This window comes from Nicotiana sylvestris, chromosome 12 (assembly GCF_000393655.2).
Source record: "Nicotiana sylvestris chromosome 12, ASM39365v2, whole genome shotgun sequence".
Taxonomy (NCBI): Eukaryota; Viridiplantae; Streptophyta; class Magnoliopsida; order Solanales; family Solanaceae; genus Nicotiana; species Nicotiana sylvestris.
Genome location: NC_091068.1, coordinates 83,191,776 through 83,263,864, shown reverse-complemented (window position 1 = coordinate 83,263,864; position 72,089 = coordinate 83,191,776). Strand labels below are relative to the sequence as shown.

General features: G+C 37.5%; 2 protein-coding genes across 4 annotated transcripts; both read right to left on the bottom strand.

Moving 5' to 3' along the window:
* Window positions 1-15,595: 15,595 nt before the first annotated feature.
* Window positions 15,596-17,518, bottom strand: LOC104232322 (uncharacterized). 2 transcript variants are annotated; one of them, XM_070165247.1, is made up of 2 exons: window positions 17,083-17,518; window positions 15,596-16,217 (listed from the first exon to the last, which is right to left on the bottom strand). In XM_070165247.1, the coding sequence occupies exon 2, from the start codon at window positions 16,180-16,182 to the stop codon at window positions 15,781-15,783; it is 402 nt and encodes a 133-aa protein (XP_070021348.1). In that variant the 5' UTR covers window positions 16,183-16,217; window positions 17,083-17,518; the 3' UTR covers window positions 15,596-15,780. The 2 variants fall into 2 exon arrangements, with proteins under 2 accessions (XP_070021348.1, XP_009783801.1); XM_009785499.2 differs by having other exon boundaries at window positions 15,596-16,242; window positions 17,083-17,517.
* A 9,635-nt stretch (window positions 17,519-27,153) lies between these two features.
* LOC104217181 (myb family transcription factor PHL5-like) lies at window positions 27,154-30,244 on the bottom strand. Of its 2 annotated transcripts, none has more exons than XM_009767353.2 (7): window positions 29,480-30,244; window positions 29,203-29,383; window positions 28,823-28,899; window positions 28,687-28,726; window positions 27,969-28,023; window positions 27,829-27,898; window positions 27,154-27,759 (listed from the first exon to the last, which is right to left on the bottom strand). In XM_009767353.2, the coding sequence occupies exons 1-7, from the start codon at window positions 30,008-30,010 to the stop codon at window positions 27,520-27,522; spliced, it is 1,194 nt and encodes a 397-aa protein (XP_009765655.1). In that variant the 5' UTR covers window positions 30,011-30,244; the 3' UTR covers window positions 27,154-27,519. The 2 variants fall into 2 exon arrangements, with proteins under 2 accessions (XP_009765655.1, XP_009765656.1); XM_009767354.2 differs by having other exon boundaries at window positions 29,203-29,380.
* Between the last annotated feature and the right edge of the window lie 41,845 nt (window positions 30,245-72,089).

Genomic DNA, 72,089 nt, shown 5'->3' with positions numbered 1-72,089 from the left:
ATCAATAACCCATTGAAGGACTCAGACACGTTTGTAGTAAGAATTCCCCATCGTCTTCCTTCATCCACATGCAAAGTCCACTTTTCCGGGTGATGTCGCATTAACCAACAATAGGCTGCCTCGTCTTCTTGCCTATAGAATCCATATGCCTCCGGAATTTATGTTGTTGGTGGAAATTGGCCTTAAAGTGCCTCACACAGTAATGGTGGTATGCATAAGGTTCTTGCCATGCAGGCAAGTTCTCCATAGAACTTAATATACCACCGTGTCAATCAGATATTAGACAAATACATGAACACTGTTTGACAACGTGCTCTTTCAGGTGGTTCAAAAACAGTGTCCACATCTTTGTGCTTTCATTGGCACAAACAACAAAAGCTAGAGGAAATATCTGTCCATTAGCATCTACTTCCACGGCTATCAATAGCTTGATATCGTACTTTCCATAGACATGAGTTCCGTCTATGGATATTACGGGTCGGCAATGCGAAAAACCATCAATTGCTGGCTTAAACGCCTAGAACACGTAATTGAATATGTATTCTGATGTTCCCGGACTCCGCTCAAGCTTCCATTCAACAATTGTTCCGGGGTTAAAGTGCTGCAGTGCGGCCATGTACTTTGGCAGAGATGCAAATGACTTATCCTAATTACCGTAGACAATTTCAAACGCTCGTTTGCGCCCGAGAAATGTCTTTCTTTTCGTAATGGTATGACCATATTCCTGGTTGACTGATGTAATGCACTCTTTGATTTTATACCTTATGGACGCTTCGAGGTGCGGAATAAGTACAAGAGAAATCAAGTCAATATCCAAGTTGAAGTGATCCCCGTTGAATGTGTCCATTTCGCATGTGTGGGTGGGAATGTATTTACCCACTTTCCACATACCTGTCTTCTTCTTGGTCGCACGCAACATCCAATTACATGGCCAAAACCACCCGCGGCAAACAGCCTTGTATACCATCGGACTTGACTCCCATACCTGCATCTCACGACACTCTTTTACGTTGTGCATTTTACAAGCCCTGCTTACGCGCACTTTATCAGGAAAAAGCATCCCATTTGCAAGCACCGTTGGTCCAGACTCATCCCACATTGCTGTCCGAATTTCATCAAAATATCTTGTGAGAGCTTCCACATCCGGCACGGTTGGCAAGTTATCAATGTAAGGAATTTCCCTTGAATGAAACGACACTTCGGACTCATACACTCTTCGTCTAGGGGAGTCTCTCTTCAAATCAGGTCCTTCCTCCTCATCCTGCGCATCACCATCCTCACGAGGAAAGGGTGTCTCATCTCCGGATTCATCGGCATTGTTATCGTAATCACTGTTTTGTTCCTCACTCTGTGCATCTGCCAGATCCCGATGTAATACGTCGTTTTCGGGCAATTGAGTGAGTACGGGTGGTTCAACTTGTTCGTTTTCACTGCACAACCAACAAAAATATAAGCTACTGAATTAATAAATGCTTTCCATATAGCTATATCACTTCAATTACAAGTCGTAATGTGATGAAATTTCATGATGGACGTATTCAATTAGGTGATGACTACCGGATGGGCCACTTGTAAAATTCATATCCGGCCAGTACCCCCTATTAAATATATGAGCGTTAATACAAATTCAATACACCAAAAAATACATAATTAACACAAATGAAAATTGAAGTTTACCACTCGTCTTGTGAATTATGGAAAGCAGGGTATAAATTATTTTCTCGCTGCTCATTCGCCGGCGGTGATAAGTTTAAATCAAGGAAAATTCTTTCATCCAGAACCTGTCCGACAAAAACTGCTCCAGAATAACTACCTGATAACTAGGGGTTATCTCTACTACGCACAACCTCGTTTTTTGGAACGTCTTTGACCTTCATGTACATCTCCAACATTGTAATTACAAGAAATTCCCGGCATTCATCCGGCGTCCTCAGAAAATCACTCAAAGTTTCATCATCGTCGATGTTAAACTCCGAGTAAAAAGCAACCCCTTGCGGAGTGATGGAATACGGATATCTTCCGGTTACTCTAAGTATCACTGAACGTTTCCTCACACTCATTTTTTTGCATAACAACGAGCATGTAAACTGTAGCATGTAAGTGGCAATTTAACATGACACTGAGCATGTAAACTGTAGCTCACGGAGTTATTCCCCATCACAACCTCACCCCCAATATAATGAAACTCTTATTTTACGTTCTTCAGACATAATGAAAAAATGCTTGAGAATTTAACAACAATAAACGTTTCAACAAGAGTATGGAAATGGCTAGCCAGGAAATTTCTACGCTATACACCTTTTGAATGAATTTCTATACAATCCTAACCTCTTTATATAGGAAATGGCGAGCCGGGATTTTTTTTTATATATAGCGCCCAAAAGGTGGGCATTATACGATTTTGAATTATTGAAGTCAGGAATTATTGGTGGGGACGAGAAAAAGGTGTATAGCGCCCAAATACTGGACGCTCTACATAAAGTTTTATGTATAGCGTCTAGTATTTGGGCGCTATACCTGTTAGTGTCAACTTTCTATGTATAGCGCTCAAATACTGGGCGCTATATATTAACGACATAGTTAACGTTAATGTATAGCGCCCAGTATTTGGACGCTATATATAAAAATGTCATCTTTTTTTTATATCTATTAAGGTGCTACTTGTCCAAAAAAACCACATTTTGATTACGGACCCGTAAAACATCCATACTGCTGTGGACTGATTTCATAGTTTAAAGCGCTTTTTCTGGGAAATTGATGCTGAAAATCGTCTCCGTGTGTGCATGCCTCCGAAGCACACGTCATCCCTTGCTCATTAATGCCCTTTTCGATACTAATATGGTTGAACATGATTTTCAATGTTTTTCTTTTCAGAGTTTGAAACAGTGATCTCTATATTCGTGTCCATCGGACAGACGTACTAAAGGCGGTAAAGTGTTCCTTATTAAAAAAATATTTTTTATTTTGATGCAAAACCGCAATATCTAGTTAAGGGTATAATAACCTCAGTCGTTGCTTCGCGATACTGTTCCCAAATCACCAAAAAGCATGTAATGCAGTGAATGAAACTGTTCCTCCCTTAATTAGAGGTCTCGAGTTCGAGAGTATGGAAAAATTCTTGATAAGGAGCGCTTACCCTTGAATGAGGCCTTACGCGATGCAAATTCGGATATAATCAGGCTCCAATGCGGGTATCGAATACCGGATAGGAACCCAAAAAAAAAGATACTATTCTCAAATCTTAACTAGCTTTTGAAAATAGATTTGATTGAAACTTAAAAAAAAATTTTTTAAGTTGTGTTGAAAAATAATTTTTGAAAGTTAAAGTTGTGTTTGAACATACTTTTTATTTGAAAAAAAGTTGAAATTTTTTGAGTGAAAGAAAAAATTTCACCCAACAATTATCCTAAACCAAATTTTAGGAACTTGAAAAAAAAGATCAATTTTTTTTTGTAAAACTTATTCCGAACAAACAATATTTTCAATTAAAAATTGAAAAAATAAATTATCAAAATTTATTACCAAACGGGAGCTTAATATAAGAACTTTTTTGGTGTTTTAACTTTTCTCTTTTTCTTCGTATCAGGAAACTGGTGCACCACATAACACAGCAGCCGAACATCACATAGGTTTAACAGTGATAGCTGAACTAAATAGACGGATTTATCCAAGAATGTAACTGTCGTTACATTTAAATTGAAGAAATTCCCAACTATAAGGAGACTGAAAAATTATGTGAAGTCAAGTTGGAAAAAAATACGTCATGATTGCTGTTAGAAAACCGGTTTGCATTACTAATAATTATTTCTCAATAATTGTTTCCATACATATTATGAATATCACATTGGCTATGGTATGTGAACTTATATCGCATGACATCCACCAATGGAGTGTAATGATAAACTATTTATGAGGGAATCTGAAAGTTCCAAAATGAAATTTAGAAATGATACACCGGCACTTGTAATCCAACGAGTTATGCATCAAATAAAATTACACCATAGAAAGGGAAAAAGATTAGGAATGATGTTATTCGGTAGAAGGTGCACATAGCTCCCATTAAGGACAAGATGCGAAAAGCGAGGCTAAGATAATTTGGGCATGTTCAGAAGAGAAGCTTAGATGCTCCGATAAGGAGGTGTGAGCGGCTGGTTGTGGAGGGCACGAGAAGAGGTAGATGACGGCCTAAATAGTACTGGGAAGAAGTGACCAGGCAGGATATAACGAGACTTCAGATTTCCGAGGACATGACATTTGATAGAAAGATATGGAGGTCGAGTATTAAGGTTGTAGGTTAGGAGATAGTTGAATCTTGCCTTACTTTGTGCCATTATGGGACTAGTCTAGTAGGGTTTTTGTCTAAGATAGCTAGTTGTGGCATACTATTTCGCCTTTCGGTGCATGACCCATTTAATAGCTATCACTTTTGCTTTGCTTTGCATCTTTCTTCTGGATTTCATGTTGTTCCTATTTACCTATGATTTCTATGGTGATACTAATATTGTCTCCTTTTGTCTTTTTATTTTCTTGAGCCGAAAGTCTTTCAGAAACAGCCTCTCTACTCCTTCGAGGTAGGGGTAAGGTCTACGTACACACTACTCTTCCCAGACCTCATTAGTGGGCTTTTACTAAACTGTTGTTGTGGTATAGAAGGGGAAAAAGCCAAGGAAAGGACCAAATACAGAAACCAACAATCTATAATTCTTCATAAGGAGAAGTTAATGACAAGTGTCTAAATTAATCAATGGACTTCAATTTTTTTTCTTTTTCATTTTCTATCTCCTCTTCCATTATCCATCGAGTTTTAAGGCTAGAAATAACAGATTTTTAGATGATTAGTAAAATTAAAAAGGAAATCAATTCATCAAGTTTCAGAAATCTAACAGGAAGAGCAAACTGAAGCAAGCAGTTACATATCCACATAAAAAGAGGATCAATGTAATTCAAGAGATATATAACAAATTAACAATCCACCTGCCCTTGATTAAGATAACATATCTAAGAAGTAAAGTGTTTCTAGATTCAAAAGCTATACAAAATCATCCCTTCGTCCGATGTTTTTCTGAGCGAGCTTTGACTTTCTAAAATTGAATATGGAAGTCATGGTCCCTTACCTTAAATTCTTGAATTTTGATACAGGCTTTAGACAACAAAGAGTACTGAAGGGAAACCCGGTGCACTAAGCTCCCGCTATGCACGGGGTCCGGGGAAGGGCCGAACCACAAGGGTCTGTTGTACGCAACTTTACCCTGCATTTCTGCAAGAGGCTGTTTTCACAACTCGAACCCATAACCTCTTGGTCACATGACAACGGACTAATGAGATAGACTACTTGATCCCCACTTAAGATTAACATCTTCCAACTGTTGAGTTTTTGTTTAAGATGAAATAGTCTTAAAATTAGAGTGAATGGAAAATGGGATTTGGATTCGGATTTGGTCAAATGATCGATCGATTGATTAATTTTTTGGACCAAATTTATTTGTTAACAGTGAATATTAACGTAATATAATCCGTGTTTGTAACGGATGTTTTCCAATACGTGTATTGTGTTGCAACACTAAGCAACAATGCAGCCTAGTGCACCTCCCACAATGGTGCAAGTGCTCCTCCCACCAAGCAAGTGTATATACCACCATGTAAGTGCTTTCTCCATGATCTAGTGCTTGTTGCACCATGGAAGGGGCGGATTTCTCTCAAATAACTGCTATAAATAGAGCATAAGTTGGAGAGAAAGAAGAACACATCGAAAAAAACACTTGAAACACTCTGTATACACTTAATATACACTCTGTATACACTGGATATACACTCTGCATATACTGGATATACACTCTGTATACACTGCGTATACACTGGAAAAACGAATTGCAATTTGATATTCTCTTCAGTAAGAATTCAACATTGGCTATACTTTGCATTCCTTCCTCTCAGAATTTCCATTCGACTTCTGAGTTGTCCTCCTTATTCTGCATTGTTTTTAACTACAAACAAAGCATCCATAAGTGTGATTTGTTGCCGAACTTTGTGTTCGTTGAAACACTGGGGTTTGAAGTACCGCTACACCAGTGTGTAATTCGTTCTATCCTGGGAGGAAATAATCTATAACCTTGGGTACTAGGAGGGGATTAAATTCCTTAAGGAAACACTGTGAATTCAGTGGGCTCGAATTAATTTCTGTTTTTTATTTATATTTACGTTTATAAGCTAACGTTCTAATTTCCAGAATCATTATTTACAAGTACAGAGGAACAACAATCTTAAGGAATTTAATAATTTAATTTCTGTATTTGTGTTACTTTTATTATTCTGGAAACTATAACCTTTGTGGTTTTTTGTGTACTCCCGTTTGGAGAGTTAAGCCTTCGTGGCGGTTTGTTGGAGATTAAAATCTACGTGATTTTTACTCCAGTTTTAAAGCCTTCGTGGCATTTTGTTGGAGATTAAAATCTACGTGATTTTTCACTCCAGTTTTAAACGTTTATTAAACGTTTGATTGTGTCATTTTTACAGTAAAAATGGCGAATGACGGAAATCAAGCTGTTCCGATGATGACTGCCAACGCATCGACAAGTCGAACTCCGGCGTTGGCACCGGCAGAGAAACCCGGAAAATTTTCCGGGATGGATTTCAAGCGCTGGCAGCAAAAGATGTTCTTCTACTTGACTACGTTATGTCTACAGAAGTTCATCAAGGAAGATGTTCCTGATCTTCCAGATGAAACTCCAGAGAATGATAGCTTTCTCGTGATTGAGGCGTGGAAGCATTCTGACTTCTTGTGCAGGAATTATATTCTTAGCGGACTGGAGGATAATCTGTATAATGTATACAGTGGCGTGGAGACGTCAAAAGAATTGTGGAATGCACTTGAAAAGAAGTACAAAACTGAAGATGCCGGGATGAAGAAATTCGTCGCCGCAAAATTTTTGGACTACAAAATGGTAGATAGCAAGTCTGTTATTACCCAAGTCCAGGAATTGCAAGTGATTATTCATGATCTACTTGCTGAAGGTATGTTTCAAATAAATACTGATATTGAAAGTAAATTTTTTAGTAATTTTACTAACGAAATTTTCATTGAAGGTCTTGTCATCAATGAAGCATTCCAAGTAGCAACAATAATTGAGAAGTTGCCTCCATTGTGGAAGGACTTCAAAAATTATTTGAAACACAAACGAAAGGAGATGTCCCTTGAAGATCTCATTGTTCGATTGAGAATCGAAGAGGACAACAAAGCTGCTGAGAGAAGAGGCCGTGGAAATTCAACAATAATGGGAGCAAATATTGTTGAAGATAACAAAAAGAGAAAGAAGGCTTCTGGTCCGAAATACAACCCAAGCAAGAAGCGGTTCAGTGGAAACTGCTACAACTGTGGGAAAACCGGACACAAATCTACGGAGTGTCGTGCTCGGAAGAAAGACAAGCAAAGGGGTCAAGCAAACATGGTAGAAAAGCATGATGATGTTGATGACTTGTGCGCCATGCTTTCTGAATGCAACCTGGTAGGAAACCCAAAGGAGTGGTGGATTGATTCTGGAGCCACTCGCCATGTTTGTGCTGTGAGGGAAGCATTTTCTACATATGCTTCTGCTGGACCCGAAGAGACGCTCTCTATGGGAAATGCTGCTACAGCAAAAATTGAAGGATACGGTAAGATATTTCTCAAGATGACTTCTGGCAAGGTCATGACTTTGAACAACGTCCTTCATGTTCCCGAGATTAGGAAGAACTTAGTCTCTACTGGACTTCTTGTAAAGCACGGTTTCAAGTGCGTTTTTGTATCTGACAAGGTAGTGATTAGTAAGAATGAAATGTTTGTAGGAAAAGGTTACCTTACTGAGGGCCTTTTCAAGCTGAATGTAATAGTTGTTGAAACTAATAATAAAACTTCAGCTTCTTCTTACTTACTTGAGTCAAATGATTTATGGCATGTACGTTTAGGTCATGTCAATTATAAAACCTTGCGAAAAATGATAAACTTGGAAGTATTGCCTAAGTTTGAATGCGAAAAATCAAAATGTCAAATATGTGTGGAATCTAAGTATGTTAAACATCCTTATAAGTCGGTTGAAAGGAATTCAAATCCTTTAGACTTAATTCACACAGATATTTGTGACATGAAGTCAATACCATCTCGCGGTGGAAAGAAGTATTTCATAACTTTTATTGACGATAGTACTCGATATTGCTATGTTTACTTACTTAATAGTAAAGATGAAGCAATAGACGCATTCAAGCAATACAAAAATGAAGTTGAAACGCAACTTAACAAGAAAATCAAAATGATAAGAAGTGATAGGGGTGGTGAATATGAATCTCCTTTTGAACAAATATGTTTAGAATATGGAATTATTCATCAAACAACAGCCCCTTACACGCCCCAATCCAATGGGATTGCGGAAAGAAAGAATCGTTCATTAAAGGAGATGATGAACGCATTGTTGATAAGTTCTGGTTTGCCACAGAACTTGTGGGGGAAGTCGTTCTTACGGCCAGCCGAATACTAAATCGAGTACCCCATAGTAAAACACAATCCATTCCATATGAAAAATGGAAAAGAAGGAAGCCCAACTTGAATTATTTTAAAGTGTGGGGGTGTTTGGCAAAGGTGCAAGTTCCTAAACCCAAAAGGGTAAAAATAGGACCGAAAACAGTTGATTGTGTTTTCATAGGATATGCAACTAATAGTAAAGCATATCGATTTCTGGTTCATAAATCAGAAAATCCCGACATTCATAATAATACGGTTATAGAATCAGATAATGCTGAGTTCTTTGAAAATATATATCCGTATAAAAAGGAATGCGAGTCGATTGGTGAAGGATCTAAACGACCTCGGGAATAAACAAAAGAAAGTACATTTAATCAGGGGATCCAAGACGTAGTAAACGTCAAAGAACGTCTACTTCGTTTGGACCAGATTTTGTGACTTTCTTATTGGAAAATGAGCCTCGAACATTTAAAGAAGCTATGTCTTCTTCGGAATCATTGTTCTGGAAAGAGGCAGTCAATAGTGAAATAGAATCCATATTGAACAACCATACATGGGAATTGGTTGATCTTCCTCCTGGAAATAAACCTTTGGGTTCTAAATGGATTTTTAAGAGAAAAATGAAAGATGATGGCACTATTGATAAATTCAAGGCAAGACTTGTTGTCAAAGGGTATAGACAACGAGAAGGTCTTGACTACTTTGATACATACTCCCCAGTTACAAGGATTACGTCCATACGGATGTTAGTAGCATTAGCTGCAGTGTATGGTCTTGAAATTCATCAAATGGATGTTAAAACGGCCTTCTTAAATGGAGAGTTGGAGGAAGAAATTTACATGGAACAACCTGAAGGGTTTGTGGTTCCAGGTAAAGAAAATAAGGTATGTAGACTTGTTAAGTCCCTTTACGGACTAAAACAAGCACCCAAACAATGGCATGCGAAATTTGACCAAACAATGTTGTCAAATGGTTTTAAGATAAATGAATGTGATAAATGTGTGTACATTAAAAATGTTCCAAATCACATAGTCATTGTTTGCCTATATGTGGATGATATGCTGATAATGAGTAATAACATTGCCAACATAAATGCTACTAAGCGTATGCTAACTAGCAAGTTTGATATGAAGGACTTGGGAATTGCGGATTTAATTCTGGGGATTAAGATCCAAAAGACTCATCAAGGTATGGCATTGTCACAATCTCATTATATTAAGACAGTACTTGAAAAATTCAAGCACTTGGGCTTTAAAGTTGCAAAGACTCCAATTGACGTGAATCTTGCACTAGCAAAGAACAAAGGCCAAAGCATATCACAATTGGATTATGCTCGTGTGTTGGGATGCTTAATGTACATCATGAATTGTACACGACCAGATATAGCTTGTGCTATAAGTAAACTAAGTCGATACACGAGCAATCCAGGCCAATCTCACTGGATGGCAATGAAACGAGTTTTGGGATACTTAGAACATACCCAAAACTTTGATTTGCACTACAGTAAATATCCTGCGGTGATTGAAGGATATTGTGATGCAAATTGGATCACCGGTTCAACTGATTCGAAGTCCACAAGTGGATATGTATTCACTATTGGTGGAGGAGCGGTATCTTGGAAGTCGTCCAAACAAACATGTATTGCCCGCTCTACAATGGAGGCTGAGTTCATAGCCTTAGATAAAGCCGGTGAAGAAGCTGAATGGCTCCGGAATTTCTTGGAAGATATTCCATTTTGGCCCAAACCGTTGGCACCAATATGCATACACTGTGATAGCCAAGCGGCAATTGGAAGGGCTGGGAGCGTTATGTATAACGGTAAATCTCGTCATATACGACGAAGACATAAAACCGTTAGGCAACTTCTCTCTAGAGGAATTATCACGATTGACTATGTAAAGTCAAGTGATAATGTGTCAGATCCACTTACAAAAGGCCTAACTAGAGAGGTAGTTGAGAAATCATCGAGGGGAATGGGACTATGGCCGAGAACAAGTCATTGTGGCGGTAACTCTACCTAGAAGACTGGAGATCCCAAGATCTAGGTTCAAGGAGATCAAACAAAGTCATTAATGACGGTTCAACATTGTCAACAAAATTTGTTTTAGTCCATTCTCGTGATGAGACAATGTTCAGTACCAAGGATAAAGCATTAAGGCTTTTTAATGATTTCTAAATTTGATACATGGTATATCAAATAGTGTATCTACGGGATGACACGTTTAGGAATCACCTATGTAAGTGTGAAGTGTTAGCCGCTTCAAGGAGAATTTTGCAAGGCCAATTCTCTACGCACTTATGAAACCAGGCAGTGTTCATGGCTGAAACGAACACAACAATGAGAACCAAAGACGGTTAAGGGATTGATTGTGTGACTTATGGTTGTCTAGGTATACACTAAAGTTCGACGGTTCAAAGATATCAAATCTACCGATTGACCGAGTATATCCGACATAAGTTCACTACGGAAAGTTCAAAGGGAAACCTACTTATCCAGATGCAATTAATTCTTGTTTGCAAATCACACAAGTTTTTCATGCATACTTCAGTGATATAGCCATTCCCCATTCATGTGGGGGATTGTTGAGTTTTTGTTTAAGATGAAATAGTCTTAAAATTAGAGTGAATGGGAAATGGGATTTGGATTCGGATTTGGTCAAATGATCGATCGATTGATTAATTTTTTGGACCAAATTTATTTGTTAATAGTGAATATTAACGTGATATAATCCGTGTTTGTAACGGATGTTTTCCAATCCGTGTATTGTGTTGCAACACTAAGCAACAATGCAGCCTAGTGCACCTCCCACAATGGTGCAAGTGCTCCTCCCACCAAGCAAGTGTATATACCACCATGTAAGTGCTTTCTCCATGATCTAGTGCTTGTTGCACCATGGAAGGGGCGGATTTCTCTCAAATAACTGCTATAAATAGAGCATAAGTTGGAGAGAAAGAAGAACACATCGGAAAAAACACTTGAAACACTCTGTATACACTTAATATACACTCTGTATACACTGGATATACACTCTGCATATACTGGATATACACTCTGTATACACTGCGTATACACTGGAAAAACGAATTGCAATTTGATATTCTCTTCAGTAAGAATTCAACATTGGCTATACTTTGCATTCCTTCCTCTCAGAATTTCCATTCGACTTCTGAGTTGTCCTCCTTATTCTGCATTGTTTTTAACTACAAACAAAGCATCCATAAGTGTGATTTGTTGCCGAACTTTGTGTTCGCTGAAACACTGGGGTTTGAAGTACCGCTACACCAGTATGTAATTCGTTCTATCCTGGGAGGAAATAATCTATAACCTTGGGTACTAGGAGAGGATTAAATTCCTTAAGGAAACACTGTGAATTCAGTGAGCTCGAATTAATTTCTGTTGTTTGGTCAAATTTCGCATGCCATTGTTTGGGTGCTTGTTTTAGTCCGTAAAGGGACTTAACAAGTCTACATACCTTATTTTCTTTACCTGGAACCACAAACCCTTCAGGTTGTTCCATGTAAATTTCTTCCTCCAACTCTCCATTTAAGAAGGCCGTTTTAACATCCATTTGATGAATTTCAAGACCATACACTGCAGCTAATGCTACTAACATCCGTATGGACGTAATCCTTGTAACTGGGGAGTATGTATCAAAGTAGTCAAGACCTTCTCGTTGTCTATACCCTTTGACAACAAGTCTTGCCTTGAATTTATCAATAGTGCCATCATCTTTCATTTTTCTCTTAAAAATCCATTTAGAACCCAAAGGTTTATTTCCAGGAGGAAGATCAACCAATTCCCATGTATGGTTGTTCAATATGGATTCTATTTCACTATTGACTGCCTCTTTCCAGAACAATGATTCCGAAGAAGACATAGCTTCTTTAAATGTTCGAGGCTCATTTTCCAATAAGAAAGTCACAAAATCTGGTCCAAACGAAGTAGACGTTCTTTGACGTTTACTACGTCTTGGATCCCCTGATTAAATGTACTTTCTTTTGTTTCTTCCCGAGGTCGTTTAGATCCTTCACCAATCGACTCGCATTCCTTTTTATACGGATATATATTTTCAAAGAACTCAGCATTATCTGATTCTATAACCGTATTATTATGAATGTCGGGATTTTCTGATTTATGAACCAGAAATCGATATGCTTTACTATTAGTTGCATATCCTATGAAAACACAATCAACTGTTTTCGGTCCTATTTTTACCCTTTTGGGTTTAGGAACTTGCACCTTTGCCAAACACCCCCACACTTTAAAATAATTCAAGTTGGGCTTCCTTCCTTTCCATTTTTCATATGGAATGGATTGTGTTTTACTATGGGGTACTCGATTTAGTATTCGGCTGGCCGTAAGAACGACTTCCCCCACAAGTTCTGTGGCAAACCAGAACTTATCAACAATGCGTTCATCATCTCCTTTAATGAACGATTCTTTCTTTCCGCAATCCCATTGGATTGGGGCGTGTAAGGGGCTGTTGTTTGATGAATAATTCCATATTCTAAACATATTTGTTCAAAAGGAGATTCATATTCACCACCCCTATCACTTCTTATCATTTTGATTTTCTTGTTAAGTTGCGTTTCAACTTCATTTTTGTATTGCTTGAATGCGTCTATTGCTTCATCTTTACTATTAAGTAAGTAAACATAGCAATATCGAGTACTATCGTCAATAAAAGTTATGAAATACTTCTTTCCACCGCGAGATGGTATTGACTTCATGTCACAAATATCTGTGTGAATTAAGTCTAAAGGATTTGAATTCCTTTCAACCGACTTATAAGGATGTTTATGCCAGAGCTGTCACACCTCCTTTTTCCGCCCCCGCGAGGGTGCAAGGGAGTTTTTTCCAATTAAAGGACAGTCGAAACGGGATTTATTTCTTTATTTCAGAGTCGCCACTTGGGAGATTTAGGGTGTCCCAAGTCACCTATTTTAATCCCGAATCGAGGAAAAGAATGACTCTGTATTACAGTCTGCGCACCAGAAATCCGGATAAGGAATTCTGTTAACCCGGGAGAAGGTGTTAGGCATTCCCGAGTTCCGTGGTTCTAGCACGGTCGCTCAACTGTTATATTTGGCTTGATTATCTGATTTTATACAAATATGGACTCATGTGCAAGTTTTATCTTTTTACCGCTTTCATTATTATATTTTTTAAAGAATGTGAACATCGTTTAAAAACATGTCTTTGGATTGGGTCACATAAAATGCATCCACGATCCGGAACGTCATCTTCAGTTTTGTATTTCTTTTCAAGCGCATTCCACAATTCTTTTGACGTCTCCACGCCACTGTATACATTATACAGATTATCCTCCAGTCCGCTAAGAATATAATTCCTGCACAAGAAGTCAGAATGCTTCCACGCCTCAATCACGAGAAAGCTATCATTCTCTGGAGTTTCATCTGGAAGATCAGGAACATCTTCCTTGATGAACTTCTGTAGACATAACGTAGTCAGGTAGAAGAACATCTTTTGCTGCCAGAGGCTGTTTCCACAACTCGAACTCATGACCTCTTGGTCACATGACAACGGACTAATGAGATAGACTACTTGATCCCCACTTAAGATTAACATCTTCCAACATCATGAGATGGTAAATTATACTATAAAGTAAACAATAGTGAAAGTTGATTTCCTACAAAACTCTACTTACTCCAAGTTCTTGATCATGCAACTCTTATCTCTTTCGAATGAAGAGCACACCTATAAGAACATCACAACCATCTCGCAAACCCTTTCTTTCGTCAAATTATTAATTGAGGTACACAAACAAGCCAAACTGCGCGAGAATTCCTAGTATTTCTCAGCTTAAGTAGCTTACAGCAGATAATCAATAAACCACAACTAACCGTCAAACTTGGACAACTCATAGCAGTAAGATTCAGCTCATAGAAGCATTCTCTAGGGGTTCCTCCCTTACATTGTTCTCTTCCGCTCATACAAAATCACTAAAAGTCTCATCTTAGTTTTCATGTAAGTTGCAACCAACTTCACATCGTCAGTGACCCTTGCATTGAAATTCAGCTCAAGAAGCAATTTCAAGAGGTTTCGCCCTTAATTTACTTTCTTCCACTAATACAAAATCAAAAAAATAAACAAATAAAGATGAGAGTGTCGTCTTAGTTTTTAAGTAAAGGAAAAACCACTTCACGTTATAATGGATGCAAGGGTCAGAAAAGGAAGAAACAAATACAGAGTAGATAAAATTCAGCCCAAGAAACATTCTCTAGACGTTTCACCCTCAAATTACTTACCCTTTACATCTTAGTTTTCAAGTAAAGTAGCAATCACTTCACGTCATTTCTGGTGCAAGCATCAGCAACAGGAGAACAAATACAAAGTAGATAAAACGTTGTGGAGCCAATCTATGCTATGTTTGGATTTGAGACGGACCAAATTTATATTTTTGGCTGAGCCACATCCAACAACAGTCAGAAGACTAGCTAGGGACCAACAGAATATCAGTTGTCCAAGGAATATTTGTTCCTCAAACAGATTTAAGTTTTACATATTTCAAGCAGAACCCTGATCCCGCAAGTTGAAGTGCTTCAGCACAATAGCTTTGATGTAAGGCATATAAACGAGAAATTAGATCCTCGTGAAATCATATCATACAAACAGAAGCTTGATTTCAGTGGTGGAGGAAATGTTGTTAGACATTACATATAGCAGGCAATAGAAAGTGCATAAAGATTGCATGAAGCAAAACCATAGTATCATAGCGATTAACATGATGGTAATCACAATTGTAAAAGGTAAAACAGCTTCCAATTTTCACATAAGACAATGTCAATGGATTAAATATCAATGAGAAAAGCAAAAGGTATTATGATACTCAACTTCCAACAAGCCCGTACCTTCGATTCTGCACACCAAAACATGGCCTTCTTCCAGCTCAGTCACGCTGCAGGATTTCTTTCTCAGTTATCCACCAAGAGGCTTCCTCATGCTTGTTAGGTATTTGCGTTCAAATAACAGATAAAGAACTTCTAAGTCAAACAAGGGCACCATCCATTTCAAACTGGAAGTAGCAAAAATTACAGTAAAGGAGAAACATCATTCTCAATATTGATGAGACATGCAAAATGGGAGAATTCGCAAAGAGATTTGGCAGCAATACATTAAGCAAAGCTAAAACATGCTGCATAAATCTTCACAAAATTCCATTTGAACAAAATTTAATCCAAAAAGAAGAAGCTATAACTGGACTAAAATAGATAAGCACATGTAAATAATCATAAAGTCAGTTCACAAAAACACAAAGAGAACTGTTTCATCTGCACTCAACACCAACTTCAGCAGCTCGTCTAGGCTTGTTTTTCCTTCTGCTCCCAATTTGTCTGAATCCAACCGACTTTATTAAGTCATTAGAGTTAGTTTTAGTTCCAACTCCATTTTCCTCCTTTACTGAATCCTTATTTTCCATGACTTGTGAAGGTCTCTTCCTCTTCTTTCCATCCTCAGCTAGTTGGTTCTTAATATCTGTATTCAAGACGGAGCCTTTTGTATTCTCACTACCATCTTCATCCCCCACTACCTTCTCAACTTCTTCCTCTATTTCACTCTTCGGCTTCTGTGGTCTTCCCCTTCTCCTTACCGGCATCTTCTCTTCTTCACCACTCACAAGATCCTCACGAACAGATTGCTTCTTTGCCTTTCCTCTTCCTCTACCCATTGTCCAAATAAAGAAACTTTTGCTGGTGAAATGTCCTAGTATCAGGAATCACAGTAAAAACTGAAATGTCCCATGAATAAAACGAAACCAATATCAGAGGATTAAAGAGAACCAACACAAATTTACAGTACCAAACACATGGGGAGGATGTACTTGAGCTCATCAAACAAGTTCTGGTGAAGAGGATCCCAGTTGAAATCATTCACCAACAAGAACAATAAAGATAATAACTTTATCCTCTACAGTATCATATCCTAAAAACTCAAACTCAAACTGAAATCACATACAAACAAAGATGAAAAATGATATTTGTTACAAACAAACAAAACTATGTCTTCACACTCAGCCTTAAGTGAAAACAGGACAGGTAAAACTGAGAACCATTTCAAACAAGAACCCTTCATAAATTATTCAACTACATTAACTCAAACAAATAAAACCACTAGAGATTGAAAAAAAGGACTCCATACCAGAAAAAAAATTAAATAAAATCATTACATAAACAAACTCAAAACAGAAAACTACACCATATCAGACATTCAGTAAACAACCAAACCATAACATGTTTGAAGCCATATTCATTAAAAGGAAAACAAATCAATACTACGGTCACACATCTCTATAACAGCATCCCTGTATAACAACTATTTACTATAAAAGCTAAGTTTTTTGGAACCGATCTTAACATTATGTTATAATATATGTTATCTATAACAACACTTCGCTGTAGCAGCCAAAAAATATCAAACCAAAGGAGGATAGGTTTAACTGTACAAATATTTAAGTTGAAACAAATTAAATAGATACTAAATCATAACAAGATTGAATCTTTGGATAAACCCACAAAAAATATACTATAAAGCTAGTATTTGTTTTAATGCTTTGGGAATAGAAACATACCAAATGTAGATGATATTTCAGGAAACAGCCACCATTTTCATCCTTAACCAAAAACGCATCCCTTAAAATTTTATCAAACCGATATAATAAAAGCCCAATGTATTCAGAAAGGGGTCCTTCTGAACCTAAAGATTATTTTGTCAATAAGAAAGAAAAAAATTATCTGATAGAAAATATTGGAAACTCAGAACAGAAAATAATAAGGAAGTAGTGAAAAGTTTAATATGTGAGTAGAGTTATGAAGAGAAGAATCTTTGCCATTAGAGGTTCAGAGAGCAGTGATAATAAGCTGAGGCAGAGAGGCAAACGCCAAATACGACTACAGAAGTTAAGAGAAGAAATAAAAAATGAGAAACGTAGTTTCAAAAGTAATGCTGATAAAATATAGTATATATTTTGTATAGATATATATTATATACATAAATATATGTATACGATATTTTATATAATTTTTATCATTGTCATTATTTTTATTTTATATAATTTTTTGCTAACAAATACAATTAGTTTTGCTGACTGATTAATTTTATATTTTACTTTTTTGCCCAACAAAAATGGGACAATAGTAGTAACAATAGTACAAAAATATTAAAACTGTTATGAAATATAACCCAAAATAACAATATAGAACAAGCAAAAACAAACTAAGAGATATAGAGAGAAAGAGAGGAAGAGAGATTCTTATTTCTTCTTCAATTGTGTATTTTTCCTATCTATTACAAGGTCTTTATATAGGCATAAAAAGTGAAGAAAATATGTCATGGAATATGTCATTGAACATACAAATTATGTCATTGAATATGTCATTAAGCATTTTAGCTAAAGATCATGGAAGAAGAGTAGACATCCACCATAATGTGATATTCATCATAACACTCCCCCTTGGATGTCCATAGATAATGTGCCTTGTTAAAAACTCTCTAAAAAAATATTGGGATGTACATAATTATTTATGATATGCATTGCTTGCTGCCTCATTAAAAACCTTACCAGGAAAACTCAGTGGGACAAAACCTTGGCTAAGGAAAAGAGTGCAGCGTATAGTTACTCCCCCTGATGAAAAATCACTTAATGTCTCGAAGACGACGCATTCCAATCTTATATATCAGCTTTTCAAATATTGAGGTTGGTAATGCCTTAGTGAACAGATCAGCCAAATTATCACTTGAACGAACTTGTTGTACATCTATTTCACCATTCTTCTGAAGATCATGAGTGAAAAAGAATTTTGGTGAAATGTGTTTTGTTCTATCTCCTTTGATATATCCTCCTTTCAATTGAGCTATGCATGCAGCATTGTCTTCATACAATATTGTTGGAATATTCTCTTTCGAAGAAAAACCACATGTTTGCTGAATGTGTTGAGTTATAGATCTTAACCAAACGCATTCTCGACTTGCTTCGTGAATGGCTATTATCTCTGCATGATTTGAAGAAGTAGCAACCATAGTTTGTTTTGTCGAACGCCATGATATGGTTGTACCTCCACTTGTAAATAAATAGCCTGTCTGAGATCGACCTTTGTGTGGATCTGACAAATATCCTGCATCTGCATAACCAATCAATGATGGCTTGGATTCGTTTGAATAAAATAAACTCATATCAATGGTCCCTTGGAGGTATCTGAATATATGTTTAATACCATTCCAGTGTCTTTGTGTTGGCGAAGTACTAAATCTTGCCAATAAACTTACTGAGAAAGCTATATCTGGTCGGGAATTATTGGCAAGATACATTAATGCCCCAATTGCACTAAGATATGGTACTTCGGCACCAAGAAGCTCTTCATCATTTTCATGAGGTCGGAATGGATCTTTCTTTATATCAAGTGATCTCACAACCATTGGGGTACTCAATGGATGTGCTTTATCCATATAGAATCGCTTTAAAATCTTTTCGGTATATGTTGATTGATGGACAAATATTCCATCTTTCATATACTCAATTTGTAGACCAAGACAAAATTTTGTCTTTCCAAGATCTTTCATTTCAAATTCTTTCTTCAAACAGTCTACTGTTTTTGGAAGCTCCTCAGGAGTTCCAATGATATTTAAATCATCAACATACACAGCGATTATAACAAATTCAGATCCAGACCTTTTTATAAAGACACAAGGACAAATTGGATCATTCTTGTACCCTTCTTTCAACAGGTATTCACTCAGGCGATTGTACCACATACGACCTGATTGTTTCAATCCGTATAAAGATTTCTGAAGCTTTATTGAACAAGTTTCTCGAAAACTTTTATATGCTTCTGGCACTTTAAATCCCTCAGGTACTTTCATAAAAATTTCGTTGTCTAATGATCCATACAAATAGGCTGTAACAACATCCATTAGATGCATATCAAGTTTTTCTTGCACTGCCATATTTATGAGATACCTGAAGGTGATAGCATCCACTACAGGAGAATATGTCTCCATATAATCAATTCCAGGCCTTTGGGAAAACCCTTGTGCCACAAGTCGTGCTTTATATCTAACGACTTCATTTTTATCATTTCGTTTCCGCACAAAAACCCATTTATACCCTACTGGCTTTATGCCTTCAGGTGTTCGAACTATGGGTCCGAAGACTTCACGTTTTCCAAGTGAAGTTAACTCTGCCTGGATAGCGTCTTTCCATTTTGGCCAATCATTTCTCTGTCTACATTCATTGACAGATTTTGGTTCAAGATCCTCATCTTGTTGCATTATTTCAACAGCAACATTATAAGCAAAAATGTTATCGATAACAACATTATTTCGGTTCCATCTTTTCCCGGTTGAGACGTAACTTATTGATATCTCTTCATTTTCATTATTTTCAGGTACCTGGACCTCCCCTAAGGTCTTATCATTTGTTACGTCTTGGGGCTCTTCTTGAGCCACTACCTCCGTGTTATGTTCACTTTGATCATTTGCTCCTTTTCTTCTTCGAGGATTTTTATCTTTAGAACCGATTGGTCTACCACGTTTCAAGCATGGCTTAGACTCATTTGCTTTAATTAATTGTCCTGTCGGGATATCAACTCGAATTGGTGCATTAGCAGCTGGAATATGTGACTTGGTCACCCTTGGTAGGTCAGTGAATGCATCTGGCAATTGATTTGCAATATTTTGCAAATGAATAATCTTTTGAACCTCTTGTTCACATTGATTTGTTCGAGTATCTAAATGAGACAGTGATAATGCATTCCAATCTATATTCTTTTTCAGCTGCTTATTTTCTCCCCCTAATGTTGGATATACTGATTCATCAAAATGACAATCAGAAAATCTTGCCGTAAATAAATCTCCAGTCATCGGCTCTAGATATTTTATAATTGAAGGAGATTCATATCCAACATATATCCCCAACCTTCTTTGAGGACCCATCTTTGTGCGTTGTGGTGGAGCAATTGGAACATATATCGCACAACCAAAGATCCTAAGATGGGAAATATTTGGCTCCTGACCAAAAGCCAATTGCAATGGGGAGACTTTATGATAACTTGTGGGCCTTATCCGCACAAGTGATGCTGCGTGCAAAATAGCATGACCCCATACTGAAATGGGAAGTTTTGTTCTCATAAGCATTGGTCTAGCAATTAATTGGAGGCGTTTGATCAATGATTCTGCTAGACCATTTTGTGTATGAACATGAGCAACCGGATGCTCAATGGTAATCCCAGTTGAAATACAATAATCATTAAAGGCTTGGGATGTAAACTCACCAGCATTATCAAGACGGATTGTCTTAATTGCATAATCTGGAAACTGTGCTCTTAGCTTTATTATTTGAGCCAACAATCTCGCAAATGCCATATTGCGAGTTGATAGTAAGCACACATGTGACCATCTTGTAGATGCATCTATCAAAACCATATAATATTTGAATGGTCCACATGGAGGGTGAATGGGCCCACATATATCACCTTGTATACGTTCCAGAAATGCAGGGGATTCCATCCTAACTTTAATAGTTGATGGTCTAATAATTAATTTTCCTTGAGAACATGCAGCACAAGAGAATTCCTTAAATTGAAGAATTTTCTGATTCTTCATTGCATGTCCATGTGAATTCTCAATTATTTTACGCATCATATTAGAACCAGGATGGCCCAACCGGTCATGCCAAATAATAAAATTATCTTGATTAGTAAACTTCTTGTTTACTACGGCATGTGTTTCAATCCTGCTAATACTTGTGTAGTATAAGCCGGAGGAAAAAGCGGGTAACATTTCAAGCACATATTTCTTACCGGACGTTATTGTAGTAATATAAAGATATTCAATCTTTTCATCATTTGTAGTCTCAATATGATAGCCATTTTGGCGAATATCTTTGAAACTTAATAAGTTTCTTTGAGATTTACTACAATATAGTGCTTCATCAATAGCCAAATTTGTTCCTCCTGGTAGTAATAAATTGGCTCTTCCAGAACCTTCAATTAATCTTGTACTACCGGATATTGTATTAACATTCGCTTCTTTCATTACCAAATAAGAGAAATATCTCTTATCTTTTAAAATAGTGTGTGTTGTAGCACTATCCAGAAGACATATATCATCTTTATTAATCTTGAGTCCAACTGAAGACTGGGGAATTTTCATATTCTTCATAAAAAAGACAAATAATACATCATAAGAAATATGAAAGACAAGCAAAAAAAACATTAAGAAATACATTAGAAATATAGAAACTAGCAATACATGATGCATTAGGAAAATACACTCAAGAAAAAATAAACTAGTTGCAAACATAAACATAACAACTTTTATAACTTCATTCCCCAGTAAGATGATTCATTCTTCAGTCAATATCCTCAAAGAAGTCTCCAACTTCTAAATGAGTAATATTTGTTAGGCCTTCAAAATCATCATCTTTATATGCAGGATGTGCCTTAGAATCATATTTATTTGAGGGACCTGCTTCATCATTATTATTTTGAAAGGTCAAGTGTGCCTCCACATTATTTTCTTTTTTCTTGAGGGAGGCTTGATAAAGTTTGACAAAATGTTCTGGCGTACGACAAATGCGCGCCCAATGACCTCTCATACCACATCGGTGACACATACTAGCTTTACCTTTTGAATGATTAATTTGAGAACCCTTATTGTTCTCCCATTTATTTCCACCATAATGACGATAATTGTTTCACCCCCTACCACGTCCACGTTTATGACCATGTCCACGACCACGGTAATTATTTTGTTTTCTTTCAAACTTATCATATGTTGCTATAGCATTCACTTCCGGAAATGGAGCTGACCCAGTAGGACGGGCTTCATGATTTTTCATTAATAGAGTATTATTCTGCTCAGCCACAAGTAGGCATGTGATTAACTCAGAATATTTCTTAAAACCTTTTTCACGGTATTGTTGTTGTAGCACCACATTTGAAGCGTGAAAAGTAGAAAATGTTTTTTCCAATAAGTCCTCATCTGTGATAGTGTCTCCACATAATTTTAATAGAGAACTTACTTTAAAGATAGCAGAATTATACTCACTTACAGTTTTAAAGTCTTGCAACCTTAAATGTATCCACTCATACCGAGCTTTTGGTAATACCGTAAGTTTTAGGTGGTCATATCGATCCTTCAAATTAATCCATAATTCAAGTGGATCTTTTACTGTTAAATATTCAGTTTTTAACCCTTCATGTAAATGATGGCGAAGGAAAATCATGGCTTTCGCTTTATCCTGATTTGATGCTTCATTTCCTTGTATAATCGTATTTCCAAGACCTTTAGCGTCGAGGTGAATTTCAGCATCAAGGACCCATGATAAATAGTTCTTCCCGGTGATGTCAAGTGCCACAAATTCAAGTTTTGATAAATTTGACATAGTGAAAACTATCATAAAAGATGAATAAGTTAGAGAAATAATTATAATAATAAACAATTAATGAAACAAATCGATTAAGGTAAAACAAATGAAAATAAAGCTATATCATGTTAGCAATCTACTATTTCATTTTATTCATGCCATAAAATAGAAACTATATATTATTTCATTTCACTTTATATTATTGATATATATAGAATTTAACATTTTATTAGTTGCAGTGACTAGATAATGTATACACTACATACATATGCATACATTTTTTTTAATGGTATTGTGTCAGGTGTGAAAAACAACATGATAAACAAAAATATGAAAAAGGGAACAACAACATGAATGATGTAAATTATCAAAAATTGCAAAGAAAAATTTAGGTTGTAAGAATTAAGCATATGATATATGTACTGCCATAAATAAAATGATTATAATGATACATACCTCAATAAAATATGGCTCAACTTAGCTGGAGTTAAGAATAAAATTAGAGCTTCGTGCTGATAACGTGTTATGAAATATAACCCAAAATAACAATATAGAACAAGCAAAAACAAACTAAGAGATATAGAGAGAAAGAGAGGAAGAGAGATTCTTATTTCTTCTTCAATTGTGTATTTTTCCTATCTATTACAAGGCCTTTATATAGGCATAAAAAGTGAAGAAAATATGTCATGGAATATGTCATTGAACATACAAATTATGTCATTGAATATGTCATTAAGCATTTTAGCTAAAGATCATGGAAGAAGAGTAGACATCCACCATAATGTGATATTCATCATAACAAAAACAATATTTTTTTGCACGGAGTCCCATTTCATGTGACTGAAGTTAAGAAGAAAAAAAAAAGCTTTTGAATATTTTAAAACTAGTGTGATGAGGTTAGATACACAAGTTGAGAAAGAATCAAGATTTTTTGAAACTTATATTTTAAAACAAGTGTGATGCAATCTCACTGAGCATGAAATTTAAGAAAAAAATACTTTTAATACTTATTATATATATATATATATATATATATATATATATAACTATTAATTATTTTATTAAAATTTAAAATTAAATTATTTTTACATATAAAAATATATATATAATTTTTTTATAAAACCGTATCATTTTTTCGAATAGATTAAAAAGAATGTACATCATAACAATTGGAAAGAAAGAGTCATAGTATACAACGGTGTTTGGGGAATTAGGGTAAAGTACTCATAAAGTAAGGGATTTTGATGGTAAAAAAGGAGCAAGGGAACAGGTGGTCAACGGGAAAATAAATGGACAGGAAATATTTAAGAAAGAGAAAAGACTGAATCTATTAATAGGTGTAGTTTAGGAAAACCTCGTGGCTTTAATTAATATTTGAGAAGTGGTAAGCTTACTTAAGTTAAACTAAGATCGTTCATAATATATTCAACACATAAAGCCTTGTGTATATTAAAAAAAAAAAGGCATGCAAGCATGTTCAACAAACCAAAACTCTAACTATTTTTAATTTCTTTTTCTTGGAAAATGAGAACACATGTTATGTGGTAAACAATATTGGATACTTGATTAATCGGTCAATGGTAGTGTCATGAATTACACAAAATATTCAAATTATCATATCAAACTTCATATAAAAACTTATTTATTTTATGAATCAACTTAATTTGATAATTTAATTTTTTTAATATATTATTAGTACATGAAATGTAACTTCTAATTTATAATTGACCTATTTTTTCTCCAAAACGCGTGAATTTTTGTGTAAAGATGGAGCAGACTGCTGGTATCCACTCACATTTGACTAGTTCTTGTAATAGTCACCCGTGCTTTATGGTAAACTCGGGGCGAAACATACAAAAAATGCACCACGGCATGGCAAGGCATAAGTATCGTCGGGCGTCGGGCGTAAGCCTAGACATTCCGGATGTTCCCCTTGGCGTAAGCTCCAACGCTTTGGGCCTTCATTTGAGAGTTAAGCCCCGAAAACTTTTTAAATTTAAGCCTAATTTTTTTAATAATTTTTTTTTGTCTAATTTAAATATCAAAAATTTAACTCATAGTAAATTTTTAATTTAAAATCTCAAAAGCCAAAAGTTTTTTCTAACTGTTAATTTATCAAAAATTTATAATCTTTATTTTTTGTCATTTACTACTGAATAACTAATACACTTTAAACCTTTGTCTGCAAAGCAAAAACTAAAAGAAAAGTAGTTTGTCCCTAGATTCTTATATTACTTTGCTTCCATGATTGTATTTTTGATTTGTTATCTAGTTTTAGATTTTTAAATAATAGTTTTATATTAAATTTATTTTTGTATTTTTTGAATTGCCAGAATCTAGAATATTATTTTTATAAATCTGAGTTTGTTCTATCATAATCATGATAATTATACGTGTAATTCATCTTTACATCTTTCACTTTTACAACTAAATTTTGTTTTTCTATGGTTCATGCATATATTAGCATATTTATAATAGATATTTATATTTTCCTACTAATTTAGTATATTTTTATTTATTTTTTATAATTTTAATGCATTTTTTATTAATATATTTATTTTATTAATTTATAAAATATTAAAAATTAAATACTTATTAGGTTTACGCTCTGCGCCTTGAGACGTTCGTTTCGCCCCGTATTAAATAAAATATTTCGCCTCTCGCTTGCACTTTTTAAAACACTAGTCACTACTATCGAGTGATAAATAATTTTGAAAAATGAAAGAAATCAGGAAACGTAGGTTTGTCGTTTCACTAATGAATGAGATGCAACGACTTTATGTGAAGGTTAAAGTATGATGATTAGCAGTAAATATTCCTTGCGCACTTTGAATCCCGAGAGTCCAATTGAATAGTAAATCTGAAGTTGAATGACTGAAAAGCCCTCTCTTTGCTGTTTGCGTCGCTTCTAACGCACGTCCCACATGTTATGTTGGTTAAACACGGGCCTACTTACAAATTGGGTCAAGCCCAGTCCAAATAAATTATCCAAACGAAACAGCAGATGATGTTGTTAAAATAGCACGGTCTAGCCAGTTTTCGGATTGGTCATTCAATAATAACCAGCATTTGTCAAGTCATTGAAAAATAGCCATTATTTTGCTGCAACAGAGACCGATCCAGCATAATATACTGGAGTTCAGTGCACCTGTGTATAAACTTCCAGCATATTATGCTGGACCGGTATACTTTGCTGGCTCCAGTATAATATACTGAAGACTGGAGCACCGGTGCTCCAAACTTCAGTATATTATGCTGGACCGGTATATTATACTAGAACTCCAATATATTAGACTGGAGTTCCAGTATAATATACTAGAACTCGAGTATATTTTTCGTTCAGATTTATCTTTACATGAAAAATGGCTAAATTTTGATTACTTTTAAAACTGTGGCTATTTTTGAATGACCACTTGTAAATCTGGCTATTTTTGAATTTCTCGCGATGATGTTGGTAGTGAGTGAACTCTTTACTTTTCTAAAGGGAAACTTACACAAATGTCCCAAATAATTCTGAACTTATCAACCTCTAGCAATTAGTCATAGACTTACCAAATCTAGCCAAATGCATATAAAAATTGAAAAACCAAATAAATAAGATTATTTCTCTCAAAGAATCACATGCAAAAATCTCCTTCCATATTTTTAAGCGTGATTAGCAACATTAGATGCAAGACGGAAATGAAGTTTCATAGATAAGGTAGCAAATAAGATGATGAAATATATATATATATATACAATATTCTAAAAATTTAAGCAAAAAAGAACTTTTTCAGTGGGTACAGTTGAAATTTATTGAAAACGTATAGATAAGTCAATATACAAAATTTGGGGAAGATTGGAAGTGATTTTGACTGGTTTTGTTTCAAAATTTGTAACTAAATCGAGTTCAAAAAATTCTTCTGCGACACATGTATCAAGCATGTACCTCAACCACATGTATATATGGATATACAGGCGATACACAATTGATACAAATATGATACATATGTGATACACATTTCATTTTTTTCATGTTCAGTTTTTACTTCGAATTTTCAATTCAAATCACCCAATCAAAACTTCACTAAATCATCCCAAAATTGAGATTCAAGCTCCTAAAGATATACCCAATCTATTGTTGTAACATCCACTCAAAAGATAGCAAAAATTTGACTTTTTTGTTACAAATAGCTAGTTGGCTAATATTGGTAATATTTTATGAATTGACTAATTTTTGTAATGAACTACTTATAAATGGACATAGCTGGTAATATTCCTTATCTTAAATTAGTCGTTTCAAATACAAAATATATAAAGTAAAAATGAAAATCATTTTCGGCTTTCGCAAAAGAAATAAAAAGAGAAACATGAAACCTTTGATTTGAATACTCAGTACTCACGAGGGTGGTTGTAGTTCTGATTAATGATTAGCAGGTATAATAAGAATCTCCAAAATTCTGTCGGTTGCTTTCTGCCCTCTCTCTTCATGTGTTTATTATGGGAAGAATCGCAACATCAACATTTCTTTCAGTCCCTAAATTGAAACTCGTTGGCGATTTGGTTTTTGACTTGAAACTAGCACATCAATGATACTTGTGTTTGGCATTGTACTATACATTTTTGGGAAGTTTGTTTTAACTCTCAAGTGGTAGAAATTAAATATCAAATTGATGCATTTGCCATGTCATCGTAAGTTATTTTAGATGAGAAATTGGTGTTATCGAAGCTGTCTGCAACGTGAACTTCATCTTCCTCTTCATGTGGGGTGAATGAATCAACAGGAGATGTAATGCTTGAATTTCGTGTCTCCAATAGGCTCCTGGTTGTCTTTTGTTGTTGGTCAAACATCTTCTTCAATTGCTCTCCTTGTTCTTCAATCCTCATTTGTAACTTCCGCTGAATCTAGTAACAATTACTAGGATTCAGAAACATAATTCAAACATATATATCCATTTTATGTACTAAATATACCTCTAGTTGCTCGTGAAGACGCCTCTGGACTTCTAGCTGCATATTCAATGCTTCCTTGATTTGCATCCCGCTGAAAAAGAAATCTGGATTAAGTTAAAATAATCGGCGAATATTGGTTAGGAAAGTTGCAAAGGACATACGTTTTGCTGTTGATCTGTGTCACATTATTCGGGCTATCGATCTTTTCAGATTTCCCTGCATTATTGAAACTCTGATTTCTGAAAAGAGCTGGAAACTTTGAAACCAAGTATTTAGCATGTCTATGGCAAAATTGAGTACATCACAGAGCATTTTTCACCAGCAAAGGTAAAATTAACATAAATGTGTAAAGGAAACAGTCTGTTTTCTATCATGTTGGATCCACTTATTGCATAAATGACCAAAAGATGAAAAGGAAGAGAAGATTTTTAGAAGATTTCATAAATGACCACCTCTTATGAAACTTATTGCTACTGCATTATATTAGTAACTTCTTTTCTTTCAAATTTGTGTCTATTGGGTACAGAGCAGTTCATTTCCTTTCTGTTAAAGAAACGAGGATACAAAAACTTATTTGCATTCCCCTTTTTAGTAATTTAACAGTTCGGTTGCTAATTCTACTAATTTAACAGCTTCTTGTAGAAATGCAGGATAAGATTGCGTACGATAGGCCCTTGTGATCCGGTCTTTCCTCGGACCCCGCGCATAGCGGGAGCTTAGTGCACCAGACTGCCTCTTTTGCTAATTCTACTTTAACTATGATCCTTGATTACCAGTACAGGAAGTTCTAAACATCAGCAATTTTAGTTAAGCATAGTGTTCTTGGAGGAGCAATGTTTCCTCTTAATAAACATGAAACTAATTTTGGAAAATACATACCTTCTGCTGATTCAGGGATGTACTTTGCACTTCGATATTTCTACAATGGAATAGTCAAAACAATATTTGCTTTAAAATTTTGTCAAAATACCAAAAGGTGTTCCAAGAAAGTATTATGTTTTTCATATTACAGTACCTGCAGATGGCTTTTTACATGAAAAATGGTTAAGCCTTCTGAATCCATCAGCTTTACTATTGCCTTTGGCGTTGCCTCTGCCAAATGAAGGGAAGAACAATTAATCCATAGCCAAAATTGATCACCTATGTGACACTCCTGACAAATCTCACATCGACAAAACACAAGATATGTCGGATATATAAGGAAGCAAGCCTTATATGATGTGTTTTGAAGCCGCACGGGCCTAGGTCCAAAAGGACAATATCACTAGTGGTCTAGACTGTTACAATATGGTATCAGAGCCACTCCGCGTGGGGCACGAAAATGTGACACCCCGGCTGTTACAACCTCCAAGGAAACAAGAATTGAAATGGTAAGGGATGTGTGAAATTACTTACTGTCAGCTCCTCCAAGACGATTTACACACTCAACAAACCGATCGTGGAGATGTTGAGTCCACCTGATCCGTGTCTTGTTGGATAATGATCCTCCAGAGTTATTAACATTATTAGGTGATGGACTTTCAGATTGTTGCCTTGCATGTTCCAAGTTAAAACCACTAAAATTATTGGAGAGCTGCTGGAACATAACAAGAATGAGAATGGTGCTGTGATTCAAATTTTGAAAAGCAATACAATACTATTATGTACAGAATGACCAATTAAAAGTACTTACACCATAATCTTGATTTCCATGGAAAACTGGCATTGAAGGTTGCTTGTTTGAAGTATCAAATTCTTCAAGCAACTTACTCTTAAGAATCGCTAGCCTCTCTTTCTCCGATAGATTGCTGAAAGGATTTCCATAGGCTCCCAGGGGTTGACTACTTGACAACTGTGATCTGATGAATGATGGCATTGAAATCTTGGGAAAATCGCGTTGAGGATATGATGGTAATTGAGGATCATTATACTTGGACAGTTGACAACTATTGTCTTGGTATTCATATTGTATTAATCTCTCTGTGGCAAAAAAAGCTGAAGCTGGTGACCCGATTCGGCTTATGATTGTTCTTGATGTTGAATCAGTATTAGGCCAAGATACTTGTTGGCAGCAATTTTCTGCAGAAGTTCCTGGCTGAAAACAAAATTCCAAGCATGATGTAGATTTCTGTTGATCAATATTCTGTTGGAATTCTAAATTGCAATCAGTTGCAAATTCACTGTTGTGATATGCATGAGTTTGTTCAGCCCTCTGGATACTCATTTCCCCTAAATGACTAGTCAAGAAATTGCAATTTCTAGCAAAAGTATACAAATACACCAAAGACAGAGGGATTCTGTTTAGATATTTCAAGAAACAAACTGCATTTAAATCTTAATTTCTAGTATCGATCGATGAATGTCTTAAGACAATTAGTTGTGGACACGCGGCTTCAAGAAACTGAGGAAGAAGATTCAAATATAAATGAAGATGCAATGCAGTAGTATTTAATTTGTGCAGGACTGCTCCCAGCTAATTTCTTTTTTATATGCTGAATGTGACCATACACATGATATAAGAATATGAATATGTCAACATGTAAATGCCAATTATTTTAATATTCTGTAACATGGATAAGGAATGAATAACCTCTTTGACAAGACCAAGGCCAAATATATTTTTACTAGAAAACAACAAATCTCCGACAAACTATAAAATGAAAAGAGAAAAAATACAGAATTTTCTTAAAAGGAGAGGAATATATGGCCTTATTAAATTTAAACAATTCCTTTTAGCATCAATTAGATGAAGGAAGAATAGAGTTTATGGGTGCATCTGTCAACATAGTAGTTTCATCAGGAATGGCATATATTCAATAATACTTAATACTCTATCATGCTTAATTATTCTTAAATAGTAATAGGGGATTGAATATTTGAAATTCTTCTGAGCCACAGTTAGATAATTCACCGTTAGTGAAATGTCGTTCGCCTTTTTTACCCTTTAAAAATAAATTCACATTAGACAAAATAGTCATTTAATTATTTTCCTAATATTTAGGAGTTCTAAATCAACTAAATTTTGTGCATTAAATTTTCCTAATATTTAGGAGTTCCAAATCAACTAAAATTTTGCACAATAAATATTCCTTGTATGAACTTCTCTGAACTCTGATGAGGCCTAACGTATGCAATAAGCATGAAAAACCAAACAAAATATTTCTTTTTTTGAGAATAAGCAAACTTAAGGCTTAGAATTGGTAGTAGATTGCTTCGTTGGCAATGATAAATTTTATTTTTTATGTTCTATTTTTGGTATAAAAATATTCAGCTTTCAAATAATCTTTTCTAACTATATTTACTTTTACCAAAGTAAGAAAAAAAACAAGAAGCCCAAACAATTAATATTCTTTAATTACAATTAGTACAAAAATTGTTAAGCAAAATTGTAATTAAGATATAACAGTAGAGAAGTAAATGAATTTGAGTGGACTTCATTTTCTAATTTCTCATATTATTCCATGAGAATACATGTCATACCTACTTTTGAAATTCTAATTACCATTAAGTTCTAGCTTTCTAGATATTGTTTTTGTATAATATTTGAAAAGTACACTGATCAATAATAAGATAAGTTACTAAAAAAATATATAGAATATAAAAGGTAAAGAGAGAGAGAGAAAAAAAGGGTTGAAAGTTATATCAACACAAAAATTCAAAAGTGAAATATTAGATTTAACTTTTTACTTTAATAATGCAAAATTTTTATTGGATAAAACTATAATTACAGTTAAATATTTAAACTATGAATGAGCTAATTGTCACGACCCAATTTCCGAACCCGTCGTGATGGCGCCTCTCGTGAAGACAAGGCCAGCCAGACCAAAATGGAACACTTCTTTTAAACAGTTAAATATCATAAACAGTTCTAAACATGTTATAACATCCATAATTTCCGGAAAATAACGATGTCAATAGAAGAAACCATCCCGATACAACCCAAACCGGGGTGTCACAAGTCACGAACATCTATTAGGGTGTAAGTACACCTACAAGGTCAAATTATACAAAATAGGAATAATGAACAAAAGGGAGAAAAGCGGTGCTGCGAACGCCGACAACCACCTCGCTAAAATATGATAACTCTGCCTCTGATCTGCCCAAAAACCCGCTACCGGGTGTATAAATACCTGCATCTGCACACAAGGTGCAGGGAGTAATGTGAGTACTCCGACTCAGTGAGTAATAAAGGTAAATAACAACTGAGCAGTAAGAAATCACGTAAAGCAACCAACATGTTGTATAGAAGCAGTGAAAACCCTTTGAGAAAAATAGCGAAGCTGTGAAATCTTTAGAAAAATCTTAGCTCAGTTTAAACCTCTTTTGAAAATGACTTTCTCAACAATTACACAAATGAGTGCAAAACGAATAGTGCAGATAAGCACGGAAATTCGCCCCTCGGGCACTACACTCAATTAACAGATAATGCCAGGCAATTAGATAGATATCACGTGGAGTAGCACAAACAACAGATAATGGCAGACAAATGAGATAAAGTAAACACATAGAACAATATCAATATTGTTGCGGCGTGCAGCCCGATCCATATATTTCGTCGACGGCGCTCACTGGGGGTGTGCAGACTCCGGGAGGGGCTCCTTACGGTCCAAGCGCAATATCAAGCCATCTCGTGGCATCAAATCTAGGCCCTCGGCCTCATATAAATCACAAGCCACCTCGTGGCGTACATATCTCAGGCCCTCGGCCTCATAATCAATCAGTATCTCACTGATGCGGCGTGCAGCCCGATCCAAAAGTATCCTCACAATACAGGCCCTTGGCCTTGCTCAGTCAAAATTCACATAAGCCCCTCGGGCAGTAGTAAAACATGATGCTCAGCCCAAAAATATTATTGGAAATATCGTTTCAAGTGTTAAAGCAAAATAAACTTGGTTGAGTCTTGAAAACAGCAGGAACATACATGACTGAGTTCAAGTATAAAATTAAAATAGTAAGAAAATATCAACAATAGTCCCCGAAGGGTTCAAATAGCTGGCACGAAGCCCAAATATGGCAATCAGCCCAAAATATAATGGTCGCAAATAAGTTTCAGTCAAATATGCAGTAAAATCATCAATCGCGACGGACCAAGTCACAACCCCCAATAGTAAAAGACCCCACGCTCGTCATCCAGTGCGTGTCTCACCTCAATACAGCACTACGATGTGCAATCCGGGGTTTCAAACCCTCAAGATATCATTTACAATCATTACTCACCTCGAACCGGCGAAATCTCTAGCTCGCGACGCCTTTGCCCCTCAAATCGACCTCCACGCGCGTCGAATCTATCCAAAATCAGAATGAATGCATCACAATATGCTAAGGGAACAAAACCCAAGCGAAAACAATCAATAACGGGCACAAATCCCGAAATTACCAAAAACCCGAGCCCCGGGCCCACTTCTCGAAACTCAAAAATTTTCACATCATTAGATTCCTTATCATCCCATGAGTTCATACATACCAAAAGTTCTCAAATCCGACCTCAAATGGTCCTTCAAATCCCAATTTAAAATCTCAAAATCCCAAGCCCTAGTTCTTCCATTTTTAGCCAAATTTCCATGAATTTCTAGGTTAATCTCACAATAAAATCACGTTTTAGGTTCATAAAACTTACCTCCAATCAATTCTCCTTGAATCCCTCTACAATTCCCCTCAAAGAGCTCCCAAAATACTCAGCTATGGTGGAAAAATGGCTCAAAATCGCGGATGAAACAACTTAAAATATTCTGCCCAGGGTTTCTTTTCGCATCTGCGGACAAAAATCCCGCTCCCGTGGCATCGCTTCTGCGGGCACTCCTCCGCATCTGCGGAACTTCACCTAAGGTTCGAAATCTGCATCTGCGGTCAAATGGTCGCATCTGTGACTCCGTAGATGCGGTTCCTGCCTTGCCCCCTCGAAATTGCATCTGCGTCTTTCCTTCCGCATCTGCGACACCGCACCTGCGGTCCCAATTCCGCAGGTGCGAAAATACCAGAAGTAGCAAACATCAGCTATCTTCTAAGTTCCAAAAATTTCCGTTAGCCATTCGAAATCACCCCGAGCCCCTCGGGGCCTCAACCAAAAGCACGGACATGACCCAATATCTTATTCAAACTTGTTCCAATCATCAAAACACTTCAAACAACATCAAATCCATCAATTCACATCGAATTCAAGCCTAAGTTTTCTAAAAACTTCTGAAATACGCTTTCGATCAAAAACCCAACCAAACCACGTTCGAATAACCTAAAATTTTGCACACACATCACAAATGACATAACGAAGCTACAACAACTCTCGGAATTCCATTCCGCCCCTCGGATCAAAATCTCACCTATCAACCAGAAATCGCCAAAATACTAACTTCGCCAATTCAAGCCTATTTCTACTCTGGACCTCCAAAACCAATTCCGATCATACTCCTAAGTCATAAATCACCCAACAAAGCTAACCAAATCATAAAAATTTCGATCCGAGCTCATATACAAATAAATCAACTCTTGGTCAAACCTTTCAAATTCAAAGCTTTCAACTGAGACTGTTCTTTCGAATTCATATCGATTTCCGTGAAAATCAAAATCAACGATTTACATCAGTCATAATACATCATACGGGGCAAGTCATGCCCGAGAACTTGCGATCAAAGTGCAAAAGCTCGAAATGACCGATCGGGTCGTTACATCCTCCCCCACTTAAGCACACGTTCGTCCTCGAACGTACCTAGAGTTGTTATAAAAGCCAACCCGTAGCTGAATAATTTTACCATGCATATACCCGGGGGTGATCCCACATCACCTTATCTCACATAGGTTCGATAACACAATATAACTGAAATTTCTACATTCTAACCTAGCCCATAAGCCTTAGAACCACATTTCCACTTCTGAAATCATTCACAAGATCATAATATCACACCTATTTTTCAGAATAAGCCCGAACAAGCTGTAATCACCCATACTTGCGGTCTCTGGTGCAATCACATGATATACCACATAACTCAAACACTCGTAGCGATAACTTCTATTCATAGTAGCTGCCCACAAAATCGAATACTGGTAGAAAAACCTCTTATAAACTAAAGTCTCACCCCAACACTTTCATATACTGCCAACGATAAATGAAACACGCAACAAACCATAACTATTTCTCAGGTCAGTTATTCATGAAGCCACTTCTCCTTTGGCAAATACCATAGCAAATTTTCGAGCCGAACCTCGATATTATCCTTCCAGCATACTGAAATCGAATTCGTTCGTATTCATTAATGACCCCAACGATCTTCTCTAATCCAACACACTACTCTGGAGATACGACACATCAGTACAGGCTTAGGCCACAACTTGGGCAATACACGCACCAATAAGCAACGGTCCTAATATACTCAATCATGAAAATGACTCAATGAAAGAACTGTACCTCAAGCTCACTCGTACCACTACAACACAAGACTGAGGACCCGTCTCACATCATAGAAATAGAACACCCGAATCTAACCCGCAAGGTCATATCTCCACCTAGCTTCGCTGCAAAAATGCGCGATTCTATCCAAACACTGCTCCACATGAAACACCTCAAGTCACTATGCTCAAAATTGACAACCGCACACAATTTGACGTCTGGAACCAAAACAAATCACTACACCCACGGTGAAACAAGGAACACATACCACGCAGACCCGATACGACGTAGCCGATACGCCATCCACCGAGCAACACCCAATTACTTTTCCCGCTCGACTTCCACTATGAATCCTAATAGAACCGCACAGTGCCCATGACCAACAAATCATAATGTCTCGCAACACAGAAAGGCAACTCATAAATCTCCCAGATCACTAGTAAGCTCAATAATGGTCGAATCAACCTGTCCCTCAACAATATCGCTTGGGGCCAACTAAGCCGACTCAGCTAGAACACGTATCCACATTGGCCTGCTAACGAATTCCTTATCAAAGAAGCCCAAAGCTGCTCCTTCCACTACTATAACTCTTGCTGGAGCCATACGTTACGGTGCCCGGCGCCAAATCAATACCGAAATCAACAACCCTGCCCGACGACATGCCCAACCACAAGGAACACATCCGGAGAGTTCCTCAACACCAGAACTGAATCAGTGGTAGAATCCTCTGCATTGACATCCATCACAAAAGCTCAATTAAGAAAGGATATCCTTCCCAGCTGTTCGCTGGGTCTTTGAAATATAAACTACCCTATTAGAACATAATCTTCCGCCCCTCGCCACTCAACCCGTGGCATTTCCGGCATAGCCCATAGCGTAATAGTCCAGAATAACCCAACACTGAGACGACCAGTCTAAACTCCAACATCACATCCAACATCTAACATACCAACAAAGAAAAATCCAATCGAGCCTCCAAATCCCGATAGTCGCTAAACATTGCCGATACACCTGATCCACAACCACAACATAGCCTGAATATGAGAACTTCCGTCTCCAAATCCACATGGCCCATGAATCACCACATCCGATCCCAATTTCGCCGTCCGAATACATGCGCCTCAAATACCCACTCATTCCATGATAGATACTAAAAAATTTCCCTATGCCCCCAAGCAAACTCGAATATCACCAGTCGATCTAACAAGAAAGTGCCGCAATACTACCGAAGTACCATCAACTTAATCACATTGTCTTTTCTAAAACACATACCCTCGTCAAATCACTCCAATTAGCACTACCTCTTCCTTAATCATCTGAAACTGCCCATGTTGCCTAAGAATTCATGACTTTCTATTTAGAACTGAACCGTAACCTTCCTCACGCTATTGTCAAACCTCCACAACCCACCACATATACCATACCATCTCAGGATAATATGAGAACTTCACCTTCCTTCCGAGCCACAAACATCTACGTACTCAATTGGTCAAGAACTTTCCATTGGTCCCAATCTAGAAGAAAAATCACTATACATCCCATGCTTCGCATGCCCATAGAAAATATACATCTCCAAACCGTGGTAAAAACTATCAAGAACTCCCCGAGTTCCCTTTGCACAAATCAGACATGTCAGGACTGAATCCTTCAAACTCGATCAAGCAAAGCAAGCCATCAAAACCTAAGAGCATCGCCGCAAAATACCTGAAAGAACTCATTACCTCGAACACACACAAGGAATTAATCATATCCTTACCATACCGATTCGGTCTACTATCAAACTATTCCATCTATCTAAATTTCCTTCTGATTCATTTTCAACTTGATATTCTCTCTTGCTGTAGTACCACAATTCCTCAACCCAGGCTCACCACACGAGACCCAAGCACAAGACCACACTGTCTAAGACCTATAAGCCGCTGAATACTCACTCAATTACTCCCATAAACACCACATTCCAGAACACTTTACTCCGAGGAACTTCCTGTGAATCTAAATCCGTTACCTTTGCTTTCCTGATACTGATACAAAGAGTCCTATATTCAATATAGAAATATCACAAGTCTTGACCTCTTCCCATGAAAACACAGTTTCTAATCCCATATACAACTTTAAGATACCCAATTGTTACATGTAGAACCTCGAACACATTAGAACCATTCTCGAGAGTCACTCACTCTCTTCAAACTGCAATTAGCCTGATCAAACGAATAGAACCACCCGTGCCTCATTAGCACTCTAACACCGCAGAATGAAATCCTCATCCCAACACATCCAGGCAATTTCCTGCTCTATGCACCGAGCATTCCTTATCAATAACAACTTAAGACATCCCGTAATTTTTCTTACTCTATGAAGCATAATATAACCTTTGTCAAAACATTTCCTCTACTCGAGTCATCCTCGGTCTCAATTTCCGCAAGCCATAACTGATTCGCCCGTACGCCTCAAACTGGAACCAACATAGCGCCTAACCGTGCAACCAACTACTCACAGCAGACTGCCCCACTTGGCTCGGTGCCATAGATCAAAATACACTCGATAACTCATAACACTTATACTCTATTGATGCCACAATAACATAGTGAGATTAAGCTCAAATCCTTTTGTAAGCTTGTGAAAACATAGATCATCTAGTATTTTAAATCTTTTGCAAATCTTGTATTCATCCCAGCAACAGTTAAGCCCACTCTCTTAAGCGACCCGAAATTTCAAATTTCAACACGCACTTTTCACTTACACATGAGATCTTCTAACATACACATAAGGATCGCACCACTTCAGAACACTCCGCAGGAGATAACCCACCTGGTTCGCCTCAATCTAACATTTCTATATACCTTCCACCGTCATACACATTACACAGTCGCTTAGTCTTCCTGAGTTTGAACTCGTACCGCAACATAAAATTTACTTCACTCTCAACTGGAAAACATGAAAAGATCCTTCACGCGCCCATAACTCAGGGCTATACTTCGAATCAAGATGGAATTCAAGCATCTAATAGTTCTTCTATCCTCCAGCCGGCCTTCCTCATTACTTCCAAGTCGCATAGATACATCTCGCAGTACTAACATACTCACCACATAGTTATCCAACCGTCACTTCCACTAATAGGGACAATACTAAACATATAAGTGCAACACACTTGCTCACACAATCAGCACCTCAGTGCTCAAGCCACAAGCAAAGATCTGGCATCAAGTTCTCCAGACTGGCCCAACATCAAACTCACAGAGATCACATCTCGCCCCTCGATCAGGGAATCACAAGCCATCAAGGCACGTCTGATATTGAGCGCTCATACGCGCATACAAACGCGTGGAAGGAATTTCAAGAGTTACTTTTCAAGCTGGATCAAAGATGCATGATAAGAATTCAAGAATGTGAAGTTTTTCCTAAAGGTTTTGCAGCCTCTCGAGGATAAATACGGACGTCTCTGTATCGATCTGCGAGACTCTACTAAACCTGCTCATGACTCGTGAGACCTACGTAACATAGGCTCTGATACCAACTTGTCACGACCCAATTCCCGAACCCGGTCGTGATGGCACATCTCGTGAAGACAAGGCCAGCCAGACCAAAATGGAACACTTCTTTTAAACAGTTAAATATCATAAACAGTTCTAAACATGTTAAAACAGCCATAATTTCCAGAAAATAATGATGACAATAGAAGAAACCATCCTGATACAGCTCAAACCGGGGTGTCACAAGTCACGAGCATCTATTAGGGTGTACATACAACTACAAGGTCAAATTATACAAAATAGGAATAATGAACAAAAGGGAGAAAAGCGGTGCTGCGAACGCCGGCAGCCACCTCGCTAAACTCCGATAACTCTGCCTCTGATCATCCCAAAAACCCGTGACCGGGTGTATAAATACCTGCATCTGCACACAAGGTGCAGGGAGTAATGTGAGTACTCTGACTCAGTGAGTAATAAAGGTAAATAACAACTGAGCAATAAGAAATCACGTAAAGCAACCAACATACTGTATAGAAGCAGTGAAAACCCTTTGAGAAAAATAGTGAAGCTGTGAAATCTTTAGAAATATCTTAGCTCAGTTTAAACCTCTTTTGAAAATGACTTTCTCAACAGTTACGCAAATGAGTGCAAAATGAATAGTGAAGATAAGCACGGAAATCCGCCCCTCGGGAACAACACTCAACTAATAGATAATGCCAGGCAATCAGATAGATATCACATGGAGTAGCACAAATAACAGATAATGGTAGACAAATGAGATAAAGTAAATACATAGAACAATATCAATACCGCTGCAGCGTGCAACCCGATCCATATATCGCTGCGGCATGCAGCCTGATCCATATATTTCGTCGACGGCGCTCACTAGGGGTGTGCAGACTCCGGGAGGGCCCCCTTATGGCCCAAGCGCAATATCAAGCCATCCCGTGACATCAAATCTAGGCCATCGGCCTCATATAAATCACAAACCACCTCGTGACGTACATATCTCAGGCCCTCGGCCTCATAATAAATCAGTATCTCACTGCTGCGGCGTGCAGCCCGATCTAAAAGTATCCTCACAATATAGGCCCTCGGCCTTACTCAGTCAAAAATCACATAAGCCCTTCGGGCAGCAGTAAAACATGGTGCTCAGCCCAAAAATATTATTGGAAATATCGTTTCAAGTGTTAAAGCAAAATAAAATTGGTTGAGTCTTGAAAACAGCGGGAAAATACATGACTGTGTTCAAGTATAAAATCAAAACAGTGAGGAAATATCAACAATAGTCCCCGAAGGGTTCAAATAGCTGGCACGAAGCCCAAATATGGCAATCAACCCAAAACATAATGGTCGCAAATAAGTTTAAGTCAAATATGCGGTAAAATCATCAATCGAGATGGACCAAGTCACAATCCTCAATAGTAAAAGACCCCAAGCTCGTCATCCAGCACGTGTGTCACCTCAATACAGCACTACGATGTGCAATCCGGGGTTTCAAACCCTCAGGATATCATTTACAATCATTACTCACCTCGAACAGGCAAAATCTCTAGCTCGCGACGCTTTTGCCCCTCAAATCGGCCTCCATGCGCATCAAATCTATCCAAAATCAGAACGAATGCATCATAATATGCTAAGGGAACAAAGCCCAAGTGAAAACAATCAATAACAGGCATAAATCCCGAAATTACCAAAAACCCGACCCCCGGGCCCACTTCTCGAACCTCAGAAATTTTAATATCATTAGATTCCTTATCATCCCACGAGTTCATACATACCAAAAGTTCTCAAATCCGACCTCAAATGGTCCTTCAAATCTCAATTTAAAATCTCAAAAGCCCAAGCCCTAGTTCTTCCATTTTTAACCAAATTTCCATGAATTTCTAGGTTAATCTTACAATAAAATAACGTTTTAGGTTCATAAAACTTACCTCCAATCAATTCTCCTTGAATCCCTCTACAATTCCCCTAAAAGAGCTCCCAAAATACTCAGCTATGGTGGAAAAATGGCTCAAAATCGCGGATGAAACAACTTAAAACATTCTGCCCAGGGGTTCTTTTCGCATCTGCGTACAAAAATCCCGCTCCTGTGGCACCGCTTCTGCGGGCACTCCTCCGCATCTGCGGATCTTCACCTAAGGTTCGAAATCCGCATCTGCGGTCAAATGGTCGCATCTGCGACTCCGCAGATGCGGTTCCTATACCGCACCTACGGTTTCTATACCGCACCTGCGGTTCCTACCTTGCCCTCTCGAAACCGCATCTGCGTCTTTCCTTCCGCATCTGCGACACCGCACCTGCGGTCCCAATTCCGCAGGTGTGAAAATACCAGAAGCAGCAGACATCAGCTATCTTCCATGTTTCAAAAATTTCCGTTAGCCATCCGAAATCACCCCGAGGCCGCCGGGGCCTCAACCAAAAGCACGAACATGACCCAATACCTTATTCAAACTTGTTCCAATCATCAAAACACTTCAAACAACATCAAATCCATCAATTCACATCGAATTCAAGCCTAAGTTTTCTAAAAACTTCTGAAATACGCTTTCGATCAAAAACCCAACCAAACCACGTCTGAATGACCTGAAATTTTGCACACACATCACAAATGACATAACGAAGCTACAACAACTCTCAGAATTCCATTCCGACCCTCGGATCAAAATCTCACCTATCAACCAGAAATCGCCAAAATACTAACTTCTCCAAATCAAGCCTATTTCTACTCTGGACTTCCAAAACCAATTCTGATCATACTCCTAAGTCATAAATCACCCAACAAAACTAACCAAATCATAAAAATTTTAATCCGAGCTCATATACAAATAAATCAACTCTTGGTCAAACCTTTCAAATTCAAAGCTTTCAACTGAGACTGTTCTTTCGAATTCATACAGATTTTCGTGAAAACCAAAAGCAACGATTTACATCAGTCATAATACATCATACAGGGCAAGTCATGCCCGAGAACTGGCGATCAATGTGCAAAAGTTCGAAACGACCGATCGGGTCGTTACATCCTCTCCCACTTAAGCACACGTTCGTCCTCGAACGTACCCAGAGTTGTTCTAAAAGCCAACTCGTAGCCGAATAATTTTACCATACATATACCCGGGGGTGATCCCACGTCACCCTATCTCACATAGGTTCGATAACACAATATAACTGAAATTTCTCCATTCCAACCTAGCCATAATCCTTAGTACCACATTTCCACTTCTGAAATCATTCACAAGATCAGAATCTCACACTTATTTTTGAGAATAAGCCCGAACAAGCTGTAATCACCCATACTTGCGGTCTCCGGTGCAATCACATAATATACCACATAACTCAAACGCTCGTAGCGATAACTTCTATTCATAGTAGCTGCCCACAAAACCGAATACTGGTAGAAAAACCTCTTATCAACTAAAATCTCACCCTAATACTTTCATATACTGCCAACGATAAATGAAACACACAACAAACCATAACTATTTCTCAGGTCAGTTATTCATGAAGTCACTTCTCATTTGGCAAATACCATAGCAAATTTCCGAGTCGAACCTCGATATTATCCTTCCAGCATACTGAAATCGAATTTGTTCGTATTCATTAATGATCCCAACGATCTTCTCTAATCCAACACACTACTCTGGCGACACGACACATCAATACAGGCTTAGGCCACAACTTGGGCAGTACACGCACCAATAAGCAACGGTCCTAACATACTCAATCATGAAAATGACTCAATGAAGGAGTTGTACCTCAAGCTCACCCGTACCACTACAACACAAGACTGAGGACCCGTCTCACATCATAGAAATAGAACACCCGAATCTAACCCGCAAGGTCATATCTCCACCTAGCTTCACTGCAAAATGCACGATTCTATCCAAACACTGTTCCACATGAAACACCTCAGGTCACTATGCTCGAAATTGACAACCGCGCACAATTTGACGCCTGGAACCAAAGCAAATCACTACACCCACGGTGAAACAAGGAACACATACCACGCAGACCCGATACGACATAACCGATACGCCATCCACCGAGCAACACCCAATTACTTTTCCCGCTCGGCTTCCACTATGAATCCTAATAGAACTGCACCATATGTGCCCATAACCAACAAATTATAACGTCTCGCAACACAGAAAGGCAACTCATAAATCTCCCAGATCACTAGTAAGCTCAATAACAGGTCGAATCAACCTGTCCCTCAACAATATCGCTTGGGGCCAACTTAGCCGACTCAGCTAGAACACGTATCCACATTGGCCTGCCAACGAAATCCTTATCAAAGAAGCCCGAAGCTGCTCCTTCCACTACTATAACTCTTGCCGGAGCCATACGATACGGTGCCCGGTGCTAACTCAATACCGAAATCAACAACCCTGCCCAGTGACATGCCCGACCACAAGGAACACATCCAGAGAGTTCCTCAACACCGGAACTGAATCAGTGGTAGAATCCTCTGCACTGACATCCATTACGAAAGCTCAATTAAGAAAGACAATCCTTCCCAGCCGTTCGCTGGGTCTTTGAAATATAAACCACCCTACTAGAACATAATTTGTCGCCCCTCGCCACTCAACCCGTGGCATTTCCGCCATAGCCTATAGCGTAATAGTCCAGAATAACCCAACACTGAGACGACCAGTCTGAACTCTAACATCACATCCAACATCTACCATACCAACAAAGAAAAATCCACTCGAGCCTCCAAATCCCGATAGTCGCTAAACAGTGCCAATACACATGATCTATAACCACAACATAGCCTGAATATGAGAACTTCCGTCTCCAAATCCACACGGCCCATGAATCACCACATCCGATCCCAATTTCACCGTCTGAATACATGCTATGCCTCAAATACCCAATCATTCCACGATAGATACTCAAAAATTTCCCTATGCCCCCAAGCAAACTCGAATATCACCAGTCGATCTAACAAGAAAGTGCCGCAATACTACCGAAGTACCATCAACTTAATCACATTGTCTTTTCTGAAACACATACCCTCGTCAAATCACCCCAATTAGCACTATCTCTTCCCTAATCATCTGAAACTGCCCATGCTGCCTAAGAATTCATGACTTTCCGTTCAGAACTGAACCGTAACCTTCCACACGCAATTGTCAAACCTCCATGACCCACCGCATATACCATACCATCTCAGTATAACATGAGAACTTCACCTTCCTTCCGAGCCACAAACATCTACGTACTGAATTGGTCAAGAACTTTCCATTGGTCCCAATATAGAAGAAAAATCACTATACATCCCATGCTCCGCATGCCCATAGAAAATATACATCTCAAAACCATGGTAAAAACCATCAAGAACTCTCCGAGTTCCCTTTGCACAAACCAGACATGTCAGGACTGAATCCTTCAAACTCGATCAAGCAAAGCAAGCCATCAAAACCTAAGAGCATCGCCGCAAAATACCTAAAAGAACTCGTTACCTCGAACACACACAAGGAATTAATCATATCCTTACCATACCGATTCGGTCTACTATCAAACTATTCCATCTATGTAAATTTCCTTTTGATTCATTTTCAACTTGATATTCTCTCTTGCTGTAGTACCGCAATTCCTCAACCGAGGCTCACCACACGAGACCCAAGCACAAGACCACACTGTCTAAGACCTATAAGCCGCTGAATACTCACTCAATTACTCCCAGAAACACCACATTCCGGAACACTTTACTCTGAGGAACTTCCTGTGAATCTAAATCTGTTACCTTTGCTTTCCTGATACTGATACATAGAGTCCTATATTCAATATAGAAATATCACAAGTCTTGACCTCTTCCCATGAAAACACAGTTTCTAACCCCATATACAACTTTAAGATACCCAATTGTTACATGTAGAACCTTGAACACATTAGAACCATTCTCGAGAGTCACTCACTCTCTTCAAATTGCAATTAGCCTGATCAAACGAACAGAACCACCCGTGCCTCATTAGCACTCTGACACCGCAGAATGAAATCCTTATCCCAACACATCCAGGCAACTTCCCGCTCTATGCACCGAGCATTCCTTACCAACAACAACTTAAGACATCCCATGATTTTTCTTACTCTATGAATCATAATATAACCTTTGTCAAAAAATTTCCTCTACTCGAGTCATCCTCGGTTTCAATTTCCGCAAGCCATAACTGATTCACCTGTACGCCTCAAACTAGAACCAAAATAGTGCCTAACCGTGCAACCAACTACTTACAGCAGACTGCCCCACTTGGCTCGGTGCCATAGATCAAAATACACTCGATAACTCATAACACTTATACTCTATTGATGCCACAATAACATAGTGAGATTAAGCTCAAATCCTTTTGTAAGCTTGTGAAAACATAGATCATCTAGTATTTTAAATCTTTTGCAAATCTTGTATTCATCCCAGCAACAGTTAAGCCCACTCTCTTAAGCGACCCGAAATTTCAAATTTCAACACGCACTTTTCACTTACACATGAGATCTTCTAACATACACATAAGGATCACACCACTTCAGAACACTCCGTAGGAGATAACCCACCTGGTTCGCCTCAATCTAACATTTCTATATACCTTCCATCGTCATACACATTACACAGTCGCTTAGTCTTCTTGAGTCTGAACTCGTACCGCAACATAAAATTTACTTCACTCTCAACTGGAAAACATGAAAAGATCCTTCACGCGCCCATAACTCAGGGCTATACTTCGAATCAAAATGGAATTCAAGCACCTAATAGTTCTTCTATCCTCCAGCCGGCCTTTTTCGTTACTTCCAAGTCGCATAGATACATCTCACAGTACTAACATACTTACTACACAGTTATCCAGCCGTCACTTCCACTAATAGGGACAATACTGAACATATAAGTGCAACACACTTGCTCACACAATCAGCACCTCGGTGCTCAAGCCACAGGCAAAGATCCGGCCTCAAGTTCTCCAGACTGGCCCAACATCAAACTCACAGAGATCACATCTCGCCCCTCGATCAGAAAATCACAAGCCATCAAGGCACGTCTGATACTAAGCATTCATGCGCGCATACGAGCGCGTGGAAGGAATTTTAAGAGTTACTTTTCAAGCTGGATCAAAAACGCACGATAAGAATTCAAGAATGTGAAGTTTTTCCTAAAGGTTTTGCAGCCTCTTGAGGATAAATACAGACGTCTCTGTACTGATCCGCGAGACTCTACTAAACCTGCTCATGACTCGTGAGACCTATGTAACCTAGGTTCTGATACCAACTTGTCACGACCCAATTCCCGAACCCGATCGTGATGACACCTCTCGTGAAGACAAGGCCAGGCAGACCAAAATGGAACATTTCTTTTAAACACTTAAATATCATAAACAGTTCTAAACATGTTATAACAGCCATAATTTCCAGAAAATAACGATGACAATAGAAGAAACCATCCCGAAACAGCCCAAATTGGAGTGCCACAAGTCACGAGCATCTATTAGGGTGTAAATACAACTATAAGGTCAAATTATACAAAACATGAATAATGAACAAAAGGGAGAAAAACGATGTTGCAAACGCCGGCAGCCACCTCGCTAAACTCTGATAACTCTGCCTCTGATCAACCCAAAAACCCGCTACCGGGTGTATAAATACCTGCATCTGCACACAAGGTGCAGGGAGTAATGTGAGTACTTTGACTCAGTGAGTAATAAAGGTAAATAACAACTGAGCAATAAGAAATCACGTAAAGCAAGCAACATATTGTATAGAAGCAGTGAAAACCCTTTGAGAAAAATAGTGAAGCTGTGAAATCTTTAGAAATATCTTAGCTCAGTTTAAACCTCTTTTGAAAATGACTTTCTCAACAGTTACGCAAATGAGTGCAACACGAATAGTGCAGATAAGCACGGAAATCCGCCCCTCGGGCACAACACTCAATTAATAGATAATGTCAGGCAATCAGATAGATATCACATGGAGTAGCACAAATAACAGATAATGGTAGACAAATGAGATAAAGTAAACACATAGAACAATATCAACACCGTTGCGGCGTGCAACTCGATCCATATATCGCTGCGGCGTGCAGCCTGATCCATATATTTCGTTGACGGCGCTCACTGGGGGTGTGCAGACTCCGGGAGGGGCCCCTTACGACCCAAACGCAATATCAAGCCATCTCGTGGCATCAAATCTAGTCTCTCGACCTCATATAAATCACAAGCCACCTCGTGGAGTACATATCTCAGGCCCTCGGCCTCATAATAAATCAGTATCTCACTACTGCAGCGTGCAACCCGATCCAAAAGTATCCTTAAAATACAGGCCCTCGGCCTTACTCAGTCAAAACTCACATAAGCCCCTCGGGCAGCAGTAAAACATGATGCTCAGCCCAAAAATATTATTGTAAATATCGTTTCAAGTGTTAAAGCAAAATAAACTTGGTTGAGTCTTGAAAACAGTAGGAACATACATGACTGAGTTCAAGTATAAAATCAAAACAGTGAGGAAATATCAACAATAGTCCCCGAAGGGTTCAAATAGCTGGCACGAAGCCCAAATATGGCAATCAGCCCAAAATATAATGGTCGCAAATAAGTTTCAGTCAAATATGCGGTAAAGTCATCAATCAGGACGGACCAAGTCACAACCTCCAATAGTAAAAGACCCCACGCTCATCATCCAGCGCGTGTCTCACCTCAATACAGCACTACGATGTGCAATCCGGGGTTTCAAACCCTCAGGATATCATTTACAATCATTACTCACCTCGAACCGGCGAAATCTCTAGCTCGCGACGCCTTTGCCCCTCAAATCGGTCTCCACGCGCGTTGAATCTATCCAAAATCAGAACGAATGCATCACAATATGCTAAGGAAACAAAGCCCAAGCGAAAACAATCAATAACGTGCATAAATCCCGAAATTACCAAAAGCCTAAGCCCCGGTCCCACTTCTCGAAACTCAAAAATTTTCACATCATTAGATTCTTTATCATCCCACGAGTTCATACATACCAAAATTTCTCAAATCCGACCTCAAATGGTCCTTCAAATCCCACTTTAAAATCTCAAAATCCCAAACCCTAGTTCTTCCATGTTTAGCCAAATTCCCATGAATTTCTAGGTTAATCTCACAATAAAATCACGTTTTAGGTTCATAAAACTTACCTCCAATCAATTCTCCTTGAATCCCTCTACAATTCCCCTCAAAGAGCTCCCAAAATACTCAGCTATGGTGGAAAAATGGCTCAAAATTTGCGGATGAAACAACTTAAAACTTTCTGTCCAGGGGTTCTTTTCGCATCTGCGGACAAAAATCCCGCTCCTTGAGCACCGCTTCTGCGGGCACTCCTCCGCATTTGCGGAACTTCACCTAAGGTTCGAAATTCGCATTTGCGGTCAAATGGTCGCATCTGCGACTCTGTAGATGCGGTTCCTATACCGCACCTGTGGTTCCTGCCTTGCCCCCTCGAAATCGCATCTGCGTCTTTCCTTCCGCATCTGTGACACCGCACCTGCGGTCCCAATTCCGCAGGTGCGGAAATACCAGAAGCAGCAGACATCAGCTATCTTCTAAGTTCCAAAAATTCCCGTTAGCCATCCGAAATCACCCTGAGGCCCCCGAGGCCTCAACCAAAAGCACGAACATGACCCAATACCTTATTCAAACTTGTTCCAATCATCAAAACTCTCCGAACAACATCAAATCCATCAATTTACATCGAATTCAAGCCTATGTTTTCTAAAAACTTCTGAAATACGCTTTCGATCAAAAACCCAACCAAACCACGTCCGAATGACTTGAAATTTTGCACACACATCACAAATGACATAACGAAGCTACAACAACTCTCGGAATTCCATTCCGACCCTCGGATCAAAATCTCACCTATCAACCAGAAATCGCCAAAATACTAACTTTGCCAATTCAAGCCTATTTCTACTCCGGACCTCCAAAACCAATTCCGATCATACTCCTAAGTCATAAATCACCCAACAAAGCTAACCAAATCATAAAAATTTCGATCCGAGCTCGTATACAAATAATTCAACTCTTGGTCAAACCTTTCAAATTCAAAGCTTTCAACTGAGACTGTTCTTTCGAATTCATACCGGTTTTCGTGAAAACCAAAATAAATGATTTACATCAGTCATAATACATCATACGAGGCAAGTCATGCCCAAGAACTGGCGATCAAAGTGCAAAAGCTCGAAATGACCGGTCGGGTCGTTACACTAATACATGAAGAATTTGAATGAATAAAAAACATATTGTTTTCTTTAATGCTAGGAACAATAATTAAATCTTTGAATTACTAATTAGCAAAAAAAATCAATTTAATTATTTTTAATTTATCATATAAGTAAATTAGTTTTTAGGTTAAATAAAATCTTAGGATCTATAAATTTATCTCTATAGAAAGAGCATTTGTAGTGAAAAAAATAAACCAAATTAGTTAAAGTTAGTATTAAGAATCAAATTAGTAATGAAAACTTAATGAGAACTACTGTTTTACAAATGCCCAAGGGGCTTATGATGATTTCTGAACTGAGCATGGATCGGGCTGCGCGCCGCAACAGTGTTATATTGATATTGAGGTCGAGAGCCTGGTTGATTACATTGATATTGAGGCCGAGAGCCTGGTTGATTACATTGATATTGAGGCTGAGAGCCTGGGTGATTATACTGAGATTGATATGAGGCCGAGGGCCTAGATTTGATGCCACGAGATGGCTTGATATTGCGCTTGGGCTGTAGGAGCCCCTCCGGAGTCTGTACACACCCCCAGTGAGCGCCGTCGACGATAAATAAATATGAATGGCTCGGGCTGCACGCCGCAGTGGGTACCAGAGGGTACCATCATATGCATTGCATTGCACTCATGCATTTATTCTTTATCTGCATTATCTGCCATAATAATTATGTGCTCTTATTTCATTGACTGGTTGCTTTATACTGTTCTGAGCCCGAGGGGTAGATTTCTACTTATTATTTTGATACTGAGCCCGAGGGGCAGATTTCTAATTATTATTTTGATACTGAGCCCGAGGGGCAGATTTCTACTTATTATTTTGATACTGAGCTCGAGGGGCAGATTTCTAGTTATTATTTTGATACTGAGCCTGAGGGGAAGATTTCTACTTGTTGTTTTGATATTGAGCCCGAGGGGCAGATTTCTACTCGTCATTTTACTGTCAAATTACCTGTTTTACTGGTTTAAAAGAAATTTCACATGATGTTTCACTGAATTGTTATTTTAAATGATTTTACTGCTTATGTATAGAATGTTGTGTGCCTTAACGTATTTTATTATCTTTAGTCATTATTTATATTTATTACTCACTGGGTCGGAGTACTCACATTACTCCCTGCACCATGTGTGCAGGTACAGGTATTCCTAAGGCATAGAGCGAGTTTTTTGTTGTTTAGTTTTCATCGGAGTTATCGAGGTAGCTGCATGGCGTTCGCAGACCCGTTTTCTCCCTTATCTTCTGTTATTTATGATATCTTCAGACTTTGTTCCTAATTCCATACTTTGTAGAATTTTAGTAAACTCTGTAGTAGCTCATGACTTGTGACACCCCGGTTAGGGCTGAGTTGGGTTGGATTTCCGTATTTTATCTATACTTTCCGCTATTGGATATTATTAAACCATGTTTATACTATAATTGTGTTAATTAATTGTCTTAAAAGGATGAATTGGGTTGAATGACTGGCCTTGTCTTCATGAGAGGCGCCATCACAACCAGGTTCGGGAATTGGGTCGTGACAAGTTGGTATCAGAGCCTAGGTTAATTAGTCTCGCGAGTCATGAGCCGGTTTAGTAGAGTCTCACGGATTGGTACGGAGACGTCTGTATTTATCCTCGAGAGGCTGCAGAACCTTTAGGAAAACTTCACATTCTTGAATTCTTATCGTGCGTCCTTGATTCAGCTTGAAAAGTAACTCTTACGATTCCTTCCACATGTTTGTATGCGCGAATGAGCACTCAGTGATTTACCTTGATGGCTTGTAATTCCCCGATAGAAAGGCGAGACGTGATCTCGGTGAGTTTGATATTAGGCCAGTCTGGAGGACTTGAGGCCGGATCTTACCTATGGCTTGAGCATTGAGGTGCTGATTGTACGAGCAAGTGTTTTGAACCTTTATGTTCGGTATTGTCCCTATTAGTGGGAATCATGGCTGGATAGCTACGTGAGGAGTATGATAGTACTGCGAGATGTATCTATATGACTTGGAAGTGACGAGGAAGGTCTACTGGATGATAGATGAACTATTGAGTGTATGATTTCCATTGTGATAGGATGTGTAGTCCCAAGTTATGGGTGCGTGAAGAATCTTTTTATGTCTCCTATTTGGAGTGAAGTAAATTTCATGTTACAGTATGAGTTTAGACTCAGGAAGATTAAGTGATTGTGTAATGTGTATGGCAGTGGAAGGTATACAAAAAATATTAACTAAAGGTAAAGCTAGTGGGTAATTGGCTTATGAGGGGAATCTATTTGTCATACTAGTTAGATAAGTCTGGGAGCTGAGATCGCTTCTGTAAATGTATTATGACGAAATCGTTGAGTCAAGGAGACCACCTTGAGGGTCGAAAACATTAAAGAAAGAATATGTTCTTACTCGGTTGAATAGCCCAATAATGGAGGATTGAAAGGTATTTTCTATGTGTTATGATTCAAATAGGTGCAACGCATGTCCATGTATCAATTTTGATAATATAATACATGTAATATTGAGATTAATGTTGTTGATATACATTGTGATGCTTTGTCAAGTTGTGGGCGTGTTGTTAGGATGGTTTTGGTGATTCTCTGGCATGTGGATAGGCCCAATTACAAAGGAAACTCTGCCAAAATTTTTGAAAAATTTGGGACTTAGTAAAAAAATTTGTCGCCTAAAGAGTGGGCTTAACTGTTGTGTGAGTGAATGCAAAAATTGTAGAAGAGTTAAAATTTCTGATGATTCGTGTTTCCACAAGCTTATGAAGGAGTGAGTTTAATCTCACCATGGTATTACGGCAGCAATAGAGTATATGTGTTGTGATCTATGGCTTCGAGCCAAGTTGGGGAGCTTGCTATTGGTTAGCGGATTGTACGGTTATGTACTATGTTAGTTCCGATTTGATGCATACTGGTGAATCAGTTTTGGTTGTGGAAATTAGGCCGAGAATGGCACAAGTGAAGGAAATTTTTTGACAAGATGTCATGAGCTCGGATGAGCAGGAGATAAGTTTCGATGTTTACGATAAGTTGGAATTGTCTTCAGCGTCACCTAAGATCGGTGTTTTGTAAAAAGGGTTTTGCGTCCTGGTTAATGACTCTTGATTGCTCTTCAGCGTTAGTGCGATTGATGGTTTGGAGGTACGCTCCAGATATTGTTGTGGTAGGTTGTGGGAGTGTGTCCCACGGGAAGATTATATAAGTGTGGCATGTGATCACTTGATTGATTAAAGATGTAAACCAAGTATGAAGTTTGTGATGGTGTCGTTAAATTAAAGATTCATGCCTGGAGGGCACTTGGCATATTGGGTTGTGAACTGGGGAGGATTACCCCGATTGTGATGGTTGTTCTTGTGTGTTATGAGAAAAATGGGAGTTATTATGGACCTTTGAAAGGTTATCAGACTAGTTCAGTGTGATCAGAATCGGCTTGAAGTCGATGGATAGATTTAATGTGAATAATGGCTCTATATCAGGCCAGATGTGTGCATTTTAGTAACGCGGTCCTCATGGAGGAGTAGTTAGGTTGATGTTTCATTGTCAGATATTTCGCGTAGTGATACATTGCGCCGTGTGAGTTGTGAGACGACTTGAGAAATTGCTATGTGTCGAGAATCTGTGTAGGAATGACGTTATATGAGCATCTTGGCTCTTGAAATTCAGATTGTACATCGCACCTCAGTTGTGCTTGAGTTTTGTAGCTTATAACGCTATATGTCCCTCAGAGATATTATTATGCACTTAGCATGCTTACGACCGATACTCGGTATTTTGTTGTAATGAGCAAATTTGGCTCGATGTGCATCTCCTTATGTGAGATCTATGTGTGGATCGGGTGGCACGCCGCCATGGGTATGTTATCTGGATTGGGTTGCACACCGCAACAGTGTGATATTGAGTATAGTTTTCTATATGCTATTTTGTATGCCTTACTTCCTGTTTTCTAAGGAAAGTCTGTATTAGTGTGTGAGATTGGTAATTCCTTCCAGAGTTTGTTTTCCTTTTGTACCGCATTCGAATTGGTAGCTTATTGGCATATTGAGGCATCATATGCGACTTTTGATTATGTCTGGGGTGGCTTATTGCCTGAGCAGTTCGTACTGGGTGAGACGAGATCATTGAATTTGAGATTAGTGCAATCTGAGTATATGAAGTAAATTAAGGAGCTAAGACCATGATTTTGCTCAAAATGAGGTGATAGTTCTTGCCAGGAGTATAGAACCAACGAATCGTTGTCTCGACAGTGGTCATGAATTTATGCATACCTCATCCGTCATGTCAATATTGTAAGAGTTAGAACAATACCTATGTACATCATGCAGAACATGATATGTGTAGCGATTTTCTTCTAGGTGATTAGAGAAAAAAAAAGCTTCAGTTGATTAGGGCGAATGATCTTCGGATGATTGGGGAAATAGTATTGCTAATTGAAAGTGACTTGACGAGAGTATATGTCTCATAAAAAGGTAATGTTATTAAACTAATGATATTTCGGTAGTATTGCGGCATGTTCTTGTTGGGTCCGCTGATGGTACTGATGAGCTTGAGGTACGGCTCTTTCGTTTGAGTCATTTTTCATGACTTGAGTATGTTCAGGCCGTTTCTTATTGGTGCGCGTATTATGAAAGTTGTGGCTTAGGCCTGTATTGAGGTGTCATATCACCAGAGTGGTGTGTTGGATTCGACGTGATCATTGGGGTCATTGATGAATATGAACGGATTTGATTTCATCATGTTTGATGGGTAAATATCGAGGTTCGATTTAAAAAAAAATTGTTACTATTATTGCTAGAGGGGAAATGGCCTCATGAATGGTTGATCTGAGCAATGGTTATGATTTATTGCGTGTTTCAATTATCATTGGCAGTATATGAGAGTGTTGGAATGAGACATTGGCTAATAAGAGATTTCTATCGGTATTTGGTTGTTGTGGGCAGCTGCTGTGAATGGAAGTTATTGCTGCATTTGTTTGAGTTATTGGTATATCATACAATTGCACCTAAGGTTGCAGGCATGGTCTATTACAGCTGGTTCAAACTTATTCTGAATGTAGGTGTGAGGTTCTGATCTTGTGTATGATTCCGAAAAGGTGAAATGTGGCTCTATGATTTATGGGCTAGACTAGATTGTGTGATCTTAGTTACAACGCGTTATCGGACCCATGTGAGATAGGGTGACGTGGGATTATCCCCGGGTTTATGCTTGATAAGGTCATTCAGCTTTTGGTTGGCTTCTAGGACAACTATGGGTACGCTCGAGGACGAGCGTTTGTTTAAGTTGGGGAGAATGTGACGACCTGACCCGTCGTCTCATGAGTTACTATCTCGTTCATCCCATTTTCTGCTTCCTCATGTTTCATTATCGGTATTGGATGCATTAGAATTTATTTGGAGCGATTTTGATAAGAAATGAGACATTTAGTCTCTTTTAAGAAGGTTTAAGTTGGAAAAGTCAACCAGACGTTGACTTATGAGTTAGAGGGCTCGGATGTGAATTTCGACGGTTCGGTTAGTTCCGGGAGGTGATTTGTGACTTAGGAGCAGGACCGGAAGTAATTTTGGAGGTCTGGTGTTAAATTAGGCTTGAATTGGCGAACTTAGTATTTTGGCGAATTCCGGTTGATAGGTGAGATTTTGATCCGGGTGTCGGAATGAAATTCCGAGAGTTTTTGTAGCTTCATTGTGTCATTTGGGATATGTGTGCAAAATTTCAGGTCATTCGGACATCGTTTGGTCGAGTTTTTGATCGAATGTGTGGTTTAGAAGTTTTAAAAGAACTTAGGCTTGAATTCGATATAATTTGATGATTTTGGCGTTAGTTGAGGTGTTTTGACGATTGGAGCAAGTTTGGATAATGTTTTAAGATATGTTGGTGCTTTTAGTTGAGGTTTCGGGGGCCTCGGGTGTATTTCGGAAGGTTAACAGATCGATTTAGGCACGAAAAAAATAAAGCTGCTGCATTTTTTACAGCAATGTGAACAGTAGTTATGAACAGTACCCATGAACAGTGCCCCATAACAGTATCCGTGAATAGTGCCGTGAACAGTACCCCGTAACAGTATCCGTGAATAGTGCCGTGAACAGTACCCCGTAACAGTATCCGTGAACAGTACCCCGTGAACAGTACACACAGGGTGAACAGTAATTCCGAAAAATTCTGGGCAGAATGTTTACATTTCATTCGCGAAAAACACCCAATTTCTCCATCATTTTTAGTCATTTTGAGAGCTTTTGGACAGGGATTGAAGGGAGTTTCAACTAAGATCAATTGGAGGTAAGTTTTATGAGTTAAATACATGATTTTATTGAAGAATCATCCTAGAAATCCATGAAAACATAGCCAAATTATAAGAAATTAAGGCTTGAAATTGAAATTCTAAATTTGGGATTTGAGGGGTCAAATGGACTCCGATTCTTGTGAATTTAGTATGTATAGACTCGTGGCGAGATAAGGAACATTTTGATGTAAAAATTTCTGGATTTCAAGATGTGGGCCTGGGGCTCGGGTTTTGCAAATTTCGTGATTTTTGATATTTTTCGAGTCTTTTTGATTGGGTTATATTCCCTTAGCCTATTGTGATATATTCGTTGTGGTTTTGGCCAGATTCGACGCGCGAGGAGGTCGATACGAAAGGAAAGGGCATCGCGGAGTAGTATTTGGCCGGCTAGAGGTGAGTAATAGATGTAAATGATGTCCTGAGGGTTTGAAACCCCGGAATTTCACATCGTAACACTATATTGAGGTGACTTGCACGCCGGATAACGGGTGTGGGGTAGAGCACCGTTGGGGATTGTGACTTGGTCCGTCCCAAGAGATATTTTACTATATTTTTGGTTAAGACGTATACTTTATTATTGTGAATTGGGCTTGTTGCCATGCTTGGGGCCTTGTGCCGACCTGTAGAACCCTTGGGGGATTTTTGACTGGTTTTCCTCACTTATTTTGTTAAAGAATTTATATCCTCAGTCATGTTTCCAATTGTAGGCTTCTTGCCAATTATTTGAATCCTTCAGGGATTGGTATCACTGCTTTCGCATATTTTGCATATCATTTGACCTCAGTCCAAGGTTTTAAATACTGTTTTGCAAACTCAGCCATCTTTCTAATATTTGAAAACTTAAATGATATTTCTAAATGATATTTCGGGCTGAGAACTACTGTTTTACAAATGCCCAAGGCGCTTATGATGATTTCTGGACTGAGCATGGATCGGGCTGCGCGCCGCAGCAGTGTTATATTGATATTGAGGCCGAGAGTCTGGTTGATTACATTGATATTGAGGCCGAGAGCCTGGTTGATTACATTGATATTGAGGCTGAGAGCCTAGGTGATTATACCGAGATTTATATGAGGCCGAGGGCCTAGATTTGATGCCACGAGATGGCTTGATATTGCGCTTGGGCTGTAGGAGCCCCTCCGGAGTCTGTACACACCCCCAGTGAGCGCCGTCGACGATAAATAAATATGGATGGCTCAGGCTACACACCGCAGTGGGTACCGTCATATGCATTGCATTGCACTCATGCATTTATTCTCTATCTGCATTATCTGCCATAATAATTATGTGCTCTTATTTCATTGACTGGTTGCTTTATACTGTTCTGAGCTCGAGGGGCTGGTACTGTTCTGAGATACTGAGCTCGAGGGGCAGATTTCTAGTTATTATTTTGATACTGAGCCCGAGGGGCAGATTTCTACTTGTTGTTTTGATATTGAACCCGAGGGGCAGATTTCTACTCGGCATTTTACTGCCAAATTACCTGTTTTACTGGTTTAAAAGAAATTTCACATGATGTTTCACTGAATTGTTATTTTAAATGATTTCACTGCTTCTGTATAGAATGTTGTGTGCCTTAACGTGTTTTCTTACCTTCAGTCATTATTTATATTTATTACTCACTGGGTCGGAGTACTCACATTACTCCCTGCACCATGTGTGCAGGTACAGGTATTCCTAAGACATAGAGCGAGTTTTCTGCTGTTCAGTTTTCATCGGAGTTATCGAGGTAGCTGCATGGCGTTCGCAGACCCGTTTTCTCCCTTATCTTCTGTTATTTATGATATCTTCAGACTTTGTTCCTAATTCCATACTTTGTAGAATTTTAGTAAACTCTGTAGTAGCTCATGACTTGTGCCACCCCAATTAGTGCTGAGTTGGGTTGGATTTTCGTATTTTATCTATACTTTCCGCTATTGGATATTATTAAACCATGTTTATAATATAACTGTGTTAATTAATTGTCTTAAAAGGATGAATTGAGTTGAATGACTGGCCTTGTCTTCATGAGAGGCGCCATCACGACCAGGTTCGGGAATTGGATCGTGACAGTTAGTCGGTTATTAATCCTTGTCGGTCGGTTATCGGTTTACCCGATAAGAATTAAAACTATCCAAAAAATTCATATTTTTATTATAGAAATCGTGACCATACTATTATGAAAAAGGAATTGAATTTTTGATCTTAAGAGAAGAGAGATTAAATTTCAACTTAGAAAATAAAACTTTCTTTGCATTTGAAAATCCCAATGAATGATCTCAATTTTCAAAGTTATAAGTTAATAGGAGTAAGGGATAAGATATTCAACAATCTAATCTTACTAACTATCTCACTGCGGGCGGGCATAATTCATAGAAAACTAATAAAATCCTAATCTTGTAAATACTACAAAAGAAATAAATGAAAAACTAAAAATTTGAACAATTAATTCTCTAAAGTTTAAAACTAAAAATCTTAATTGAAAAACTAAAATGAGAAATTCAGAAAAGTTTAAAATTTACTCTAAGGATTAAGGTCAGAAGATGAAGAGTAACTGTCGAGAGAATTGAGAGAATGAAGCCATAAAATGGTTTTATATACTTAGTGGGTAAAATTATAATTTTGATAAAGCTTATTGGGCTATTGGTTAAACCGTTAATAAAATTGGGCAAACCGAGACCCGAACCGATAACCCATTAGTCAAATAACATTAAACTGTTATCAAACTATTTATCCAATAACCTAATACCGATAACCCAATAGCATTTTATCGGTTCGATTTATCGGTTATACCCGATATATGCCCAGCCCTAATGAGCTATAAAACTAACCTCATCATTTCTAAAGACAAAAGGATCCAATTTTTCAAATTATTTGATTTATTTTTGTTAATAAAAGTATTTTATGTTATTTGTTTGTTTTCAGCATTAGGCTATAGAAATAACAATAATTTTCATAAGATACTTCTATAGAAATTCTCAGAAATCACAATAAGGTATGTGAGGACTTTTATTGGCAAAATTTCTTCCCCATTGAGCTAATAAAATAGGATCATCAGTCATCATTTTCAAGAACTTGTATTTTTTCTTTAATTTTAATTTTATAAGTCAAAATATTTATATTAATTTTTAAAATTATGTATTCAGTGATCTGGGTAAGCGCGTACCATAAGACTAGTTAGTATAAAAAAGTTTGTACACTATCAAGTCAGTGAAATGATATTTACAGGTAAACCTTCTTAAAATATGGAATTTGTAATCTTAAAAATAAAATAAATAACTTGCTATGACTTAATGGTATAAAATTGCTTACACAAATATAAATTATTGATTCCTTTTATTTTGGGTCCGAATTGTTTATTAAATAAGATATGTTATTATTATTATTATTATTATTATTATTATTATTATTATGTTGGAAATGGAAATGTGAGGAATATAAACCCGAAATATTAAGACGAGCCATGAAACATTACACCTAGTGGCAGAATAAGAATTCTAACGGGGGATTCAAAAAATTCCAAAAATATCATACTTGAGATTTGAAAATTAAACTTGTATTTCTCTTAGACAGGGTCGGCTATAGGGTCAAGCGTCTAAATAGAGCTGTTAATGTGGGCCGGGCCAGATTAGCCCAATCCGGCCCATGTGGGCTTTAGCAATTGACGGGCTGGACTGGGCTAGCCCATCATTTTGATGGGCCTTATAATGGTCAGCTCACCCCAACCTTATATTGGCCACGGGCCCCCACGGGCTGGCCCATTATTTTTAAAAATATAATTATATATTTTTTCTTTAAGTTCTGACCTAAAAAAAGATAATTATTTAAAAGTTAAAAAATATCTTATTAGAAAAAATTTGCAAAATTTAATTACTTTTTATATTATTCCAATATATCACAATAAATACTAAAAAAAGCAAAAGACAGGACTATATTTCATTCACTAAAAGTCAAAACTTAAAACAAACTATTCAAGAGAACGTTCATGATACTTATGATCCAACACATCATCTTCATCAAACACATTTGAATTCGCTTGTGACAAAGTTGTCTTAACATATTCACTTTCATCTACAATTCATATGCAATATTAATTAGTTAAATATTAAAAATAATTAAATTTTTAAAAATAATAATATTTAAATTCACATAAAAAATATTATAAGTTTGAGTTCCGGGAAAATTTGTGCAGCCAATTTCAAGTAGTAACAAGTGTTTGGATATTTTCATAATAAATGCAACTTCTGTACTTTGTAAGAACACGCCACCAATGCTAAATGTTGATTCCGATGGTACAGTGGTAATAAGAATGCTAAGTACATCACACACCATCATTAAAAGATCGGAATATTTTCTAGAATGGTCCTTCCAATACATGACAATATCATCTCTTGAAACTTCTCAAGATCAAGTTTTGGTTCCTCTTAGTAAAGATCTAATTCTGACTTTCCATCTCTAAAGACAGTATACTTTTTATTTTTTATATATTTTAAATAAATATTTTATTAGGCCCACGGGCCGGCCCGACCCAACCTCAGTCAAGCCTCACGGGCCACAGGCTTACTCGGGCCGGGCTTAAAAGCCTCGTTTTTAAACAGACTCCAAAAATTCTAGCCCAGCCTTGCTAAATCACGGGCTGGGCTGGCCCAACGAGCCAAGCCCATATTGACGGCTCTACGTCTAAAGCAAATGCTTGAGGCCCCCAAATTCCCCCCCTTCAATACCAAAAATAGGTTTATAGGTTATTTTTGGAAAATAATGAGTAGTTTTACCTAGAAAATTAGATATTTTTATATGAAAGGAAAGCGTACATGTGTAACTAATTGAAGTGAGAGTAAATAATTTTTTTTATTTTTTATTTTTTATAAATGTGAGTTACTCTTCCAAAGCTTTTTTTGTATGAATGAACAAAAATTCTAACAAGTGAAATTATTATATTCCACTTCTTACCTTTTTTTTGTGTGTGTGTGTTTTCATTAGAAAATATGTAGTACTAAATTATATTTTTACATTATTCATTCAATTTCTTGATTTGTCCCAGAGTTAATCGCTCGCATAACTTTATACTCTTCTATATTTATTTCTTGCTTTTTTCGGGTTAAATATGATAACTTAGTAGTATTATTCTCCGAAAATTCATAGCTTAAAAGTACTATTGATAAAATATATTGTGCACTTTTTTTGTTTTTTCTTGAAGTTTCAAGCATTTTGTGTTATTGAAGGAGCAAAAACAACAACAACAACAACCCAGTATAATCCCACTAGTGGGGTCTGAGAGGGTAGTGTGTACGCAGACCTTACCCCTACCACGGGTAGAGAGGTTGTTTCCAAATAGACCCTCGACATCCTTCCTACCAAGAACTCTCTACCTTGCTCTTGGGGTGACTCGAACTCACAACCTCTTGGTTGGAGCAAAAAGATATCTTAAAATTAAGTCATCAATTTTCTTGAATTAAATTCTATTATTCTAACTTTCAAATGTATTATTATCTCATAGTTATATATAACTTTTAATTATTTATTAGAGTTTAAATTTGCCAAATAGAAATTATAAATCTGATTGTTCAAAATTAAACTAAAGTAAAAGAGTTAAAAACTATTATAATATTGTCCCAAAAAATTATTAGGAGGGATCGATTTTAAAACGTTATTAATAATTTTGTATCTTAAAATGTTAGGAAAGTAGAATCCAAATACGTGTGTGTACATGTGTGTATATCTTTTCTAAAATAAAGTTTAAGGCCTCTTATTAATATTAATTTTAGGCCATCTGTCATAAATAGAATTATATTTATGGTGAATGTCTATATTTAGAGAGATTCTAGGGTTCATTTACTTGGTGAATAAGTCACCCTCTTCCTATAAATACAGGGTTCTATTCCATTGTAATTCATCCCAAAATTCAATAAGAATTCTCTCTCCCTACTTTTCTCTGCAATACTACTCTTCCTCTTTATTGTTTCATAACACGTTATCAGCACAAGACTCTAAACAATTGAGTAGAAGCTTTGGGATTGAGCATAATGATTGTCAATTGTTCCATGAATTTCCTTCGTGATTAAATTCTGGATTTAAGGTATGTATTTTACCGTATTTTTCTCTTTTATTCTATAATTTGATTTTAAATACAAACGAAGACGATAAATTTTGATAGTAACTCTAATGGAGTTTGAAAGAAATTATAACCACCAAAAGTGGTAAAGTTTCTATGCCTTGCCATGATCAAATTCATGTATGATTGTGGGCAAAGAGTTAAAACCCGTCCCATTGAATTTGCTCTATTCTCATTCCCTTAAGAGAATGTGATAGTAGTATGTGATAAGCCTGAAAGAAGACAAAATTATTACCGTGAAGGTATCAATGGATGTGGATGTGACAATAGACGAAATTATAATCGTCATCATTGTGATAATGAGAATAATAAGAATTCTCAAAATAATCTTTCACTCTGTGAAAGTAATATTTGTCATCGATTTGACATGAGATTTTATAAAGCACATATAGATGATTATGGTTCATTCATGATGTGAATGTGACAACATCTGATTTATGAATACATATCCATTCTTGAAAGAATATGAACGTGCTAGTGGTAGTGAATATACCACACTCACCTCTAGAAGGAGGTTTGAGATGATATAAGAAAATAATATCATTATTATGGCATGAATGGTCATTTGTTATGTACCTATTGCACGCCAAAATATTTTGGATGTGATTATTAAAGAATAACATTAATGTAAGAAACATATTTTGCATATAATTTTGACCATAACTATAATGGTATAACTTTCTCTTTAAAAGAGATATTCACCATATGGATGTTGATGAATATGTAGTAGTACCAAGTTAATTGAGAGCTCTAGAAGAGCCAATTATACTATTTTGGAGAAACACAATTGATTACCAATAATGTATTGTGTTGTAGTAAGTCTTAAAGAAACTTATTCAGTTTCCAAAGTATACGCGAAAGCGGTTGATTATATTGAGTCTATAAACAAAGGAAAGATTTAATATCTCTATTACTATAACTTGTAGCGAGGTAATATGTATGTTAAAAGTTACCCGTTTTATTCTCCAGTTTGTACTACACAAATAAAAGAATGCTACAATGAAGTAGAAGTTTATTGATATAAAAACCCATATCATAATAAACTTGGAATTTATTGATAATTGCACACATCATGGTGTAAATCTGAAGTTTATCAATATTGATAATTTATTCAGTTGTCATAATTGGTTTAGCCATACCAATTTAAGTATGATGTGCTAAAATAATAGAGAATTCACATGGGTAAATATTAAAAAACTAGAAAGTTCTTTACGAAATCTCTTATATTGCTTATTCTCATTAATTAATTGACCAACTAAAATTGGGATTGAATCCCATGAATGCTGGAAATATCAAAGATGAATATGTGCTCATTTACTTGCCATGTATACCACATAAGATGCATATATGAGATGGTTACATGTGCGATTATTATTAACCCGCAACCTGGCCGGTGTTTGCGAGGTAACTTGCTCAATAATTTAATTTCGAGCATAATTTCTAGATTTTCTATTCAAGAAGTCCATCTTGATAAATTGGTTTATATCACAGTAGGTTTAGCAAAATAATTTATTAAGTGCCTCCACTTAATAGCTCAACTATTGCTTATGAGAACAAAGTTATCTATATCAGTTTGATATAGGTTATATACGAAAGTATAGTACATTCTCCCCTCACAAGTGGTTCAGGGTTAGGAACCAAATAATTTCATCTTATTATTATTGACGTGCGGTGTACATTTTGATTAACACCATAACACACAAAGAATGGTTCTTAAAGTTGAGGAAACAATTTAGTTTTTCTAACATAAGGGAGAGATATGATAAACACTTGAGAAAACGTTACGTGGAATGAATTATCATTTGTATATCTAGATCCTTGAATACGATAATATGAACTTGAAGTTCATAAAAAGATAATTCATTTGCAATATATTGCAAAGCATGCCATGCGCATTTGCTGACCCAAAGAAAGTAACTATATTCTCATTGCAAATGCTCATATTAAGTCCTAGAAGGACAAAGTCTATCGTACGCTTAAAGCGTATAGACAGATCGGTTTCAAATAAACTTCTTGATAAAGAAGATGAGCAAATGATCAAAACGATCATAATAAAGGAGGCAAGTGATCTAGAAGATCACATGACATAACACTTCATAAAATCTCATGAGAGATTTAGGTACCTGAATATATGAATGAAGAGATCTCTATGTTATGTCTTTATGAAAAATTATTGGAACCGATAAAAAATGTTCGTCGACGACAACTATCATAGCGCTAAGTATAGATGAGGATCTTAAGTCTATCGAATATAGACACAAAAGTATTGGCCAAATGGAAGAGACATAATTCAAGTAGAATTGATTCCATATGAAAGACATATAGTTTTGGACCTGTAGTTCAAACACTTGAAAGTATAAAGTCAATGATATATGCAATCAATTTTCGATATCTTATATGTCTAGCATGACATGAAAACTTGATATGCATCTAAAGTCTCTTTAGATGGCTTATATGACTTAATTTATATGACAATCCATGAAGGATTTAAGTTGCTTGAAGCATATACAATTCTTAATCTTGAAGTACCACTTCCTTAGTGCAATTTGTGCACAAATGTATCTTACTATAACTATAAGCATGATAATGTGATAGCAAGAATACCTCCGTAGAGATATTGAAGAGCCATTCCAAGATATTTATAAAGACATTATATATCTATTGTCACACCTACTTTTTACCTACACCCCCCGGAAAGGGGCATATAGGGAGTTTTTTCAATTTAAGTGACAATCGAAACGAGATTATTTATTTATTAAATTCAGAGTCGCCACTTGGGATAATTTTATGGTGTCCCAAGTCACCGGTTCAAATCCTGAATCGAGGAAAAGATTGACTCTGTATTACAGTCCGCGAACACAGAAATCCGGGTAAGGAATTATGTTAACCCGGAAGAAGATATTAGGCATTCCCGAGTTCCGTGGTTCTAGCACGGTCGCTCAACTATTATTATTGGTTCAATCATCTGATTTTAAAACACTTCTAAACCTATGTGCATTTTTAACTTTAAAACAGCTTTTATTTAATTAAGGAATTAATTCAAGGTTATTTAAAACATATCGCAAGCCACGTCACAAGAAATGCACCCGTAATTCACGACACACTTTATTTAACCTTGTTGAAAATTGGAGTCGGGTCACATGAAATGCACACCCGGGTCCCTTTTATCTAATTTGACATAGTTCAATTGAAGAATAGCAACCCAATCTTTATACTGTGACAAAATCATGTTCAGCTATAACCAATTCGAGTAAACACGAACAGATAACCGAGCAAGCAAATTAAAACCACGGAGAATAATTACAAAAACAACGGGATCGCACCACAAACAAATAATTAACATTAAGCTCGAATAAAACAAATAGAGAATGAAATAGTTGAACCTCAATATAGCCGAAACCGCGGACGGAACTCGAATTAGCACCGGAAAACTCGAATTACCATATTTACGCTGTTGGCAGAAAAAGAATTTGATTTTAAGGCTCATCTAAAGACCAGGTTGTGACGTGTTCTATCACATGGATATGCACAATCTATTGCCTTCATAACCAACCGATCAAAGTGCCAAATTCATGCAACAAATATAGATGGGATTTTGGTCCAAGGTCTCTTCATTACCACATGACAAATACATGGGTCCTAAATTAATAAAACTGCATGATAATTGCCTCAATATCCAAATCATATTCATCAACTTGTCTTCTTCACTTAAAACCAAACACCTTAGGTATATTTGTGCCAAACGAAGTCTGAAAATGCAACACCGGAAATCTTAAACAACGACAACTTGAAAGAAATGTGAATCTTCTCGGGTACCTCGGCAAACAGCGGCGATTTCGGTAACCTCAGCTCAGCAGCTCTAAGGACCTCGAACGTCGACCTCGTCTTGCTTCAACCAGAACTTAGAACAAACTCTCCGGCAGCCATGAGAGTTGGAGATGGACTGTATTGTTGTGTTTTTGTGTGTGTTCCTTTTTTGCTTAAGTCAGGGAAATAGTATGTATCTTCTTTTTGAAACAATGAGGAGTCTACTGCTTTTGTTCTTTTAAATAAGAGTCAGAGATCCCATTTTAAATCAACGGACATGGCTGCTTCCTTCTTTGTAGAAGAAGATGAAATGGCAATTTTTGATCGAGCAGAAGAAGATCAGCTGGGGGTCTCATTTTTTGTTCGAAGATGAGCCATCCTAGCGTTTTTCTTCTAGTTTTTCACGAAGAACACGAAGAAGCTCGTTGGAGGTTTTTCAGGAAGGAGAAGCAATAGCGGCGACTTGGTGGTTGGAGGTAGGTTGCTAGGGTTTTGGGGTGTTGGTTCATGAGGAAGATGATAATAGGAGGGGGGTCTTCAAGGTCTCTTTTGCGGCGGATTCTATGTGTATTTCTATGTGTATTTTAGGTGTATGTACTATTATATAGGGGTAGGGATTATGTTAGGAGTATGAGCCTAGGAATTATGGGCTAGGGAATTGTGCCAAAGACTGGAAAAATGGACTATAAGATTTATAAAGACGGGATAAACCAACCTAAAACTAATTCATCCTTCTAAAATTATGTACAATTATAATATAAAAATATAAAACTAATTTTAATTAATTGAACTATACTATAAAACATAAAACTATTTTTGTGTTTTCAAGATTATATAAAAATAAAGATAAGGTACTATTTTGTATATATTTTTTATTTATTTAAATTTATGAAAGATACGTAAACTAAAATATTTTTTGTAATTTTTCATTTTTATGACAAAAATAAAGTAAAGAAGTCAAAAATAGTTGAAATAGCTATATTAGGCCGAAATTAAATATTTACATGCTAAAATATAAAAAATCTTGGGGAGGGTCAAAAATCACATGTCTACAGCTGCCCCTCTTTGACTGGAAACGCGAAGAGTTTTCGGACAAAGAATGATTAGACAGGTTTTTTGACCCGACCCTTATTTGGGAGGGACTAAAATTGAGAAAAGGGGAATGTGACCGAGCCCTGGTATCTGAGCTGCCTACATATCCTTGGCTATAAAGGAATCATGCCACGTGTAGTTCAGAGGTGAGTGAGATGATGGAGTATGCCGAGGTGGAGAGCCAGTCGAGGTGCCATTCCGCCGAGGTTCCGGTCCACAGTTCTGATGTTACATCAAAAATCAAAACATGAAAAAGACTAGCTAAGCCTATCAACTATGAGATACAAGATTCCTATCTATAAGTCTTCTGAAACTTGATCTTGAGTCTTGAATGGTTCTTCATGCAGACTTTGGATTTGAACCTTGACGGTTACTAGTTGCGGTTGCTAGTTCATTCTTTTTCAGCTTTTCGGATCAAGACCAGGCATGCAGTGCTTGTGACCTCGGTCATGTCTTGAGCAGCTCACATCTTTCATCAACTTCTGCATTTGTATTCACTTCTAGACTTTTTTTATTATTATTCTGGATTGTGACTAACTTCTGTTGATCATCTCGGACTGTTGACTCGCATTCCTGCCGCGATCTTCTTTTGTTGCTGACTTGAATTGCATTATGAAGTGAATTCCCTTGTTTTCCAGGTGGGTACCTGATTGCCAAATCTTGAACTGTCTTCCTTCGGAACTACTTTCCCTTGAAACTTGAACTGTCTTCCCTTGTTCTCCAGGTAGGCGCCTGATTACTGGAACTTTTTGTGTTCCGTTGTTCTCCAGGTGGGCTCCTGATTGCTGAACTTGAAATGTATTCCCTTGTTCTCCAGGTGGGTGCCTGATTGCTGAACTTGAAATGTATTCCCTTGTTCTCCAGGTGGGCGCCTGATTTCTGAACTTGAAATGTATTCCCTTGTTCTCCAGGTGGGTGCCTGATTGTTGAAACTTGAAATGTATTCCCTTGTTCTCCAGGTGGGCACCTGATTGCTGAACTTTGAAAATGTATTCCCTTGTTCTCCAGGTGGGTGCCTGATTTCCACAAAATAGATAAAAACAAAGAAACTTCTGCTCCAGTTTGGTGTTGGGCACATCTGTGAGTGTTAATTGAATCATGTTACCAGAAAATCTCAAAGAATTTTAAAAGCAAGATCCCATTATCCAGGGGGTCCTGAAAACTTCTAGTTATATGACAATTTTAAATCTAAGTTATATTTACTAAAGGTACAACTTCCACTAAATCTTGTTATCTATGAAGACCTTAAAACTAAATCCCATTATCCAAGAGGGTCCTAAAATTTAAAATCAAATCTCATCTTAAGGGTGAAAATTTCAGAGTTAAATTCAACTTCCTAACGGTGAAACTTATGCTAAATCTTAGCATCTAAGGGAGGTATTAAACTAAGTCCCATTATTCAATAGGGTCCTTAAAATTTCAAATTGAATCTTATCGTAAGCATGAAAACTTCAGAGCCAAACTTATATTTCCTCAATGTAGAGACTAGCTAGATCTTGTTACTCATGAACGTTTTGAATTTTAACTAAGTCCCATTGTCCAAGAGAGTCCTAAGAATTTTTAAGATTAAATCCCATTATCCAGAAGGGCCCTGAAATTTTAAAATTAAATCCCATTATCCAGGAGGGTTCTGAAAATTTAAAACTAAATCCCATTATCCAGAAGGATCCTGAAAACTTAAAAACTAAATCACATTATCCAGGAGGGTCTTGAGAACTTTTAAAATTAAATCCTATTATCCAGGAGGGTCCTGAAAACTTAAAAACTAAATCTCATTATCTAGGAGGATCCTGAAAACTTAAAAACTAAATCCCATTATCCAGGAGGGTCCTGAGAACTTTTAAAATTAAATCCCATTATCCATGAGGGCCCTAAAAATTAAATCCCATTATCCAGGAGGGTCCTGAGAATTTAAAAACTAACAGGGTCCTGAAAACTTAAAAACTAAATCCCATTATCCAGGAGGGTCCTGAGAATTTTAAATTAAATCCCATTATCCAGGAGGGTCCTGAAAACTTAAAAACTAAATCCCATTATCCAGGAGGGTCCTGAAAACTTAAAAACTAAATTCCATTTTCCAGAAGGGTCCTGAGAATTTAAAAACTAAATCCCATTATCCAGGAGGGTCCTGAAAACTTAAAAACTAAATCCCATTATCCAGGTGGGTTCTGAGAATTTAAAAACTAAATTCCATTATCCAGGAGGGTCCTGAAAACCTAAAAACTAAATCCCACTATCCAGGAGAGTCCTGAGAATTTAAAAACTAAATCCCATTATCCAGGAGGGTCCTGTAAACTTAAAAACTAAATACCATTATCCAGGAGGGTCCTGAAGATTTTAAAACTAAATCCCATTATCCAGGAGGATTCTAAAAACTTAAAAACTAAATCCCATTATCTAGGAGGGTCCTGAGAACTTTTAAAATTAAATCTCATTATCCAGGAGGGTCCTGAGAACTTTTAAAATTAAATCCCATTATCCAGGAGGGTCCTGAGAATCACAAGTCAAACCTGTCTGGTGCTTGCTTTTCCCCCTTATGGAGGGTTCCTCCGAAACAATCGAAATTTTCTACCTCTGTTTCAAATCAAAGAAAAATCTTGTCAGTTTAAAAATGTGGTGGTTGGTTTGTGGCCTTGACTTTGAGGGCGATTTCTCCTTCAATTCCCATGATAGCTTTGATTTCTGGTTGGAAGACCTTGCTTGTCACTGGTTAACCACTTTCTTTGTTAATCTTATCCCAGAAAATACCTTTGATCCGTTCACCCTACACCCTCCATCTGTTGCATTGTTCATGAATTGATATATACCAAACCTTTGTGTTTCACAAGTATCCCAAAGCATGTTGATTATTACCAGCTCAATGCGCTTGTTATTCTTTTCTGACTTATGACATTTGATGTGTTAGCCAGACATCGTTTCGTGCAATTGGACAGCTGGTGGCAAATTTTGAAGTCATTTCTCACTTGTTCTAACCGCACAGACTCAGGAAGATGAAGTAAACAAGACAAAAAGGAACAGAGTAAAGGACAATAAAAAGAGATGATTCCTAACAAGAAAACTACAAAGTAGAAACCTATCAGATGTGGATACCAACTCTAATGACCATGACATGCACATGTGGTCTATCCTGTTGAGCAAGTCTGATGTTCAACTCCTGTTGTACTTAAACCGTGAAACTGGGCTTCAATGCTCCGATTATCCAATCTGATTCACAATCCTTCTTCGACTTGTAGTGCCCAAAGTTTTTTCACCATCAAGTCTCTCTCATTTTGTTCTTTTTCTCAACTTACTTTCGCTTTACGGTGCCCGTGAGGGTTTTCACCAATAAGACTCTCTCATTTTTATTTCTCTCAGCTCTCATCGCCTTACGATGCCCGTGAGGGTTTTCACCAATAAGACTTTCTCATTTTTCATTTTTCCTTGCTTGGACCGGAGTGTTGCCCCTGATATGATTCATCTCTACTCGCTTGACTTAGAATCTCCTGAAGACTGATTGGAAGGTCTTTCTTTGGACCGTAATGTGGGCTTTTGGACAGGGTTAGAAATAAACGGTATCAAAGGCTCGAAACAATTCAAATGGGTTCAAAATTACAACTTTCGGAATCAGATTCCCCACAACAACCACAACTTTTGCCCCAGTTTCTTTGCTTGGGGACTTTTGGGTTTTTATTTTGATGGGACCGAACCGTGAGGATGCCTACGTATCCTTAAAAGGAATCAGGTCGAACGTAGTTCATGTTATAAGAATTACTTTGTTTGTTGTGATTTTTCTTTTCTTTTCTTTTCTCTTCTTTCCTTCTTTTCTTTTTGTTGTTGTTTTTCTTCTTCTTTTTTCTTTTCATTCTTTTCTTTCTCTTTTTCCTTTACTCATCTTTCATGCTTGCGTTTATGATCTTTGCTACTGATTCCGAAAGAGGGGTATGAAAGAAAATAGATAAGGATCAAAGGGGTAACGAAGGATACAGTGTTTAGATAGCAGAACAAAATGCCTTTGTCATTCCAATCTCCAAAACATGCCAAGTGCAAACTACACAATTAAACAAACCAAGGGAAACATTTGCAACATCTTTTGATTGCACTGGACTTGATAATCATATCCACACATTCGCCTTCTACATCTGTTAATTACCAAGCCCCATTGGACAACACCCTCACTCTCATTACCACGAACGACCCCCTATAAATTTGGGGCAAACTTGCCATTATCTTCACCCGATGCAGCATGATGCATTTCAATAGTGTATTTTTATGTTCTACATGCCCCAGTTTCACATAATTCGGCTTGAAGTGATCTCAAAATACCTTTACTTATTTCCCTCCAATGTCTCTACATCTTCAACATTGTTTCATTGCTTCGTGATTAAACTGACTTTTAAAACTAGGATGAGAATTACGTGTGCATGTCATGTCACTAGAGTCAACAGGAAAAGAACTATAAAAGAAAAGAGAACTAAACAAAAATGACTAGAAATCACAAAAAACAGAAAATTGTATTAGACAGATGGTGAAAGGGTTTGGACAACAAAACAAACAAACTAAACTAGGTTTACAAACCTAGAGCAAACCTAGACAACACTAAACGGGCTAATATGACTAAACAAACTAAGCAAAATAAAAGGATAGAAGGGTGTGAGTCACAAGAAAATATCCGGATTACAACCCTGAAATAACCCAGACAGCAGAAATGACAACAAAATAAACCACCAAAACTCCTCCCTGGCTAACCAAGAAAAGTGCGTCTTTCCAATCATCAAACTCAACATCTTAGCTACTGACTTCTGCATCAACAATACTAGGATCTTCACAAGTCTCCATCACATTGTTCTTAACAGATTGCCTTTGGGTTCCCTTTGCCTGCTCGTTCTTAGGATCATCCTTTGATAGAACTGAAAGCTTCGTAGCACGTAGACCTCCTAGGATCCCAGAAGAATTATCACATTCCTTTTCAAAATAAATCATACCCACCATATGCGCTTCCGTAACCTCTCGTTCTTAAAGGCTTGATTGGGCCGGAAATCCGATCCAGGAGGTTTTCGGTAGAGGCTTGTGGGGGTAGATAGGCATTTTGTAGAGCTGGGTACTGGGAGAGTGATGTACGACTTTGGGAGTTCTGTGGAGAGAAGTGGCATTAGGGAGGCTCATCTGGTGTATCAGGATATCCACTGGGACAATGTCGAGGCTGGAAGTGTTGATCGGGAAAGCCCATTGGATCATCTTTTCTGTTTCTCTTTCTTCCGCCCAAGCTCACTGGGATGTTCTGAATGTTTTTCGAACAACTTATGATTTTGCCTGACTTGATTCCCTCTTCTACTAGCTCCCCCATTTTTAACACATCATTGAAAGGCTTCCCTAGGGCCGGGATCAAATGACTGAAATAGGTGGGCCCTTGGGCTTGTAGGAAAAGCTCAATCATTTTTTCTTCACCAATCGGGGTATTGAATCGAGCAACCTGCTCCCTCCATCTGAGCCCAAACTCTCTAAAGCTTTACTCCGGCTTCTTTCCCATTCTAGATATGGAGGAGCAGTCTGGGGTAACGCCTGATTTGTATTGAAAGTTTTGAACAAAGTCTTGAGCCATGTCACCCAATGTAGGCCACTTACCAACATCTTGATGAGCATGCCAATCCAAAGCTTCCCCAGTCAGGCTCTCACTGAAATACGCCATCATTAAGTCATCTTTCTCTCCAACACCTCTCATTTCACTACAATAAACCTTCAGGTGGGTTACCAGATCCCCATACCCATCATACAAGTTAAATTTTGGCACTTAAACCCCGCAGGCAGGCGAACGTTAGGGGACACAGACAGTTCCTTGTAAGCCATGCTTCCCTGGTCTCCCGTTCCTTGCTTGTTCTTTAAGGACTGTTCTATGCCTTTCAGCCTCTTGGGTGCCCCACCTTTCCCTTTTCTTCCTGTGAACCTTTCATTTTCAACATGAGGCTTATCCGTTGGGCCCTGTTTGTATGAGTAGGGAAACT

What these genes read in the sequence shown, in the direction of transcription:
- LOC104232322 (XM_070165247.1), bottom strand. Translation starts at nt 16,182, where the DNA reads ATGGGTAGAGGAAGAGGAAAGGCAAAGAAGCAATCTGTTCGTGAGGAT.
- LOC104217181 (XM_009767353.2), bottom strand. Translation starts at nt 30,010, where the DNA reads ATGAGTATCCAGAGGGCTGAACAAACTCATGCATATCACAACAGTGAA. An exon ending in ATGTAAAAAGCCATCTGCAG is followed by an intron (nt 28,727 to 28,822) that starts GTACTGTAATAT and finishes ATTCCATTGTAG; the next exon opens with AAATATCGAAGTGCAAAGTA. An exon ending in CATCCCTGAATCAGCAGAAG is followed by an intron (nt 28,024 to 28,686) that starts GTATGTATTTTC and finishes TCAATAATGCAG; the next exon opens with GGAAATCTGAAAAGATCGAT.